Consider the following 69,429-nt stretch of genomic DNA (forward strand, 5'->3'; position numbering starts at 1 on the left):
AGCGTAACGCTAGCGTTGAACAAGCTGAGCGTTGAACTTGGTTCAACCTTCAAAACGTAACACGAGTTTATTCAATTGTCAGTTTAGGCAATAGAACATAGACCACGCGTGTAACTTAGGAAGGAGACAGAAATGTCCCTCATGGGATCAAAATAGTATATATACTAACTTACAGAGGTGGAAAGTAACGAAATACATTTACTCACGTTACTGTATTGAGTAGTTTTTGTGTGTATTTTGTATTTTTTAAGTAGTTTATAAAATCGGTATTTTAAATTTTACTTGATTACATTTTGAGTGAAGTATTGTACTTCGCTACATCAAAAATCCCATCCGTTACTTGAGTAAAAAAAAAAAAAAGTTAAGACTGACCTAAAACGGAAAGGGAGAAAAAAATCGCGCCCTAAACCACAAGCCTAGTGATAATGATCATCAGCGTGTAGCCTACAACAGGACGTGAATCAAGCTGGCGCCATGCAGTCTTTCTGAAAGTGATGGAGCTGGATCACGAGATGCATCAGATTAGCCTAACCTATGAAAGTGTATTTTCCACTATTCCAATCGGTTGTCTCAGTTCATTTTAGCACTAATGATTGCGGAGATATTTAAGCAAACACCATGGGATTTCGTGTTTTGGCGTTTGTGCTCACCTTTCTTTGGAAAGAAGTTTATTAGCAGTTGTTGTTTCCCCTCATTTTGATGTCTCTCTTTTTTTTCTGTTTTGGCCTTTGTTTTTTAGTAACCTGACTTGGCTTTCTTAGAGAAAGACATTGCACCAACAACAAAACAATTAGCGGTCCACTACTAGCGATGCTCAACTAAATAAACAAAAGATAGACTACCTTATGAATCGTGCAGGCGGACTAAACCATTTAGCTCTTTAGCAAGGGAGAGTGAGAGTGACCTTACACAGTTTTCACTATGTTTTTTGTATACAAAATCCAGTCAGTCAAACTTTACATTTCGTCTGACATTCATTTTGACATTTAATTTGGAAGTTAAAATATTCAGGTAAAATAAATATATGGTGGAAACAAGTATTGAGCGGCTTAATTTTTTTTCAGTAACTAGCCTAAACTTCCAGTGAGTCTATTCGAAATTTTCACCACACATTATATTAACACACATATAAAAATCCAAACATAAGAGTTTTATGTATTAAAGTGGAATGACACAGGAAAAAAGTATTCTTGCCTACTGAAATTTCTTCAATACTTTGTGGAAAAGCCTTTGTTTGTAAAGGCAGCTTCAAGACATTTCCTATATGACAAAACTTATTAGTGATTTTGGCCCATTGTTCTAAACAGATTCCAGGGGTCCCTCTTGTGAATCCTGATCTTTAGTTACTTCAGAACTATTTAATTGAATTGGCTGCCTTCAAGTCTTTCTGGAGCTTTCTCCGAGTGGTTCCTGTGCATGGCAGGTTGATGATGCAGTGATGTTTCTTCCACTTGCAGATAATGGCTCCCATGCTGCTTACTGGAAGATTCTGATGTTTTGAAATGCATTTGTAACCAGTTTCATTGATATGTTTTGCAACAATAAGGTTGCAAAGGTCTTGGGAGAGCTTTTTGCTTTTATCCATCATGAAATGTTTCTTGTGTGACACCTTGGTATTGAAAAACCTAGCCCATTAATATTTAGGCTACTAACCAAGCTTATATTAATTTGCACAGATAGAAAGGATAACTACTCTCTATACAGATTCCAGCTCGTTCCTTCCCTTTCCTTGCCTTAGTGCTTTTTCTTAAGCGTGTTCAATACTTTCCCCTTTGTTATTCCACTTCATTACATGACTCTACTTATGGAGTTGTTTGGATTTTTTATGTGTGGATTACCTGAGTTATTACTAATGCCTGGTGAAAATGTTGTGCCCCCTGTATTCCACTTTTTACGGGCCCTCTCCTCCATTGGGGCCCTATACTTCCCACTTTCCCCCAGTCACGACGCCCTTTAATCTGCTGAACCTTCTGCTCGTTTCCAAATTTAAAAAACTCTCTGCAACTCAATATTGGCCTGCCTGCCTCAGCTGCCTGTGAGGGGCTTTTCAGTTGTGCTGGATTATGGTTCACTGCAAAGCGACCCAAGGATGGAGTGCAACTAACTTTGAAAATCAACTACTGCGGCCCTCGGCGACCATATTACAACACTTATCGTGCATCTATTTCAGCAGAAATGCGTGGCGTAAGGCTTCACTACACCAATCTTGCTCCAGCAGCGAGATCACAACAGATGATTGGCCGATGTCTTCACAGCACACCACATGATTGGCTCAATGTATTTTACAACACACCACATGATTGGCTCAATGTCACATGTCGACGTTTTGCCTTGGAAGGGTTGTGATATGTGTAGACATATGATGTGTAGACAACTGCCATATTGGCGTTTGGCCCCATACATTACTATGACCCCATACATTACTATGGAGGATTTTTTTGAGTGCTGTATCTCCTCATTAGAAAGTCTTTGGTAAAACTGGTTGTTCTGGTACCCACCCCAAAAAAAAAGTAACTAAGTAACTTTTACTTAAAAGTACATTTTAAATTAACTACTTTTTACTTTTACTTGAGTACATTTTCAGATCGGTATTTGAACTTGTACTTGAGTAATATTTCATCAAGGTATTGGTACTTTTACTTGAGTACAATATTTTTTAATACTTTTTCCACCTCTGCATATCACTATAGTTATTAATTCCATCCTGACATAACTTTTCTTTCACTTCTTTAGGGTTAGGGGTTAGTAACTAGTTTGTAGCAATAACTATATAATAGTCGTATGGCAAAGGTATGTTTTTCCCCATCCAAGCAGTGACACTCAGGTAGGCAGCCAACGAAGGCACCCAGGGACCATGTCCATGTGCTCAGTCTGAGTCCTGGTCAGGGACACAAAAGAAGAGTTTACTGTTTTGATAATGAATACCTTCCCAAAACAAAACAAGAAATGCAGTTAATGTCAATAAATGACACTTCTGCAGACAGCCCTTGAGTGTTAGCTTTTATTTGATACCTTTTTTATGTATATGGTCCTTGTGGTTGTGGAGATATTCAACATTTATTGTTGCCATGTCGTGTTGAGCAGGAAACCAAAAAAATGGCCTGAAATTGCTTGTACAAGTCACAAAAAAAGAATCAGCTTGACAACCACCCTAATATCTTACCTATGGGTGTCTTCTACTTAAAGAAATAGGATGACAGCTTGTACCAAAACATGGCCCCCTGACTATGTGCATCTATTGTCCAGCACAGCAAATCAAAGTTAGTCCATCAGGCTACTTTTCATTTTGCATACATACAGTTGTATTTAAACCAACTAAAGCTTCACTGAAATATTGTAAAAACCATTGACTTGTTTTAAAAATGTTGGGAAGAGTGATATCACCCATTAGACGAGTCCTTGCATGTTTCAGCTGAAAAACGGATAGTTTCATCTTGAGGCTAAGCCAGCAATATGCTGGAGAGATACAAATAAACAGATCAACTTTTGAACATAGCTGCGATTAACTGTAGTAGTAACACCAAACATCCAAAAATTGCGGTTGGAAGAATGTGTAAATGTATGTACAACATTGGTACACTGCTGTTCAAAAGTTTGGGGTCCATTTCACTCCATAAAACCAGCTGAGATCAATTGCATTGTTTTTTCAATCAGGGCAGCTGTTTTCAGATCACATTATGCTTACATATTTGCAAAAGGGTTCTCCAATGTTTTCTCAGTCAGTCTTTTAGAATGATCTCCCAGAGCAAATTCTAATGAGATTCGTCTGGTTCCGAGCACCTCCACCTCTTCATCTCCTCACCCTTCCTCTTTCTCCTCTGTTGAATCAACCTTTATATCTGCCATTCAGTCTCACTTTCTCTCTCTGTCTCTTTCTCTCTCTCTCTCTCTCACACACACACACACACACCACATTTCTGGTCCTTACCGCTACCACATTTCTGCTATGAGTAAGTCAATGGCCAACACACACAATGGGTTGATCGATTTTATTTCATTTCAATTCCCACTCACAGAAATCTTTGTCTTCTTTTCCCATCATTTTCCTTTACACAGTGTATAAAATGAAAATCCTCACAACACACTTGGATGTTTGATATGATTTTCTGCTTTCAAACCTCACTGCAAAGAGATTCCACCAGCCCTTATTCACTCTCGGGTAAATGTTGGTATACAAACACGGGCTTCTGTTGAAATGGTGTTGTCCTTAAGCCCGTGTGTGTTGTGGCACTCAAGCAGTCAATGTATTATGGACCGCCCTTGCTCAGTCCAAAGGAGTCACCCACCCTAAGAGATCTAATTTTGATTTCCACTTCTGTTGGGGAAAAATGGCATATTCTTACCATTCTACCATCATCATAGGCATGTAGTTTAATGGATGCAATTATGCCCTCTGCTATTCTGAGAAAGAAAATGGGGATTTGTGGCACTCCTTTGAACATATTCTTGTGCACATACTGAAAAGTTAATATATAATTATGTTTTAGAAGGGCATAACTAAGGCCATGAGCACAATTTGGTGCCTTTTTTCTTTTTATGTTCTTGCTGCATGCGCATCCATTTATCCATCTCTGCTAATGTCCTTCTCCTCCTCCTCCTCCTCTTCTTCCTATTCTACTGCTTCATCATCCTCCACTTGAAGTCAATAAGTCATTAGTTGGAACATGAAACGACATAAGATGGTCCTTCAGTCAGGCACACAAGTTTATGAGTTTATGACATTCCATTCGGGACAAGGTCAGATTATTCTCCGCAAATGTTACTTTTCTGAATTAGTCTTTGTAAAACACCTGGAGAATGGTTATAGCTTATTTGATCCATTCATCTCAATTGCAGGTGCTCAACACACATCTGACTGGCTCAGCCAGTCAGTGTAAGGATAGAGTCTTAGATAGAACTTGGGGTTATTGTTTTGATTTCTCTAGGGGTATCTCTGGCCTATCATATGTGTTTGATGATGTCACATGAGATAGGAATTCTTTAAGGTGGAGGCCTATGGGAAATGTATTTGGGATGTCAGAGAGTATGTCAGTCACATGTTTGCTTACCAGAATTGGTGTGCATGTGCTTCTTTGATATATGGTTTGTAACTGAGGAAGCGTTTAAGGAAGCGCTTTTCCCTCAAGGATATAAACTTGGGATAGTCCTATACTGTCCTGAAATTGCAATGGCAGTTGGTGAATGTGGCTGTCATGCATGGACCATTCTCAATATTTTCCAACCCATTTTGTGTCAATAATCCTTTGGAAAGTCCAACGAGAAATGCACTCATTCGCAAAGATTATTTTAAACTCCAATTTACTTTGTCATACCCTTCTGTGGACTGTATTTCATTTGTTGCAACCAACCAAACTCTCTATATCCGTATCCACAACCACATTTCCTGCCCCGCCTTGCTGAGTGGTCCATGACAGACATTCTTGGGTCTTGAGCCATTCTACCCATAGTTGGGGCAAGTTGCTGGTGGCGCATTCACTTTCCACTGTTCTTTTTATGTGTCCAATTCTTTCAATGGAATTCGTTTAGTACTAAATGTATCAGCCACGAATAGGTTACAGTTGACAAACTTCTCAATTTAATTTAGCAAGTAGGCCTAGCAACAGTATAAATTAGTATGAATCAGATTTTGTTACTGCAGTGTGTTAGGCTACAACAGGTTTTCACATCATCAGCCTCTTCAGTGCTGTTCAGCTGCAACATGCGGTTCAGGTTAGGGTGTTGTAGGGTTCGGCGGTCAGCACAGCTGCAGCAGTGATGCCCCAGATGTTCGCGGAAAGTGAGATACGACACCGTGACGTCACACGCATAGAGTAAAACCTCCTCGCGACTTTTGTAGGCTGTCAGCAAGCGTGTGTTGTTCAAGGACTAGGCTACATCAGACTACAACTCGATCCAAGGACCTCTGCATCGCGTTTGACCAAACAGGTATAGGCGAGACAACTTTTCTCTCGTTTTGGTCTGATTTTAGGCTAAACCGCAGGAAATGCTGTAAATACTAGATAAAGGAGGAACACATTTAACACAGCATTGCAGTTAAATAGCAAGAATGAAAATAAATATGTTGAGCGGGCGTTGCAAGCCAAGCTATAACAACTTTGATGTTTCAGTGTGATTTGTAAGGTTGTAGTTTTTTTCTTATTCAAGTTTGACATTGTTAGGAAGCTGTTTTTTTAATGATAGATTGCTTCAATCAGATTTAGTATAATTGAATAGGCTATCACTACTTTACTTTGAAGACATTAAGGAAAGATCCTAGGGATATTAGGTTAATTTGTCTTGGCAAGAGTTAATGTGTAGCCTAAGCTTAATTTTTGCATTGTCTTATAAGAACATAGGCTAACTTAATGTGGGCTACTAGTTAAGGCTATTGTTGACATGATGTAGACTTTGACTTTACACGTTGACTGAACGTAAGTACCACATTTTTTTGTTACTCATGTGACCTCTAGTGGTAGAAAACTGAACGTCGTATTGAGTTCAGCAAATTTGGTTCTAACCCTAATTCTAGTAGGTCTACCTCTAGACAACTGCTGACAGATTGTTTTACAGGCTACACTCATTATTAAGTTAATTGTTTGACTAGATATTTTAAATTTTCTGTCTTATTGCAATAAAATGAAATATTTTTTCCACCTTTAGGCAGATATGGACTTTGTCTTGGGTTCAGTGGACCCACATACTGACAGCTGGAACAATTCGTTGTCAACAAACGGGACTGATGACGATGACTACTATGATGACTACTACGAAGACCAGCCTGAGCTGAAGAAGTCACTGAACATCATGTCACTCGTTGTCTACTCCCTGGCATTTGTCTTGGGCGTGCTGGGCAACGGGCTTGTGATCTGGGTGACTGGATTTAAAATGAAGAAGACTGTCAACACCGTCTGGTTCCTGAACCTGGCGGTGGCTGACTTCTTGTTCACTGCATTTCTGCCCCTGAGCGTGGCTTATACAGCCATGGATTTCCACTGGCCCTTTGGCAGGTTCATGTGCAAAGTCAACAGCACCCTGACCACATTGAACATGTTTGCCAGCGTTTACATCCTCGTCGTGATCAGCGTGGACCGCTGCATTTCTGTGGTGAAGCCAATCTGGGCACAGAACCACCGAAGCGTGCAAAGAGCATCGGCAGTGAGCCTCGTCGTCTGGTTCCTGGCTCTGGTGCTTAGCTCACCCTACTTCGTGTTCCGGGACATCGGTTCCGGAACACGAGAGAACAACAGCAATGTCATCAACTGCTTCAACAACTTCGCTTTCTCTGATGAGGACTCCCCTGATATTGTGGCACTGAGGTCGCTGCGCCACTGTGCCATGATCATAACCCGGGTCATACTTGGCTTCATAGTGCCATTTGCCATCATTGTTTCCTGCTACGCAGTCATAATTCATCGCCTCAGGATGAACCGCTCGATGTCAGGACGGACTGGGCGACCCTTCAGGATCATTGCAGCTGTTATCACCGCCTTCTTTCTGTGCTGGGCACCTTTCCACATTATGTCGATCATTGAGATGGTTAATCACATGAGGTCAGAGGATGATTTCAGTCTAAGTCTGCACCATGTCGTAAAGGTTGGCATTCCAATCACCACCAGCCTGGCCTTCCTCAACAGTTGCCTCAACCCCTTGCTGTATGTCTTCATGGGTCAGGATTTCAAGGACAAGGTGCGCAAGTCCATCTTGAAGGTGTTGGAGACGGCGTTTACAGAGGAAGTGTCTCGCACCAACACGTACACCAACTCAATGCTCACCAGCCGCAGCAAGGAGAAGTCATTTTCTGATGCAGAGGTGTGAGAATTTGAGGAGGCAGGTTTTTTGTTTTTTCAGGGACACATGAATTCTGTGTCACTTCTCAAGAACAACCACTTTGGCCCAACCAGCCTACCACACTATACAAACGCAGACAACAAACACAGTGCTGCAGTGTGATATGTGAGCTTGAGCTGTCAATGACATCGCAGTTGTTCATTTATCTGTTCTGTACGTTGAGATTATGAACCCCCATGCAATTGCCTGATAGGAACAAGGGGTTGCAAAGGAGATTTATGAACCATCTTTATGGCAAGACATTTGATATGTTGTAGGTGCATTTAATATATGTGTAGTCTTGCGGATGAATATATAAACAAAATGCAGTTGCATTCACAATTCTTCAATGTATTATGTGTTATCCTGTCAAGACATACAGCAATTTCAAGAAACAGCAACCTGGGTAATTGCACTGTATACAAACCTGCAGAATATTCCGCTTAAGGTAGGTTTTGGAGGGCTTCCAGGACTTACTCAGCATAGCTTCTAATGTGGTTAACTCAGAAAACATGTTTTCTTTACTAAATTGCCCCCCAGGTCACAGACTGTGCAACCACAAGGAGACAATTGGCTAGTTAATTCCGTTGAGAGAACAAAAATTTAATGTAGTAAATCAAAGCTATATTTAGATTGGATCATATTGGATGTGGACGTGAATATGAGATGAGTTTTTTAAGCCAGCCCTAGAGTTTGACAAGCTGTAGCATGAAAATGAACTCCCAGTCAGTGCTGTTGACATGAAAAGGAGTCTGTAAAATGTATAGTAATATTGGGGAACATTGTTTATTTCATTTTATAGCTTTGACAACTACAACCACACCTGTATATTTAAGGTTAAGTGAAGTATACATACAATTAAAGGCATGCAATTATTTTTGTATTTTTGCCATTGGGGCAAAAAACATGTGAATCCCTGATTTAAGGGGCCCAAGACTCAAAGAAAATGTACTAGATTAACTGACTAATCAGTACATGCAGTACTGATTAGTTATCAATTTTTTGTCGACAAAACCTATGGTATTCTCTGACATTGTATATAGATGAATGGGAGTCATTTTTAGCGTGTCAGTTTTCAGATTTGTTTTTATTTTCATGTATGAGGTAAAGTGGTTTTAATGTGTTTATTTATGGACAACTACAGTACAGGCCCAAACTACAGTACAGGCCCAAAGGGACACACCTTCTCATTTCAATGCATTTTCTTTATTTTTATGACTATTTACATTGTAGATTCTCACTGAAGGCATCCAAACTATGAATGAATGCAAAGTTATTTGGCCCACAGATGAATATTTGTTAAGTTATGACTTGCTGAATATGGTATTAAATAAAAAAAAAAATGGCAACTTTGAAGAAACTAGAATAAAAGACATGTTTTCAGTTATTTCGCACTTTTTTGTTAAGTACATAATTCCACATGTGTTCACTAATAGTTTTGATGAATCTACAATGTAAATAGTCATGAAAATAAAGGAAACACATTGAATGAGAAGGTGTGTCCCTTTTGGCCTGTACTGTTCCACTTGTATTAGAAAATGTGCAGCTCTACAGTGGCCCACAGGGTGTCAGTAAACACATTTCCGTGTGTCAACCTTTTTGTCATGCAGCTACTATTACGACCCTTATGGTGCCGTTCAAGCCATCTCCAATATAGATCTTGCTTTGAGACTGAATGTTTTATCTAAAAGAATTGACATGTAGATATGCATTGTGGAAAAAGTTGACATGTGAATACATTGTGCCAATCATGTGTTGTGTCGTGAATAAGTTGAAGTTAAGTTAAGAAAAAGTTGACATGTGAATACATTGTGCCAATCATGTGTTGTGTCGTGAATAAGTTGAAGTTAAGTTAAGAAAAAGTTGACATGTGAATACATTGTGCCAATCATGTGTTGTGTCGTGAATAAGTTGAAGTTAAGTTAAGAAAAAGTTGACATGTGAATACATTGTGCCAATCATGTGTTGTGTCGTGAATAAGTTGAAGTTAAGTTAAGAAAAAGTTGACATGTGAATACATTGTGCCAATCATGTGTTGTGTCGTGAATAAGTTGAAGTTAAGTTAAGAAAAAGTTGACATGTGAATACATTGTGCCAATCATGTGTTGTGTCGTGAATAAGTTGAAGTTAAGTTAAGAAAAAGTTGACATGTGAATACATTGTGCCAATCATGTGTTGTGTCGTGAATAAGTTGAAGTTAAGTTAAGAAAAAGTTGACATGTGAATACATTGTGCCAATCATGTGTTGTGTCGTGAATAAGTTGAAGTTAAGTTAAGAAAAAGTTGACATGTGAATACATTGTGCCAATCATGTGTTGTGTCGTGAATAAGTTGAAGTTAAGTTAAGAAAAAGTTGACATGTGAATACATTGTGCCAATCATGTGTTGTGTCGTGAATAAGTTGAAGTTAAGTTAAGAAAAAGTTGACATGTGAATACATTGTGCCAATCATGTGTTGTGTCGTGAATAAGTTGAAGTTAAGTTAAGAAAAAGTTGACATGTGAATACATTGTGCCAATCATGTGTTGTGTCGTGAATAAGTTGAAGTTAAGTTAAGAAAAAGTTGACATGTGAATACATTGTGCCAATCATGTGTTGTGTCGTGAATAAGTTGAAGTTAAGTTAAGAAAAAGTTGACATGTGAATACATTGTGCCAATCATGTGTTGTGTCGTGAATAAGTTGAAGTTAAGTTAAGAAAAAGTTGACATGTGAATGTTGACATGTGAATACATTGTGCCAATCATGTGTTGTGTCGTGAATAAGTTGAAGTTAAGTTAAGAAAAAGTTGACATGTGAATACATTGTGCCAGTCATGTGTTGTGATCTCCCCGCTGGAGTAAGGTTGGTGTCGTGAAGCCTTGCGCAGGCACATATGCCGAAATAGATGCCCAATAAATGCCCAAAAAGCATTACAAAATGGCCGCAGAGTGGAGGGACTTGTCTAAAAGGACTTTGTTGAAGTAGTCCCAAACTGTGCGCGCACACATACATTTCCTTTCAGGGCCAAAATGCCCAACCACAGGGCTCGATAGTCCCCCCTCGTGGAGTATTAACACCAAATAGTTAACACTCAGAGTTTCAGAGTGATGTAGAGCTCTAACTCTCGAGCCGTGAAGAACGAGCTGTTACACTCTGACTATGCCCGATCTGTCTATTCTGTTAGAATGACAGGACAACTACTTAACAGAATCCCCCTTTGCCCAACTAAGGACAGCATTAGTACTACAAGGAACAATAGTACTACTCACTCCGAAGAGTGCTCTGTGAACTGAATAATGAGGACCATAAACCGCACTCCGACATGTTACAAAGATTGCCTTTAACAGACTATCACAAAGCGGTACAAAATCACATCCAGGGTGACATAACATATAACCCATGGGTCAGAAAAGATGAACATTTTAGCTGAAAGACTTTTCCAGATTCATAATGATCCTAGGCAAACACTCAGTCAACAGCAGAACTCTATGGATATTCTTGAAAGGTAGCCATGCCAGCTAACTATAGAGATTGAGAATGTGTCGTCATCATGCCATTTTCCCATTGGTGAACGCCAAGCATTTTGGGGATCTGCGGCAATCCATGCCCATGTTAACCAATGTAAACGGCCAAACATACCCATAATCTTGGTCACGTGTTTTAGCAATCTCTATAAGAACAAGCAGTGTTTTTTTTAGATGTTCATCATGGCAGAGCCAGCAAAAAGACCAGAGACTGTTGGGAAATATGCACCCCAAAGCTGTAGGGGGAGCTCCGTAGAGAAAAATGTGACAACAAAAGTGAGAAATCAAAGAAATGACTAGAGTTACAGAGCGAGCCTTTAATGGGTGTGTGATTAAATGCATATAAAATTATGTGGAAACCAAATCAAAGATCTCAGTTTCAGATGTGCTGTGTCCACATAAGACAATAATATTTCGCCAGATTTGAGTTTGTTGAAGAAGTGCCACACACTGTCCATTACACAGTGCAAACATTTTATTTCACTTCACAACGTTTCGGTCATACAGATCTTCCTCAAATTTTTCTGTGAAATGCCTACAGTCATTGGCGGTGGACAGCCATGTCTTGTACTGAACTGCCATCAGAGTCATGAGCTGACATCCTAGCACAAGTTGAATACTGACATGTTTCTCGAGTGTATTTGTGGTGGGCATATTTGCCGAGAGCCAACAACACCGAGCAGGTAGGGTCCTGGTGAGCTCTTTGGTATACTTCTCCATGCACATTGCGCGCATCGAAGAAGTGCGTCATTGACGCGTGGTCACAATTGTTGGGAGGCACACAACACCTCCCACATGCCACGCTGATGATGCAATTCTCGCCATGCGCAGGACACAGACGCATGATTACCAGAACAATTAGTGTCTAGGCTGTCTTAGGCACGTCTGACGTAGAACTGCAGCAACATGGTAGGCAGGTGCCGGCGTGAGGCCGACAACACAGAGTGGTCGGTGTGAGCTGATAAGCTCCTGTTGTCCACATTTAGCACACTTGAGACTGAGACCAGACATGACACACACTGGGCACTATAGCCACGCGCGTGAAGCTGAAAGCACAGAGCAGGCTACCAATGCAGATTATAAATGTGGCCAAAGGTATCGCACAAAGCACAGCTTGCACTTAGACATATTTGTTCAATAGAGATGCTCTTCTAGGATGTTGCAACACATTCATTAAGTGTTGGTAGTACACCTGATGCCTTGTATGCTGAAGTGATAACCTCCATAAATCAGTGTGAAAGTCTACTTTGACAGAGCATGGCCCTCTGTTTAAGCTCCGAAGCAGACAAATAGTTCTCACTATAGGCATAAAGTGTGTAGCCACTGCTACTCCTGTGGGAAGCTTGGGCTTGGGCCATTCGCCTTATTCACCTGGCGGCCAGAACGAGGCTAAAGGGTACACTTGCCATTACACCTAAGTCCAGCAGGTGGTGGTGGTAATGCACTCTGTTTGCAAACTGCCAAAAAAAAAGCTCACCGAAAAAGAAGAAGGGTTCACTGGCCTGTTCTTCTTTTTCAGTGAGTTTTTTTTGGCAGCGGCGGTCTACAACCAACCCAAAAGGGCACATGTTACCCCGCTGCTCATCCAGCAACATTGGCTACCTATGGCCGCCCGCATCAAATTCAAGTTTCTAACGCATTTTTCAACATCGGAAAGACAAAAGAATACGCTAAATTTCAATTAAAAAAAAGTGTGTTGACATTTGTAAGTCAGGGAATGTTTATAAAAACTAGGTACTTTGTTGAAAATACCATGCCTACAGTTGATTAAAAGGTTGAAAATGTGACAAACGTGCTTGGACAAAGACCCATGGTTATCTTGCCCCCACGTACAGATGACAGGCAAGTATACTCTTTTGATCCCGTGAGGGAAATTTGGTCTCTGCATTTATCCCAATCCGTGAATTAGTGAAACACACACAGCACACAGTGAGGTGAAGCACACACTAATCCCGGCGCAGTGAGCTGCCTGCATCAACAGCGGCGCTCGGGGAGCAGTGAGGGGTTAGGTGCCTTGCTCAAGGGCACTTCAGCCGTGCCTACTGGTCGGGGTTCGAGCCGGCAACCCTCTGGCTACAGGTCCGAAGCACTAACCAGTGGGCCACGACTGCCCCCCTTAGTTACAGAGTGAGGTATCATTTTGGGGTCACCAAGTCCCTCAAAAAATCTTCAAAAGGGCCCTCGCTGCTAATAGATTATTTAGAGGGCATGCCAGGTAAAGTCATGTCCAGTCATTTAATTACCAATGTAAACGGCAGGAATTACTGAATGGTACAGTGATTTTGTCTGGAAGTGTCTAATTGTCAGATTAAATGAAAATGGCCCTCTTTGGAAAGAAACACTTTAGGTGTGTTTGGCGTAAGAATACTGAAAAGAACCCCATGCCTAATGAGAATTATGGTGGAGAGGCTGTGATATTGTGGGGCTGTTTTTATTCCCAAAGGCCTTGGGAACCTAATTAAGGTGCATGGTATCATGAACCCCAAGAAACACCCAAACATTTTCAAAGGAAATCTCTGCCAAGACACTAAAATGACTGGGTCATTCATCAGGTTAATGAACCAAAACAAACGTCCAGATCAAAACAAATATGGTTTGCTGAACAAAAAATCAAGCTTCAGCATTGCCATCTCAGTCCCCTGATCTAAACTCCATAGAAAAACAGTAGGGTGAGTCAAAAAGAAGAATAGGAGAATATTATAAGATGTTTTATTGGCAAAGGTAGGCGAAGGTATAACCAGCAGGGGCCAATATTGTGAGTGGCGTGTTTTTGTTAAAAATATTTATTTCTTTATGAGATTTTCTTTTTTCTCAAAATAAATTTGTGTCCCTTCAAGGTTGGTTTTTCCTCATTGTTTTCATTGTGAGATTACAATAAATTACCAACAGATTATTTTTTTAATAGCCTACCTGTTTTTAGTCAACTAGCAGAGGTGCCAATAGCCTAATTCTGGAGGTAGGCCTACTGTAAGTTATTACCAGTGTCTCGCCTATATGACAAATATTGTTTCAATAACAATTATTAAAAACTGAGACCCTTACGTTAGGTCAAATTCAAGACTCTTTTCCTCCTTTGTTGGTGGAATGAGTTGCCAGTGCTCTCCGTTCCTGTGATAGTTGTGAGTCTTTCAAGAGGGGTCTAAAGGCATCTGTCATATCTGTTCAACATAGTTTATTAAGCGTTTTTATGTGTTATTGTATATTTATTTAATTAGTATATCATTAGGCTATTGATTGAATTGACTTTGTATTTTCATATTCAGAAGACATTGAACTTTCAAAATATAATTTCCTCAAAAATGGTTAAAGTTGTTACATGATATTTTGGGTTAAGCTACAGAATTAGGTTTGGCTAGGCTTGGGTTAGGTTAGGCCACAGAATTTTTAATGTATGGCCCTGGCCCCTGACTACTGTGGAGCCTGTAGTTCTAGGCTATTTCCAATGTTGATCACAGAACGCTGACGCGCTCAGGACAATAGTTAAATTTGACGGCAGCTAGACAATGCCTTGGTAGAGGTAAAATGTAAGGAAAGAGTGTAAAATGTGTGGCTGTCATGCTGAAGAGGACTGTCGCAGCGAACTTTGTCAAGTTGGAATGCTTTCATTCATTGCATAGCGGAAACAAGCTACTGAGTTTCTCCGCCCCCTGCTGTTGTGTATCATGAGGTTAGCTTCAAGTGAAGCTAGATGCTATGGTAGCCATCAAATGGCATCACGTTGGGAAAGTCGACGGACAGTTTTCAACCATAAAGACTGTTTCGTCTTAGCTGATGTGTCTAATATGGAGGAACATTAGTCAGTGCTAAACTACATATAGAAGATGCATGGTAAGTTATCTGTAATGTTTTCAATTTTGCTGTATAAGGAACGTCTGTGGGTTCCTTGGCAGAAGGCCTTTTCACTGCAACTTGCTAATTAACGTTAGCCATAGCTAACAATCGTTTGTTATTCGCAGACACGGCTGGCTAGTTTTAAGTTAGGATAACAATGCTCACAGCTCTTTGTAGCATAACATCTGTCGATCAAAGTTATTTGGCAGCAAATTCGACTTGCATTGTTAATACTGTACGACAAACATTGTTTAGATTTAACCATATTTAGCTACATAAATTATTCTTAGATGGCGATTCTCTTCAGAGCTTTAATTTAGCAAACTGGTTTGCATTGGTAAAGCTATGTTACCTGGCGGGTTATTGTTATTTTTGTGAAATTGTGGTAGCTTGCGACAGCGTTACCGAGTGCCCTGCCGATGTCTTACTATAATGTTTATTACATTGTGGTTTATTATGGTTATGGACATTGATCTAGTTAGCGACCTAGCAGAGCTTGCTAGCTTGATAGCTAACCGATTTCTTTAACGTGGCCGACCGACCATAACTTCACGTGCAGGTTTTCTGCAAAATTTGATGTTGTTTCCAACGTTGTAAATGTGAAATAGGGAAAAGTTATCAGCCAACTAAGGGTGTATCAAAAGTTGTCTACACAATGTACAGCACATCTTATACCTTTACTAAAAATGGTTCCCGGCGGCATAGTATGATCATAGTAAGTGAATTCACCAAATTGTCCAGGTCAAATTAAATTATTCACCACCACATTCCTAAATGAATGAACTTGTAGATAATGGAATTCAAGGCTAAAATATAGTTTTGTAGTACCTTTTAGTAGAGTGGAAACAAAGAGTTTGATTTAAAAAATAGAACCATATTCAAGTATTATACCTTTTAAACCAAATCAATTTCAACATGTTTCGTGTATGTACTACTTGTAGTATGTAGTTTTCAATGTAGTAGGGGCACCTTACATAAGAAAGATTTACTCCATTTTATTTTATGTAACTGTATTCAGTCCTTTCATTTGGCAAAACAGTTATTTCAATATCAGTGTTTCCCATACATTGACTTATTTGTGGTGGCCCACCACAATATCAACATTGACCACCACACAATGATTTTTTACTAATTTATATGGGATGAAATCCTTTCATATAATCTCTTTCTCTCTAATTAAGTTATGTGCAAGCATATAAGAAGCAGCATCCCTATGCTAACATTAGAATAGTGTTGGGTTGTCAATATCGACTTCTCATGCAAGGCAAGTATAACTAAGCTATTCATTTTATTGACCCCCACCCCTCCACTGCATATTAAAATCAATGTTAATGATGCACTCATAAATAGTATGTAAATGTTGTTAAAATATAATGGATCTATGGTCAGTTACACAATTTCCATACAGTAGTTACACATAATAATAATATAATATCATATATTAGGCTATGTTTTGTATATGTATTAGGCCATTCAGTGATAATGCAAATAAACGGTCTTGCTCAAAATCACACCAATGAACGTAATTTTGCTCTCAATCAAAAGTTTGAAGTTGTTAAAGGAGAATTCCGGTGTGATATTGACCTAAAGTGTGTGTCAAAGTCAAAGTCAAAGTCAAAGTTTTATTGTCAATTCCTTCACATGTTCCAGACATACAAAGAGATCGAAATTACGCTTTCACTATCCCACGGTGAAGACAAGACATATTTGACCAATTTTAAGTCCACAGACAACATAACATTCAAGTAAACAAAAAAAGTAAGTAAAGTAAAGTGAATAAGAGCAAAGTCAAAGTCAAAGTCAAAGTCAAAGTCAAAGTCAAAGTCAAAGTCAAAGTCAAAGTCAAAGTCAAAGTCAAAGTCAAAGTCAAAGTCAAAGTCAAAGTCAAAGTCAAAGTCAAAGTCAAAGTCAAAGTCAAAGTCAAAGTCAAAGTCAAAGTCAAAGTCAAAGTCAAAGTCAAAGTCAAAGTCAAAGTCAAAGTCAAAGTCAAAGTCAAAGTCAAAGTCAAAGTCAAAGTCAAAGTCAAAGTCAAAGTCAAAGTCAAAGTCAAAGTCAAAGTCAAAGTCAAAGTCAAAGTCAAAGTCAAAGTCAAAGTCAAAGTCAAAGTCAAAGTCAAAGTCAAAGTCAAAGTCAAAGTCAAAGTCAAAGTCAAAGTCAAAGTCAAAGTCAAAGTCAAAGTCAAAGTCAAAGTCAAAGTCAAAGTCAAAGTCAAAGTCAAAGTCAAAGTCAAAGTCAAAGTCAAAGTCAAAGTCAAAGTCAAAGTCAAAGTCAAAGTCAAAGTCATGAAACACACGATACCGAGTGTGAATGTATGTCTCATAGCTCATCTCGGCTTGTCCCCCGCACTCAGAAATCTGGCTAGTTAATTAGCTGATAACTGTTACATATAATCTTGAATTTAGTCCGCAGCAAAATTTTTTTGAAATTGTGCATAGACAGTCAATAAAAATACTAGTGCAAATATGAAAAGGGATCAGATTCCAAAAATAATTCAGTGGAAATGTCCAGTAGCAGCAACTGGAATCCATGCATTTCCACAGAATTATTTTGAATCTGATCCCTTATCATACCTGTTCATTCGCATCGCCGCCGAAAGTTATCGTGACTAAATTCAAGATGGCGGCGAACAGTAAACTTCCTGAAGGTATTGTCTGTATAAATCGTCTTGTAAATAAACTATCAGTGCTTTTTCATAGTTCTCAATGTCTCTTTTTAAATGTCAGGGCCGTCGGAAGTCTACCAATAAAGTGTGGAGCTACTTTGCGCCTCGTAATAAGCTGTAAAAAGTTGAGCCGGCCCTTGAGCACAAGGAATTTCATTACTTATAATTCATTTTATGAGTACATTACTATAAACTACTTGAACTGTAAGCTATTGGAGCTGCTCACTTCGAGACACTGAGCTAGCAAGCAGTGTAGCTTATGTGTCAGACAGAGGTACTGCACACACAATGACGAGACGCGTTTGTATCCACTTATCTGACTTTGATACGGTGAATAAGCTATGTCCCAATATGTTGGCATGTTCCTTTAACCATTTTAAATCCCATATGATGGGCTATCCCTTGTCTTAATGTGTGTCGATGTATGCTCACAATTGTCTGTGACCCTAACAAACCTAAAATCCGCCCTCTTCCATTAGCTTAGCCTTTATGTTGACAGGACAGTGAAGAGAGAGGGAGAGGGGAGGGTGGGAAATGACCGCAGGTCGGAATCGAAACTGGGTCCCCACTGAGACCCATGTGGTATTGTGCTGCCACTTGCGCCACAGCTCCCCCAGTTAACAACCATCCAGAAGGTGATATAAGTTCAGAAACTGCCTGAGATAGGAGGTCAATTCCCCTGAAGGATGCAGCGGAGTCCCCTCTTCAAGTTCCCACCCATTTCCAGGGAAAAGGAACACACTAAATAAGGAATGAGGAATCCCCCTGATTCCCTTTACACCTTCCCCGCTCTCTCTCAGTTCAGGTCACACTGTAATTTTCCATACATGATGGATAAGCTACTCCCAAGTTGAGAATTTCCAACTCCAACTTAAACATAAACAAAAACATAAATGTGTGAGAGATGTAGACCTCTGTTGAACAGCTCTAGCAAACCTTTTGTTCTGTATGATAATTAATCTCTCCCCCTTGCCTGGGATGGTTCACAATGGCCTACACATCCATGCCCTTTCTACAATTGGTTGATGTCATTCACACTTCAGTTTGCTACCTGCCCCTGGGTGAGGCCACAGCATGGACCTTTTGTTTATCTTGATAAGATCACCATCTAAGGGCCCGGACACAACGCCTGATTATCGGCCGTCGGACAGTCGGGCGAGGTCAGTGACTGGAGTCGGTCCCGTGCCGTCGGAGTTGGCGTCAGCGTTCATTTTGGCCGATTACACATGTCGAATCGGCCAGTGGCCATCGGCCTCAATGACCAATCTGGGGCTCGTTTCTAGAAAGCGTCGTTTGCTAACTTGCGTCGCAACCTTGGTAGTTCGCTCCATCGTTCTTGGATTTGGTGTTTCTAGAAAGGGTAGTTCGAAAGGGTAGTTCGAGAATTTCTAGGGGGTGGGGTATTACACGTTGCCACTGTTTCCACCAATGATGTGTATCGTTGCATCATCAAAAACGTTGTTGGAACTACAGTGTTCGAACGTCGGAGGTAGCGAATTGCGACACAGGTACGACGCTTTCTGGAAACAGGTGTAACAATGTCGTTGTTTGGTCGCAAGTTGCGTCGTACCATGGTGGTTGAGCAACGTTGTTGCTAACTTTTCTAGAAACGACCCTCTGATTGGTTGAGTGCTAGCCCTTGACTAAACATTCTCGGACCATTACCCCTACATTCAGTGATGTATGTTATGAACCCATTTTGATACACTATTCTAACACATTTTTGCTAGAACTAGTAGACTACCACACAGTTGCTGAACGTATGTTATTTCAGGTTAGTTTGCAACAACATGCATGTTTAACCAAAGTCCTCAGTTGCTACCTAGCTAGCGAACATTACTAGTAGTTCCCATTCACTTTTCGTTTGCTGTGCTAACGTTAGCTAGCTAGCTAGCTAGCTCGGTTAACGGGCAAAAATAAATTATTTATTCCGTGTCCGAAAGAAGGTTTCATTAGCATCACACACAAGCAATTACAATAAAATAGTACACAATATATATTTATATTTTCTCATTGCTTGATCGGAGAAGTCCAAAACTAGTGCCATTTCGTTCCATTGGCGAATCTTTACCAAGATTAATCTTGGTACTAACTACTAGACAGTCTTTCTCTGAATCTTTTGGCTATAACTGCTGATGGAAATGTATTCGGCGTCAGGTTCGCTTCGGTGTGTTCAGAGGCACTTTTTTGACCGACTCGGGAAGACGGAAGCCGACTGATCAGTCCAACTGCTTTTCTGCCAATGGTCGGCCGTCCGCTTGGTGTGCCCTGGCCCTTAGAGATTATGATGAATCTCATGTTCTCAGACAGGATATGCTGTAGATTCTTACTTTTGTGGTCACACTATTGAGCCCTGGTTGTGGATATGACTAAATGGGATTGACATAACAAAATTATTGACTCAGAGCTATGTGAAATCTTGTCGCTGTGTTTCTGGAGTGCTGTTTGCTGATGTCTCTGTAATGTGTACCAACCCATCATGGTGTTGAGCCTTCTGAAGGTGTTGTGTGTCTAATTCAACGAAACCCCAATGACGTTGCCTGTAATAACCCCAGTGAAATGCTTGTGAAGATTACCTCTGTTATTGATGTTTTTTTTCTGTTTTGGTTCTTTAGTTAGGCATTTAGGCTACTGGTAGTGCATAATTTAACATGAAGGAGAGTCTTTACGAGAGTAAAGTACAACATGCGCCAGCCAATTATGTAACGTTGATGTATCTCGCATTCTGTTGTGTAGTCTATTGGGCTCGGTTGTTGAGGCCTGCCAGTGTGACCATGGAGTGCACTCTGTGGTGGAGCAGGAGTGGGGAACATCTGGATTGACAAAGCTTGCAAAGACAGATTTGGGCTCTGTCGCTTCCTGTAAAGTCCATGCTACTCATGCTAGTTGATTATCTGTACAATAGAGCCTGACGTATGGTTTTTTAGTACGTGGTACATTTTAGTGTCAAATGTCGAGAGCTCAGTGAAACATCTTCACTATTAAAGGTGCTCTAAGCAATGTCTACTCTAAGCGTTTTTTAGGGTAAAATATTTTATGTCCCTTACTGCAAACATCTAGCCTGACGAGCCAGACCCACATTAAAATGTGGGGTCTGGGCACTCGCCGTTCGCAGTGCTCAGTCCGAGGGGCGGGATAATCAGTTGTCTTTCAAATTCCCTCTGCACTCAATAGGACAGCGGTAGCGCTATGAGTCCCATGCGTTTCCCACCAACTTAATAAAAGCTTAACTCGTGTCACACTGTTCGCCAACAGCAACATCCATCTTATTTGTTTTCAAGTATCAGGGAATTCAAGTCAAACCGTTGCAACTCTGCCATCAATCATTATGTCAAGCCCACCTAACGACTCTATACACGATTTCATTGCCCTGATTTAGTTTCGACTTCTGGAGCTCACAAGCCAACGGAGAGTTGCTAGACTAGCCCTGGCAGCAAATCTAATTCTAGATTTCTAGGCTAGAAAACATCACCTAATCAACCGCTAGCTGTCTGTGTCCTAAATACACTGTAAAAAAATGTGATCTCTGTGGACAGCCCAGGCTCCAAAAATGGCAACAAAAACAACCTGGGCAAACCTAGCCCGTAAAAACATAACAAACTGTTCCAGAAAATCACAGACGAGATACGCGTTTAGGAGAGTTTCAATTGCACGGGAACAGCATGGGAGGGAGGGGGAGGGAGTAGCGAGCTAGCTCTGTTTTGTTTGAAAGTCAATGGAAGTGACGCTACCAGCATCGCTTAGACCACCTTTAATTCACACGCGCAGTCACAGCAGCGAGCGAGGGGAAAAAACAGCAGGAAGACAATTGATTTTTACCTTTCTCCAGTTCATACAGCCGTTCTCGAAGTCTGTCGATACCACTTTTAGCTCCAGCCTAGCATAGATCATTAAATCAGATTAGACCATTAGCATCTCGCCTGCTAGCATCACGTTTAAGATTTCCGGTAATTTTCCTATATGAAACTTGTCTCCTCAAGTTAGAAAATGTAATAAGACCAACGGAAAATGAAACATGGCGATTTTCTAGGCTGATTTGACATGGAACTGTACTCTTCTTCCAACGTAATAATCAAGTAACACCAATGATATCATATCATTGTGATATCATATCATGGTGTTACTTGATTATTACGCTGGAAGAAGAGTACAGCACCTGAAAATAGTCCCTGTAGGCTAACTTCCAGCAACAAGGTTGAGCAGCAGCAGACAGAATCGCCAGAATACCATGTTCAGATGGAACGCCGGTCTATCAATAGCCTAGATCTATGCACAAATAGCTAGTACGGAACAGCAAACCTACCTTCACTTGTTTGGCTAGCTGAGACCGCACTTTGGCTTTGAACGCTTCTATTTTGGGGTGGCCTCCATCACTCTTAATCAGACTGAAGGTGATTGGGTATGTGTTGGAGACTGAGACCTCTGTCTCTGAATACCATTGTAACACACTTGAGTGCCTTCAATACTGGTAAAGAGTTTTTTGTTAGCTGCAAGTGCTCGTCTTTCTGGTTCTGGCATTTTGGATTTTAGTCACTGTATAATCGGACAGCACTGCAGTGACCGCCCATCGTTGTTCCATTAACCCCTCAAACATGTCAGAGACTGAATTTCATCACGTTTGCACGACTGGATCCGGCGGTGCTTTGGCAGTTGTTTGTCTTTGCTTTGCCTCCAATGATTTAGTAGCGGGTGTACTGTGGTTGAAATGTTTCACCAGCCTCTCAGCTGCTGCGATGATCCTATGTAAGTCAAGAGCAATGGCTAACTGTAAAGTATGTGCAAAGCATGGGAGTGACTGCCAACTCACTCGAGTGGGATAGTTTGCCGCAGCTATATTCCTGGCGTTGTCAAGCACGCAAGCAACTTCTTGGCTAGCTAGCTCCTAATCATCCACGGATTCCTTTAGTTTTTTAGCCAAATTTTTCTCTGAAAAACTCTGTGAGAAGGACTGCTGATTTCACTTCCCAGTCTTTCTCAATCATGTGGCATGTCACTGTAATGTAGCTTTCCGTAGTCAAAGCAGTTCAGCGGTCATTGGTTAAAGCGACGTTGACCGTAGCTAGCCTCCCTAGCTTCCAAACGGTTGGTCAATGTTTTTCTGGATGGAATACGATATCTTGCCACAATAAATCCCACTAGTTCTCAGAAACCTTCGCCGTCAGTCATATTGATACGTTTGGTAATTTTGTTAGCTCGCTTGTCATCACGCGTCCTCCTAGCTAGTGTAGCCTGAATGCTAGCCTGCTGGAGCCCTGCGGGCTTTGTTGGAATTTACGGTCCATACATTGACTTATTTGTGGCAGCCCACCACACAATGATTTTCCAGGTTGTGCTAAATTGTGCTTAAATCTGGTTAGCATCATAACCACGCTGTGCTAATTTGTTAAAAACTGTTGCATTCAAGTTAATTCTGGAAACCTACCACCACAAATAGAATTCCGTTCTGTGGGAAACACGGTCGGATGTACATTCCTTAAATGATAGAGGAGACGTTGCACTATGGTAAGTAAATAGTGTCTCAGTTTAGCGTCTTGTCTTGGGAAGGTAGGTTTTTAGCTTAATATGCCTTCATTTAACAACTTCAGAGTCATTGGAATGGTTATATGACTCTTTTCGGGTTGAATGGTGGCCGTCTCGCTTCCCCCTAGCGCCTGTAGGCGGAAAAACCACCCATGCAACTGTAGGCCGGCGGGCCAACGGCCTCAGTGTCAGGAAGTATAACGAGTGTAACGAATTGCTTTACTGCATTTAAATACACATACATGCCAGGCACCGGCTAGAAAAAGGTAGCGATGGAGTTTATCAGACATTCGTCATGACCGAGCCAGCGAAAAAGAAGCAAAAACCGAGAAAACAGTAAGGAAATTGCCAATACTGCATAGTTTACCTTTAAAGCAGGGTCCATGGAATTGATGCGTGTCTGGCTTGTGGGAGCGTGGCATCACGATGGCTGCTTCCCATGACCTCGTCCATCGACCCAATCCTATAGTGAACGGAGATAAACGGAAAAGCTGGAAAATAACTGGTGACTAGAGACCGACCGATTTGGGTTTTTCTAAAGCCGATACCGATACCGATTTTTAGCGGTCAGAGTCAGCCGATGGCCGAAGTGACCTGCCGATTTTTAGGGCCAATATGCTATCGTATTATCCTTATTTGGCATGCTAAAAATCATACTAGTGACTTCTTGCAGTCTGTTAGTCTATTAATTATTCATTTTAATATGTTTAACAGTGCAAGAAGACTCCCATGATGTGACAAGTTCAGATAGTTACTTACGGCAAAATACATGTTCAGGTTATACAGTTTCACTGTGGAACTTCATGCCTTACCACAGACCTAGGTTTCAACAATATAAAACTCTGTCTCCCAGCATGCTGTGAAACCGGAAATAGGAACTAGAGAACATCCGTTTGATACTTCTCAAATTCGCAATCAAATCAAACGTATACATCGCGAAAACAAATTGACGGGATGACAATATTTTAAAACGTTCACTTGTTATTTGTGCGTCCTCTTTTTGTTAACATTTCACTTAGATTGTCCATTACTTAAGTTAAGATCGTAACATAGCAGTCACCAGCGTTGAGGTCGGGGGCTTGCGTAGTCGGCGCATTCCCAACGCACTCGTAGCCACAACGCTAAGGCCATCCTTAAAAATATTTTTGTTTGCAGTAACAGCCAAAAAAATTTAAAAATGGGTCGTAGGTAGGTCAATTTTTTTTTTTTTTTTTCAAGATTCAAAGTAAAAAAAAAAAGTACAATTTTGGTCATGGTGATTACGTAGGAATGAATTTACACAAATGTGCATATCGTGACGTAACTGACTGGGACTTCAACCCGTACCTTCAGGCGCACCATTGCAAACCTCATTCTGATGCAGGTTATATAGACCAGCCTTTCTCAAACTTCTTTGACCTGAGGCCCGGTCATGGCAGACTTTGGGGTCATAGGGCTCATCTTCATGTACCCAGAAAGAAGGCTACAATAGCTCTTGGCCACGTTATATTGAAATTTGACTATACAATACTCAATGCTATACAGTGTATTATACAGTCTCTGCTCTGTTTCTAAGGAAGTTCCAAAAAACAGTTTCGTTAAATAAATAAATAAATAGCCTTCCAACAGGTTGAAGCGGAGCTTTGATACCAACGTTATCGATTAGTTTCAGTTTCTCTCGTGCAGACACGCATTGAATGAATGCTCATAGCACCACTTAATTGTAGGGCTCCATGTTTAATGACATCGATAGCAGAAACGTTTGTTTTATTTTTTCGTCGATCCGCGGTTTCTTGATCAACTGCGCAGCAAATTATCAAATGAAGCACCGGGCCAAATTTCACTCCACGACTCATGGGACCAGCAGTCTCCATGTTGCGGACCCATATTTTGAGAAATGCTAAATAGACCAACCAATTTCTATATTCCGACACGGTCACCGTTAGACTAGGGGGGGGAGAAGGGATGAGAAAAGATCTGGCCACAGTTCTTCCAGAACTTCGTGCCAAGTAAAAGCATTATCAGTTTGTGTGAATGAAACGAAGCGTAGGCCACAGTGTGCGTAAAACACATGCGTAAAACCAATGGTGTAGAGATGACGCCACAGGGTTTTATTTAAGTGAGCCACGTTTGCATGTAGGCAATTTATATTCACAATACTTGGGCCTACTAAAATAAATATTATTTTATTGCATTTGTATTGGTTGTTTAGAGTAAAAAAAAACAATCGGTCGGTATTAACGAAGTTTACAACCGCAAGTCGGTCGGACTAAAAAGGGGAAAAAAAAAAATATTTGGGTCGGTTCTAAATTGACAGGGTCGGTCGGGTTACGGCAAACGAAAATATTTTTAAGGATGGCCTAAGCAACTTTCATTTCTTCTTCAACTCCGATGCAGTTGAAAACGAATGGACATGGGATGACAGTGTTATAAAGCGTTCACATGTTAGATTTGCGTCCTCTTTTTGTTAAATTTTCACTTAGATTGTCCGTTACTATAGTTTAGATCGAAACAGCACGCTGGTCACAAGGGCTGTGTTTCTCGACAGTGTCGTTGCTAACTAAATTACTTGGTTGCAATGCAATTTCCCATAGGCAACCTACTAAGTTGCTAACTGGTTAGCAACAATGCTTTCGAGAAACGGGGTCCAGCATTGAGGGGGCTTGCCGGCGCATTCCTAACGCACTTTCGGTAAATGAAGCAACATCACAGATTACAACCATAAGAGAAATCATAAGATAAAATATACGACTTTGGGACACTGGAATGTAAAAATTGATGCCTTACCTGTAGACAGTCTTGCTCCTTCTTGAAACCAAAGATTTTCTTAGTTCTAAATAGACCTTCTCTTTTAAAACCTCGCACTGTGTTCCAAGTAGCTGCCCGCAGATGTGCCTGACTTAAAATCGGCGCGGCCAAATAAGAAAATCGGCCGATGCGGATTGATTAAAAAATAGCAAAAATCGGCCGATTAAATCGGCTGATCGATCGATCGGTCGGTCTCTACTGGTGACCAAATCAGAGTTTGTGATGAGGGAAACTTATGCTTAGTTTCAACTGCTGATTATTGAATAAAGCTGCAACTCCTCGGACTATTGTGTCTGTCTGTTGCGCACAACTTGCTGCAACAGAAGTGAAAGTTTTGCCCCGATCACTTACACTGACCTAAATAGGCCTACAAACTGAAGCAGGAGAGGTTAACACATTTATTGGTAACATTACGAAACCCAAGCATTGTAACATTGTCATGTCAGGAGGTTGGTCAACCAAGTATTTAAGTATAAAAGTAAGATATACTATCCAAAGTAGTAGCCTAATTAGGCCTAAAATAAACAAGGCTCTAGAGTAGAGTAGAGGGAATAGAGTATTTCGTAAATTATTAGTAGAAGCCATCAGGCAAGTGTTATAAACTCCTGGTGTACTTAACAAACTTTCCAATGCCTCGTTTTATGAGTACAGAGCATATTTGTATTACTGTCGAAGTTTCGTACTATTTAGGGCATTATTAGAGGGGTAATTTACGAGATACTCTATTGGTTTCATAAGTGCCTGCACAAGCCATTAGTTTCTGTATTCGCCTGATGGCGCTACTCGACCAATGTTCGACCAAGGGAAAACCGCTTCTGGGAGGGTGTTTGGCTCGAGGTCATGGTGCAAAGGACCCTAGGGTGAAATTACTCTGAACAATCACTTTAAATATATTTTTATATTTTTTAATAACTGCAATGGGAATGGTCCCCAACGGTCCAAACCCAAGCATGGTTGTTTAGATGATCATACTCTTCACCCAATCTGTATTGTTCTGATAGAAGTTGTTGAAAATAAACTTTTTACAATACCCTGATCTATGTTGGCATTCAGTGTTCATCCCCTTTGTACTAACCCTTTGTCTTCAGGAGATGCGCTGGCAGAGAAATTAGCCTAATTATTGAACTGTTTGCATAGTTTATCTGAATATCTTCTAAACCCTTGTTTGTAATTCTTTTCAGATTCTAAATGCCATGTGATGACAAGAAGACGAAGATGATGGCATGCCTAAGTGTTTTCCTGATGGTCAAATCTCACCTTCCTACACCATGGTACTGATTATGGACAAATGGTGCAACTTGTGAGCTTTCTTCATGAGCAACATTTTTACATTGTCACTTCTTTTTTATTTCAATGGAGGGAAACGAATGAACAACCTTGTAATGTGTGCTGTATAGTAATCACTAATGGAGAACCTTGTAGTAAATACTGTACAGAGATCATGAATGGACAACCTTGTAATGTGTATGTACAGTAATTTGGACTGTGATGGAAAGAACCAGTGAGGGGTTGGGGCTGTGATTGATGAAGAAATATTGATCAGACTATTGAAAACTGAATATACCAGTATCCACCAAAGGTCTGGACTGGATCATAGTCATGGAAGACCCCTTTCTGGATTATTGCTCCTCTCAAGAGTTAGCAGGAGGGGCAGATGCTTTCATTTGTACAGAATGTGGAGAAGGTTTTGTGCAGTACTCCAGACTAGTAAGTCATATGGCCATTCATGGATCTTCAGAGTCATTCCAGTTGGATGCTCCCAGTAATGGCTTGGAAACACCCATAGAGTTTGTTCTTCATAAAAATGGAACACTTACTGTTGTTGAAAGATTGGAGGCTTCAAATTCATCTCTCAAAATATCTGATCCCCAGTCACAGTCCACCACAGAAACAGAGTCATCAGAAAATGGCACCAAAGTTTTTCCATGTGAAAGATGTGGCCAAGTATTCAGTAATCAGTCAAGTTTACTACAGCATCAGCGGTACCATTCATTGGGGCAAGGATATAAATGTACCCTATGCTGCAAGGTTCATGATGACAGAGAGAGTCTTCGGGAACATCTTCAAGATCATGCACATGAGAGATTCTATAGCTGTGGACACTGTGGGAAAAGATTTCTTAGACCCGAAACATTATCAACTCATCAAAAAGAATGGCATGGATCACTTGTGGCCAGGAATTCCGTTAAGCTTGCAAAGAGTCAGGAAAACAACATTGGCAAATTCTATCAATGCAAGTTATGTGAATTGCACTTCTTTTGGCTCTCCGACTTACAAAGCCATCTCATCAGTCATTCCCTCAAAAAAACTGCAGATACCAGTGAATCTGTTGTTGATGAGAAGGTGTCCAGTAACCCTTATAATAGCGTTGACCGTACATACCGATGTGGTTTGTGTGGAAAAACCTTCTACAGACTGTCAGACCTCATGGACCATCATTTGTCTCACCAAGCCAAGGAGGAAAAATCAAAAACTGAAACAAAAGCTACAAGACGGACCCAAATCGATCATGGCTACAAACCTTTCGCATCCAGGCAACCAATTTATAGGTTAGATGCCCCCAGGTCAAGAAGGATGCGGGGTAGATCACGTGGGGCCCACCAAAGTAGCACTAGATTGTATCCGTGCAAACACTGCCATCGTGTATTTGTGCACTCAAGTAGTTTGTCTCGTCACAACCGGTACCATAAGGGAACTCTGCACACTTGCGTCTACTGTGGGAAGCATTTTCCACAAAGATGTGATGTCACCAGGCATATAGCCATGTATCATAAAGCAGAACTGGGAGCTGCAGCAGATGAGAATGCTAAGAAGCATGATGAGTCACCAGAAAGGAATGCTTCAGAGGAACAAGAAAACGAAAAGGATTTAGATGATGAACAAGAAAGTCCAGTTAACGAAACCTCAGGGACAAAAGAGATGCCTGGTCCTCCAAAGGCACGACTGTCTTTCAAGTGTCGTGAATGTGGTAAAGTCTTTGGTTTGCTTAGTGTTTATCAACGGCATCAACGCTACCACAAGAGGGAACCAGCTCGACAGCTGCACAAATGTTCTCACTGTCGGTGCCGTTTTTCGCAATTGTCTGCTCTTGAGCGCCATCTAAAAACTCATGACAAGGAAGCACCTTCAGAGGTTGGAAAAGAAGGGTCACCTACTGTCGATGCCAATAAGGATAACCATGCAAACTCAGAAGACACTGACGATACAGTTGAGGATGAAGATATTAATGTCGAAGGTGATGAGAGTGTGAATGCTGAAATACTGTATGAATGCACAGTGTGTGCCAAATCATTTTCTTCCATGAAAACGTTCATGAAACATCAGAGTGAGCATGGTTAACTTTAGATGATGGTCATTTATGTTTAGTGTGAACCACAACACATAGGCTAGACCAATTTACTAAAATCGATGATCGTGTTCAGTTGCAGCCCTGTGTTTTGCTTGGGAGGGCAAGAATCCCACTCCACAATTTCTTTGTCCCATATTTTAAACAAAGGACTAATGTTTGTCATTGTATGTAAAACTTGACTTCTTGACTTGACTTGACCATCACAGTCTCTTAATTAGTGTTTTACCATATTCATTTAAGAAGTGATTTCCTAATTGTAGCACATGATGTCCCTTTTTAATAATGTGCCATGCCAAAATCAAGGATAGGTTTTTAGAAATGTCATCACCATATTTCTTACCTGCCTTTCTGTGTTCATCATGCCCATAAATCTAAATCTTTGTATGTTGCAGAAGACGAGGAATTGCTTTGAAGTTTGTCTATATTAAAACTGCATGACATTTGATCTTATATGCTGTTCATGGGAGTGGATTAACACTACTGATACTTTCAAGGACTGTATTTTCTTGGAATGCTAGATTGAAATATCACTCAATTTCCTCAATCATGATGAATTATGTTTCTGCCATAACAGTCATTATTCTGCCTACAACAGAATGGATAAAAAGCGGTTAGGAAAGTTTGTTTTTTACTAAATTAAAGTTAGATTCTTCTTTTTGTAAGTGAACTTGTGTACCTGTTTGACTGTCCTGTACAACTTCAACTTTCAGAAAGAGATAGATAGATACTATTCATCCCAAGGGAAATTCTTGCTCTGCATTTGACCAATCCATGGTTAGTGAACATGCACATACACACATACTGAAGGAGCTGTGGGCAGCCATTGCTGCTGCACCCAAGGAGTAGTTGGGGGTTAGATGCCTCGCTGCCTCATTCCAAAGAATGACAACCTGAGACCAAAGCAGATGGTGGAAAAAAATGTGGTTGAGGCTCTTGATTTAATGCATCAGTCAAACACAATATCTAACCTCAATTACATAGGTGTCCCCCAAATCACATTGGCTATGTGCATGCGACCTCTTGGTCATTATTCCTAAATAATCCCCATAATAGGATCATTGTAACACTGAAGCAAAGTGTAGGGCTCAATCATTGTTTCATGATTCACTTCTACCTATGGAAAAAAAATGAGAAATCCCACTGTATCCATCAGAAACTAACATGCTAGAATTTTCTGTACAGGAATTGCATCTTCACTAGCAAGAAGCAATACATTTCAGTAAACTTCAAAATGTGGAATTATGTAATATTTACTGCCTTATTATTTGGCCATTCTCTAGTGCAACCTACCAAACCATGCAGACCAGATACCAAAGACGGACTACTGCCAATTGCTAAATGTGCCACTTTTTTGGTGGGAACACCTAGGAAAGGACGACCATCTCTAGTGGCTTTATGTCAAGAGTATTTAGTACAGCCTATTATGCCTTCACATCTTTGCTGTTTTGTAAGAAAGTCAGCTGATTCAGTGACCAATCATGGGTGAATTTTGTTTTCATCCTAGATTTGTATTTTCATACACCTTTTTCCTAAAATCCACCTGAAAGGTATTTGCTTTGGAAGGGATGAGGCTCTCCTTGGTAGACCGGTAGCTTCTCAGTCCAAAAACTACATGAACAAAAACTGGTGCCATCTCACTGATGTTATGTACCGGGTGCAGCGGCGGGCGCCTGTAATCCGAGCTACTGGGAGGCTGAGGCTGGCGGATCGTTTGAGCTCAGGAGTTCTGAGCTGTTGCGGACTCTTGAATTTCCCCTGGGGATCAATAAAGTATCTATTTATCTACATCTATATTTCTCAATGACATTTAAGATGGCACCACAAATATAATCCATAGGTCAGTTTATTCATGGATGAAGAAATTAATAACACTAAAATGTAAAAAAAAAACATGGCTCTTTTGATCCCTTTGCCCCAGCATCAATGCCGGATTAGCGATTGTACTTGCGTGCCTGTGTTTTAGGGACATTGGAAATGGGTTTCAATGGCCTCTTGGCCAGACGGACCTGCAGAGCAAATCTTAAATTTGCAGAATGTTCGTATGGGTATTCCCAGGCTAATTTGTACCCCAACCCCTTACTCTTACCCCTTGGAATGGAGATTGAGATCTTTCCCAATCAACAAACCACACATCAACAAACCCTTACTTAATCATATCCTTCCTTGACTTTTACTTCAACAGATACAATGAGTTTTTACTGGACATTTCCCTGTTTAATTTACAGTATGTCTCTTGCATGGGTGCACAGGGATCAGTTGGCCTTGGCTTGAATATGCAGTAGGCATACGTATAGCAACTTTTTTTTATAAAAAAAACACTTGGATATTCCCATAGTGTGTAGACCTGCCCATATAAATTCTTATCCCCTGGTATCGAAGGGAAAAAATACTGCTGGATTGTTTTTCCTCAAGCTTTCAAACAAAAGGCCTGGAAATAACTACTGTAACACCCAAATCGCATCATTGCAGGATGCTCATCACGAAATAGGGATTTTCTGATTTACGTAACAATCCATTGCATTCATTTCTATTTATGTAAAGACTAAGACATTCTGACAAATTACTGTTTGTTTGTTTGTTTATTTATTTATTTATTTATTTATTCATTCATTCGTTTCTTTTTTGCTTGATCATTGCAAAGATATAATAAAACCAAGTACCAACCCCAATTCATTTCAATGGCCCATGCTAGGCAAACTATTTCAACCAAAAATATCCTTAATTGACTGCCGCAATCTTTCAAAATGGCAGCTGACATACTAGAGGGATTCGACTTGATGTAGCCATCTGCAGCTGTCTTAACCCATTCGCGCTGAATGCTGCATGACGCAACATTCTACCTCCCGCCTGATGCTGCATAGCGCAACATTGAATGTTTCTAGGTGCTACAGAGGCTTAGATATTACATTTTGGTAGACGTTGACAATTTTTAGTATGTTTTCAGAAAACCCTCAGGAAATAAGGTTATTTAGTCTAGAATGCCATAGGATTCTTTAGACGTTTTTAGTAGGCATTTTAGGAGTAAATGGGTTAAGCTGACTGCATAACTGCATAATTATTTCTGAGAAACGTATCAATCTCAGAAATAATCACGTTATGCAGTAAGCCTAAGATGGCTGCAGGCGGCTACATCAAGTCGAATCCCCTAATCACTTCCGGCATTTTCACAAACAAACCAATTAGTTACCACCTTGTAGATGGCCACAAATGATGATGTCCATGTGGATTGGCTGAGGCTCCCAGTTGGGAAAATGCCAATCCATTTACATTTACCCATTTAGCTGACACTTCGATCCAAAGCGAGTTACAACAATCAAGGTACAAGATAGGCGTCACTAAGATATTGTTAGAGGGCAATTCCACGCAAAACTGTCACATCCATAACGCCAACACAATGCCATGGTATGGTATGATGTGAATGATGATTACTTGAAATTTGAGCATTCACTCTTCCTGGTTGTAGGACTTACATGAAACACTTTTCACATAATCATTTGCATCATACACATACCATGGCATTTAGTTGGCATTATGGACGTGACAGTTTTGCGTGGAATTGCCCTAGTGCAGCTATAATTCCTAGTACTCACATAGACTAGAATAACAGTTCAAGCTAAATTAAGGAAGGGAGAAGGTAGGGTTAAGTGCTAGATTAAGCATGTCCAGCTGTTAGTAGTGCTAAGAAAGGAGGCACTCTCGGAAGAGTTGGGTCTTCTGGAGGTTTTTGAAGATAGAGAGGGACGCCCTGCCCTGTAGGAACTCGTAGCATTACACCATCAAGGAACTACAGATGAGAAAAGTTTGGATTGCCGAAAGTGTATGCGCGGCAGAGCCAGGCGGTGTTCGTTGCAGGACCGCAACGGTCGGGAGGTAGCATATGCCTGCATTAGGGCATTCAAGTATGAGGGTGAAGAATCGTGACTACTTTGTGTAGACAAGCATTCGTTTACTGCAGGTGGCTACAGGTAGCCAGTGGAGCTCGATGACCAAGTGCCCTTTTGGGTAGATTGAAGACCAGGCACGCCACCACATTCTGGATCATCTGATAGGGTTTCACGTTGCAGGCTGGGAGGCCCATCGGAAGGGTGTTACAGTTGTCCAGTCACAACATGACCATGGCTTGTTTCAGGAGTTGGGTCAGGTACGGCCTGACTATACTCACCAATAAATATGGCAGCTAATTCGCTTGTTTGTGAAAATGGAAGTGAACAGGTTTACCTAATCCACATACTGCACAGCTACATACCAGCTGGCTAACCTAGGCGAAGCTAACCCTCCAAATTCTGACACCCTGACTAAAATATATGGGCCTCTTTCCACCCAAAGGGAGCCATCTTCTGTGTGATTGCCAAGCATTGTGGAATAGTTGTCATAACTCCTTTTGAAGCGTTCCTGAAAAAATCCCTATGTGAAGGGTCATTTAGCCCTATGACTTTGCCCTACACTATAGACCTCTGAAGTTCGCTTGCAAAAAAGCTGCCATCTTTGAGATCCGGTATCTGGCGATTTTTTTCCTATGGGAAAATATCATGGGGATTTTGAATTATCGCACCTGTTAAACTCTCGCAGAGACGAAAAAGTGTGAAATGCAGACGTTTTTTTGTCCTCTGCCTTCGAGTGGATACTGTGATCTCCGGGACGTGAAGGCAGCGCACTTTGATTTTTGCTACCCCAGCAAGTTACATCACAAGTTAGCTCTCGGGTAGCAAAAATCAAAGTGTGCCGCCTTCACATACCAGAGATCACAGTATCCACTCGAAGGCAGAGGACAAAAGTGTGTAATGCAAACGCTTGCATTTCCGATTCTGTGTCCCCGCGAGAGTTCCAAAGTGTGATAATTCCAAATCCCCATGTTATATCCCAAGATACCGGATCTCTTTATGTGGGCAAAGATGGTAGCTTTTTTGTAGGCGTACTTCAGAGGTCTATTCCAAAAGCAATCAGGACACTCCTACCCCTGAACATGAATGTGCAAAACAGGGACAGAGCGAAGGGGAGCAATGGGATTGAGTGAATCAAAGTGGACCAGCTAATGCAATCAATTAACATGTTGACTGGGAGTGAGGGTGGTATTTGAACTGTTGAGTTGTTGACCTCAAATATAACAACCTTTCGTTGGTACCTTTAACTTGGGCCTGACATGGATTCTATATGGTGTGAGAGTACAGATAGGGGCATCATGCCCTGAGGTTTTATTTTGTCAGAAGAACTAATACAACGGATTTGCATGTCTTTGTTTTGCAGCATGGAGGAGCAATTGTGACCTTTTAAGGGTTATTTTGAAAGTTTACACTGCAGTAGTGATGTCACTTTCTTCAGACCATCTTTTAAGGTTGTGTGCATTAGTATATGTGTGTGAATGGAAGAAAAAGGGATACTGTTTAGACTTAGTATGGAGGTTTTAACTCTATCTGAATGTTACCCTCATACACATTTCAAAGACAAGTGGAACTGTGTTTAACACGCTTAATGGTCCTAATCCCAAGGTAGTTGGACATATTGTAAGATCTATTTCATTTCCATTTTGTCTATATTCAGTATTGCAACTCTGTTGATCTGTGTGAGTGATGGCATGTAAGAAAGAGCACAGCTTAATCGAAAATCTAGATGTATTGGATAAAGTCATGTCACAAACAAGCACCTTTGCAGTTCACAGGTTATGGGCCTACTTGGATTCACTGCTGCAGTGCAACTAGAGATGTCAAAGTTTTGTGTTGTGACCTGTGATCCTAGCAGTCTTTATAGGTGTGCCATTTTACATTTCAGTGATGTAACACGATTCAGTAAGATTTTTTGGTATCACTGGTGTGGGATTTTTGGCCGGTTTTATTTCCATATTGTCTACAAAGAATTCCTTGAACTCCCTCAAGACAGCACAGAGTGGGCAACTATGTTGATAGGTGGAAATACCCCATGATCCTTAAGAGTGGTATGATTTTGCACCTATTATGTTTGGTAGTAGATGTAACATGTATCTTAGTTGCAGGGAACTATGTGCTCCACCAGTTCACTTGCACAGTTACAGTTAATCCCAGGCTCGGCATATTTCAAGGAAAGGCAAAAATGTGTGCAAATTTGTTCCATCCATGCAATGACACGGCCAGTCTTGTCATTGTGATGTGCCAGTGGCACAGGGCCTTGCGGTATAGATGGTTGTGCGAAACTCCATGGGTAGAAGGCGACGTAAAATAAAGTGGGACTGTCTACATGCCAACATAAGGGAGTAATAAGGAGGAAACCAGCGAACACATCCTGAGGGATTGTTTGTGCGGGAGAGCATTGCGATCTACCACTTCTTCAGGCTATGTTATAGGATCGCATAGGATGATATGCATTGCTGAGAAAGAGACTCTTAGTTATGTGGGCAAATCAGGCCTTGTCCAGAAGTCAGTGTAAGGTCCACAACCAATAAACCCTTTTACAAGGAGGAAATACACTACATAACCGATACAGGTGTGACTCCATCACTGTTTCTTTTGGATGAATGGGATTTTTTGGAGGTTAAATTATTTCAAAGGAGTTCCTTACATTTGAGAGAGCCAGTTTTCTCACTAGATCTGCCATCACACTTTCTGAAAGGGTTATCAATACCAAAAGGTAGGCAGAGGTAACATTCACTTTGAAGTGTGCTAAAAAAAACAACTCTCTGGCTGAGAATTACAGAACCAATCACCATGCTTCGGGAATAGGGAAGGGAGGGGTATAATTCGATTTCTCCAGGACCCCATACTGTACTTTTTGCCTTGCCACTACAATACACAGTTCTGGCATGCCCTTACATAAACCAGCTGCAAGTTCCTGCTCCTATGAGGTGCCAACAATGAGGGTCAGCTACATTTACAATGAGTAACCTTGTAGTTCTTAAATGGTATCTCCTAAAAAACAAAGATATGGAACCCTCTGATATGAGGGCACTATCCAGGACACTTCCTTACTACACAGTATATAGCCTATACAATTTTTACTTGATTGGTGCCAAGGTCTGGTTCCTGGATCCTATGCAGGGACTCAGGACAAGTGTCTGAGAAGGGACCATTTCCCTTGGGTATTTTTTTTTTTGTGGTTCAGAGGCCAGTAATCTGCTTCTTGGGTTGACCTAGAACCAAACAACTGATGAAGGTGGTTGCACAGGGAAAAAGAAGACCTCCATGAAGAAATGACCCAACCAGACTGGAAGCCATTTTACTAGCTCCACCAACGTACACCAGGGCAATGCGCAGTCTACCGCTTGCGCACGTTGTGAGTTGTGAAATGGAAGCCCCGTAGAACGAGGGCGGGTTCATTTGGTTCCTTCCTTCCCCCTTATTGGCCCAATGATTCCGTGTCGTGAAACGTCGTGGGTTCTCCACATTGTCTGTGAAATAGGCGAATTCAAGGAAAATGGGCGACGACGGCACGAAAGACCAACAGTACTAATTTATCTAAACAGTTTGATCGATCTTACGCTCGAAAACGAGTGCATTATTTGCCACCTGGACTAGACACAAACCAACTTCTGTCCTGAGAAAGAAGAGAGGGAGGGGGAACCATTGAATTAGACCAGCCAAGGTAAGTGGCAATACGTCGCGCGTTCACTTGCTGCTGAGATTGGTTGTGATAATGCAGAGGGAACATTGCAGCTAGCTAGCCAGCTAGCTGGGAACGACCAACGTTACCATAACCTCAATCAAACAATGCAAACAGTTTGCTAATGAAACTACCATAGGATAACAAGTACTAGTGTAATCGACCTGTGTACGACATTCTGCAATGATCACGACCACTACAGTTACTCAAACTGCTTTTTATTATTTTTGGTTTGCATAAGTTGGTGTATCCACAGTGAATTCGTTTTGTTTAGCGATGCAGCCGCAGTAGCTGAAGTAATATGTATGAGGTAACTAGCAACTAGCACTGGCTAGCGAGCTAGCTAACTAACGTAGTTGCTGCTGGAAAGTTGCATCTTGAAGTTTCGGTTTACGTTAGATGGCTAAGGTGGTGTACGTGAAAAGGGGTATACATAACTGCAGTGGTCCTCTAATCAGTTGACGTTAATCCTTTGAGGTTGGGATTGCTGAAAGCACAAAGTTTTTAATCGAACTATTTTTGTGGGCAAATGTTTAGTTGTGTTAATGGATCACATCCTAGAAAATCTAACTTGCCCTATCATGTTTTCTGTCATGAGAATACATACAGAGAATGAACTGATGCAAACACGTTTTGCCGTCTTATTTGTGGGACATGTGAAAGTCTTGCCATTAACAGATATTTGATCAATAAATGTGCTATCAATATGACATTAGAGGTATTGACTAGGACAGTCTTGCCTCTCACCTTTTCAGATTGCTACCGCATTTAACACTAAAGGTGATGCTGTTGTGAAATGCCAAGTTTTGTGGGGCGTTGATGCTCCTTGAATTAACGCATCTGGCCCAAACTACTGTCAGAACCAGATATGTTACACACAGACAGGTGAGCCATAAGCCAGGGTGTCACGTTGTTGTTTAGATGACGATTTTAGATGTTACAAGTTTATTCTCCTGATGGATTTCAGTTGTCACAACGCTAATCATTATTTTGGAAATGCTTTGATGTATTCCCCCACAAGCAGAGTGTGAATTACCCTGCCATAATTGGGGGGTACTACTCCTTCACTTCTTCTATGACCATCATGGTCCACTACCATATCAATCCCCATTGTGATCGCCAAGTGCAACATGTGTTGTGCAACATACAAGGTCTAAACATGCGACAAACTGATACTGATAGTTATTATATATCCAAAAGAGAACTGTTTTGATCAACTCTCAAAAGTTAGAAGTTAAGTGCACTGAAATACCATTCTAATTACTAGCTGTAATGATATGTTTTCACAATATCAAAAAATGATCTGACCCCAATATATATTGTCTCTTTGGGGGGTACTGGGTCTTCATTGGGGGGTATAGTACCCCCCAGTACCCCCTGTAATTCGAACTATGCCCTCAAGTTCATAAACACAGTAGGTAATGGTTCCACCTATGTTGAGTGGCTTATGTCATCACCTTAGGTATGACATACTTGACTTGCAATAGTACTGACTTGCAGTTGCATTATGCAGCTGCTTTTGTTCGGGTGCTAGCTGATGTTCAGAGCTATGAATTAACTGATCACTTCCGTCAATGTTTCAAAAGAGAATGTAAACAGTCAAAGGTTATTTAAATCAAATAGGTTCAGAATGGCACTGTACTAGATCACTAAAAAACACCCCACCACTGTAAAGTGGTAGCGTAGTGCCTAAGGAACTGGGCTAGCATGCAGTAGCCTGCAAAGTTGTGGGTCAGTTCCCACTGTTGCACCCTTGAGCTAGGCACTTAACCCTCAGTTGCTCTGGGGTCAAAAGCCCCATAATAGTCGCTTTGGACAAAAGCATCTGCTAAATGAATAAATGTAAGGTAGAGAGCCTGGATATTGTTCTTGCAAAGTTCTTATAGGTAAGTCTCACCACTTGGTGGCCATCTTGGGAACTGGTTTGGGCAGCTAGGCTATTTCAGATGATCATGCTGTTTTCAACAATGCGGTTGGTTGGTTACTTGCGTCACAAAAAGGGGCAGGATATGTGTAGACAATTGCCATATTGGCCTTAATAAGTAACCTTATTTCTATTTGGAGGATTCTTTCATGATTTCATATGCCCTGCTAAATTAGATTACCAGTGACAGAACTCAAGCACACAGGCCTGTGCATGTTAGCTAGCCAGACAGCCTATCTTAGTTGAATAGGGTAGTGTAGTGTTTCCTATTTACATGCACACGCAGCCAGGAGGGAAAAGACGCTCAGTGGCTGGCCACAGCATAAAACAGGTATTGTTTGTAAGGAATTGTGCAAGGTGCATTTGTGGTTTGTACACAAATGGACATGCTTTAAAAGCACTGTATATTACAACCACCAAGTTCAAATCAAAGCACGTTGATCCCATTAATCAAAAACATACATACACACCGCAAACAACCAAGCAGTTCTGTCTCGCATACATTAGCCAATAAGCCAATAGCTACACGGAAACTGTAAGGCATTGGTGCTATTTGGTAAAACTGTCTGGTTTCTTTTTGTAGCATGAATGACATACGTTGCATTGTACAGTCTTGCATAACCTCCGCTGTTTTGTTTGGCAATGCTTTTGCAAAAGATAGCTGAAAAACAAATTGGATGGCTGTGGTCTTTTGGACCTCAGATGGCTCTGCAACACCAGACCTGTTTCCAGACTAGGGATGGGCATGATTAATCGACGATTGATCATTAAGAATTTTGTCGATCATGTTAATTTGTTATCGATTAAACTAATGCAGGTTGTGTTGCGTAGAGTCTTGAAGCAATGAAATTAATTTCACTGTGGCGCCATAGCCTACTCAGTTACCTGAAAGATTCCGTTTTGAGGTCACAGCCAAGTGTGGCGTCGGACCATTTTGATTTAAAAAACGACTGCGATGCCGTGTAGGCCTAGGCTATAAGTAGGCTACAACACAGTCACGACTCAAATGATGTATCGGAAAGTCTATTTTCGCTTGTATGTTTCACTTAATATTAATTTCTATACAAACCAAGACGGAGGATTCCTAAACAAACGCAAGCAAGCACCCCCAACAAGTGTATCTAAATTCGATATACAAAAAATTGTACAGTTATTGTACAGACATTGGTCTCTGTTTAAGAACACCAGCTCGCAGCTGCAGGTTCCGCTGCTTTAGAACACTGCAGCGCATATATCTTTAAGTTTAACTGCCACAATGTTTTCGTCTTGTAATTGAAGCCGTACGGGATAGCCTATGCATCAGTAGTTGCATTGATGGGTTCTCGCGGAGGATTTATTTTTTGTGTGTAAGTGCCCACACCTCCCAGCAATGCGGCTGGTATACTGGCGTGCAGAGCACTTACTCTACATGTCCATCAGGGTAGGAATTTCACGGCGGCCACGACGGCCATGGCCGTCGTAGCCCCTTGCGTTGGCCGTGACACCTCTTTGAAAATCAGAGGTTTACAGGCCACGGTGGCCTTGGTGCCCCCTTCTTTCAATATTCTGTTTTGCGTCCTACTAATAGCGATATATATTTAGCCTGTGCCCTGTCAAAACAATCTTAGCATTCACAGCGCAAATTACGCAGTGAAGAAAGTTCGCGCAAGAAAGTGTGTCCAAATTCACCCATTCTTCTCAGTTGAACTACTTGCGAAGTGGCCTACTCATCACAGACATCACAAGTATCACACGGAAGAGCTTTTTCTCAACTTTTAAATGATGTCAGCCGCTAATTGCTGTGATGAACGGTTCGCGAGAAAAGTAAATATCATTCAATTTAATCATAAATTCTACTGAAGGTTTTGCGTCCATCTCCCTACCCATTCATCTCGGCGGAATACTTCACGAACCCCTCGTTTAACACATGACAAACCATATATCAGAATAAACAGCAGACCTTACCGAACACAAAGGTGTAAAGCAGTCCCCTGTACAGTTAGCCATGAATTTGCAGTACATTTCAACATGCATGGAGGTCTCCAAATTTAGCCTTTAAGTTTTACACTGTGTTTAAATTGTTCCACATTATTTAAAACGGGCCAAATACAAAATAAATATTACAAATGTCGCCTAGATATCGGTAAATCAGAGGACCGCTGACTAAGAGTTTGTGAAAGTAGCCTTAATGATCACAAAATGCTAAGCATGCATCTAGGCTATTTGACTTTCTTAAAGCTGAGCTGTGCTTAAAGTGTTCAATGCATGATTTCATAACAGGCCAAATATCAAATAAATGTTAAACATAGCCTAGATATCTGTAAATATTAGATGATCAGATGATTTACAGTTATATGTAATGTGTCATGTTTCATGTTTTTGTAATGTTTCATACAGTGATGCAGGTCTACTGCAGTGAATAGGCTAAATACAACTTTGATAATTTTTATAGCCTACTACTGTATAGTTAACATTGGCCTTAGTGCCCTGATATGTGGCCTTTGTGCCCTCCACCAAATATGCCCAACTGAAGGCCAAGTGGTCTTGCCCCCAGAATGTTGAAATTCCAAGACTGATGTCCATACCATAATGAAACTGAGCAAGGATGCAGGCTGTGCCAGGCTAAATTTAGTTGTTCTTCCCTATGTAGCCTAAAGGCTGATCTATGCTTCTGCACTGAATCGACTGTTTAGGCCTACCCCCACAGCAGACCCTTCTACATCGCCACATACCCCCTCCGAACCCTCCGCCGTGGAAACGGGCTTCCTTAATTTGCCAAGAAATGCTCATGCGTTTTGTAAAATGCCTTATGGAAACTCCCCATAGGACTTTTGGTTACCCAAAATGCATAATAAAAGCCTTACTGTGTGGCAACCTTTTGGTGTAGAAGCATAATCCTGGTCTCAAATGAAACACTCTGAGATTTCTTGTAGACCATTTGGATTGTATGTCAGAGGTTTTGATATAGAATGACAACACAAAATATGGAATAATTACACAAAAGTGTCACTTTTTTATTTATTTTTTTAAAATACTCTTTTGATCCCGTGAGGGAAATTTGGTCTCTGCATTTATCCCAATCCGTGAATTAGTGAAACACACTCAGCACACAGTGTACACACAGTGAGGTGAAGCACACACTAATCCCGGCGCAGTGAGCTGCCTGCAACAACAGCGGCACTCGGGGAGCAATGAGGGGTTGGGTGCCTTGCTCAAGGGAACTTCAGCCGCTTCCTACTGGTCGGGGTTCGAAACGGCAACCCTCCGGTTCCAAGTCCGAAGCGCTAACCAGTAGGCCACAGCTGCCACTTTTTTTACAGTGTATTCGGGCACAGGCAGCTAGCGGATGGTGAGATGATGTTAGCTGTATGTGACAAATGTTTTAGCTTAGAAATCGTGTTACATCGCGTATAGCACCTTTAAAAACTTAACTTTGATTCAACCTTGTATCATCTTAGGAATAGACATTCACTCATGAAAAGTATTTAAATGATTTAAAATAGGGCACATTTTATTAAGTAATATTTTCACATAAACATGCAAATGTCATACTTGAACAGTAGGGCTGTAACGATACACCAACCTCACGATTCGGTTTGTATCACGATTTTTGACCCACGATTCAATACAAACCTTGATTTTTCTTTTTTTTTTTTTTTTTTTGGCGGGGTGTTGTAAACAAAGTAGTTTGCTAGTTGGCTATCTTTAGTGAATCTTCACACCCCTAACCTTAAGAATGCTTCTAACCGCTGAGTTGGAAGCCTGGGCTTTTAGCTCCGTGGTTAGAGCGTTCGACTCCCATGCCAGTGTGTGTTGAGGTGGCGGGTTCGAGGGCCGTGTGTGGCGGACGAACTAATCAGATTTACTAGTAATTTAGCTGGTCATCTTCTATGCGTCCTTGCTTTCAAGATTGTGAATGTTTTATTTGGATTGTGTTGGCTGAGTCGCGCGTGTCGAAGCGAGCGAGCGAGTGAGTGAGGGAGGGAGGGTGGGTGAGCGAAAGAGAGGGGGGCACTTCTATACTGTTTGGTAAAGTTGAACACATAGCCTACAATGAAAGCAACGAGAGGTATGAAATAATGATTTATTTATTTATTTTTGGACAACGTAGGCTACCGGTAAGTAAAGCGGAAGATGTGTGTTGCTTATGCGGCCGCGTAAGTTGCAAAGCACTGCGTGAAACACTAGAAAGGGTGTGTCACGGTTCTGCCTGATCACACCGCGACAGTTTCGTGGATATGAGTGCGCGATTTCGGTTTCAAATCACATATCGTTACAGCCCTAATGAACAGTAGCCTACAAGACAGTTCCCCAAGAAATGTGGTGTTGACAAAATGACACATTGTTCTCAAATACAGAAATGCAGCTGTAACCCTCTAAACTTAAAAATGTCAGTCTGTAGAGTAAAACGAATAAGACCTACAACAAGTAGGCTAGTAACTACAGCTAGCCTTCTTTCTGGACTTCATGAAACTCATGTTGGCATTCTAGCTAACGTTATACACTTCAGAATCTGTAGCCATTGTAAACAAAAGCTTAGCAATGTGTTGTCACGGTTTTAGCTGGTGCCGTTTTTTCGGGCTTAGTTTTCCAAAATGTTTCCAAAGATGGCTCTTAAAGCCCCCCTGTGTAAGAAATTCTCCCATCTAGTGGTTAGGAGTTATATAGCAACCAACCTATCAAGCGCTGCCTCGTTTAGAACTACGGGAGCCGTCACACATCAAAACTGACACTAGTTCTGGAGTCCTAGCACGTTGAAGCATAAACTTCTCTCTGAAAGTTTAACTCTCGCCAAAATGCACCCTAGGGTGTTTTGTGAATGTACACGAGTCAAACTTTCGTTTAAAAGCATAATTATGTCTGAAGCGCCACTTTCAAGCTTGTCCGTGTTGTGGAGTTTTGAATGGGAACTATTTTTTGATACATGATCGCGTCAAAATCGCTGTTTTTAAAACACTAAGAAGGCTCGACACAGCATGAAACTTCGATCGAAGTATCATCAGTGTCTCTACACATGAACTCGAGCATTGAGAACATTGTTCGTGTACACAGTGTTCACTAAAAGAAAGGTTTTGAACAACTCACTTGGGTTTTGTGCTCGCTGCCATCAGTCAAGGAGTGAGTTGTCCAAACCCTTTTTTTTTTTAGTAAACTATGTGTACACTAACAATGTTCTCAATGCTCAAGTTCATGTGTAGAGACACTGATGATACTTCGATTGAAGTTTCACGTTGTGTTGAGCCTTCTTAGTGTTTTAAAATAGCGATTTTGACACATCAAAATAGTAGGCTATACGACTCCCATTCACGAAAGTTTGACTCGGGTACATTGACAAAAACACCCTAGGATGCATTTTGGCGAGAGTTACGCTTGAATAAGCAATAACAACATATTCATAACATTTTGTGTACTATTTTATTGCCATTGCTTGTGTGCAATGCCAATACAACTCTTTCGGACCGAGCTAGCTAGCTATCGTTAGCACAGTAAACGGAAAGTGAATGGGAACGGCTAGGTAGTAGGCTACTGCAGCTAAGGACTTTGGTTAAACTATATTGTTGCAAACTAAACTGAAATAACACGTTCAGCAACTTTGTGGTCTATTAGTCCTAGCATAACTATGTTAGGTTAGGTTGTCAACTGTCTCTGGGTCTAGAAACTAGAGATCAAGTGAGTTGGTGACAGATCATGAACAAAGTTATTTCTCTTTATTTATTTCGAAAATACAATGGCAATGTCGGACTGTTAGGAAGATATGACTTGTAGAAAATGGGCTCGTAACTTACATTGCTAAATGTAGGGAAATTCTGCAGATGAATCCAAGCTAATGTTTTTCTATGCATCCAGACGCCAAAGACTGAGCTGTATTCGCATGTCATGTCCCTTGCTGGCCACCGGTATTTTAACATGGCGCATGTACATGGCTAGTCCCCCCTGTGCTATGTAGATTTAAATGAGGATTTCTAAGCCAATAGGTATGCTTCGAATTGGTGGTGGTCATAATTAAACATGAATGAGGCCACATTTATGAATGGTAAATGTTGATTTAGTTAACAAACAACTGAAAACGTTACACAGGGGGGCTTTAAGGTGTGTAATTAAATTGGTAATGTAAAAGTGTTTTACCCCTACATCACTGGTGGGCTACTTAACAAGCACTGCAATTAGCAATGATGTTATCAGTTTCTGGAATTTTGAAATACTGCCACACAGCCGACATGTTGAAGTATGTTGTTGGCGCTCATAGTAAAGTAAACATTTGCTTTGCGTGCACATAATTAACATGTCACCTTATCGACCTGGTACATCGGCTAAAACGTTCATGTCTGCAGATGCCGATAATTAACTTATGAAGCTTTTACCTGCTATACCAATGTCGGGCCGATTTCATCGTGCATCCCTAATTAAAACCTTCGGAGCTAACCCCTTTAATTTCTGGTTGGTAGGTTGTATGGAACAGTAGACGGACACAAGATGCAGTCATAGGATTAGCCGCTTAATTCAGTTATCCACAGTTGAAACTAAACATAAGTTTCCCTTACAAACTCTGATTTGGTCGCTATAGCATTTTCCCAGCTTCTAGGCGTACTTATCTCCGTTGAGCGTTTCTCCATAGATATGAAAATGATTCACACACTCGCAACTCACTGACGTCAGGTTCGCTTAAAGGAGCCATAGGCCTAGGCTACAGCTATTTTGTTGACTGCTGTACCATTGAGGACTATTACGAGTTCTGTCCATCATTGGTGGCAGGTAAAATTTACTGCAATAACATGATGCTTATTAAATGCTGTCCCAATTCACTTTTCTTTTTTTTTTTTTAAGAATAAACTACAATCCTTGTTGATACAAGTACCCGTGTTTGTCTAGGAAGTTTTTAATCACATTAAGATTTTCGTGTTACAGCTCAGGTAGCCTCTGCCATCTTGGTCAGACTTTTTTGTAACTCCTGCCTCCAAACACAAACATGCTGAATTGATTGGTTTTCAAGTGGTTCTCATTTGCATAAACTTAAAAACTTTGTTTCGCTTTCCTCTGCGATTCGCTCTCATTTCGCCCAATCGGGGCAAATTTCGCAATGACGACTATGCGAAATTTCACTGTGGAAACGTACCGTTAGTCGCTCAGCAGCCCAGATTGGAGGATGGGCCTAATCAAAGTCCTTTTAGGCAAGTCCCTCCACTCGGCGGCCATATACCAACGTTTTATGGGCACTCATCGGGCACAGTCTTTGGGTCGAACTGCACGCGCCAAGGCTTCCGACACCAATCTTGCTCCAGCGGCGAGATCACAACACATGATTGGCACGATGTCTTCACAACACACCATATGATTGGCTCAATGTATTCACATGTCGACGTTTTGCCGAGCAAGGGGTGGGATATGTGTAGACAACGGCCATATTGGCGTGACAAACTAGCCCCATGCATTTCTATGGAGTATTTTTTGAGTGCTGTGTCTCCACATTAGAAAGTCTCTGGCCTAATCTAGCCTGAAACCTAGTTGGTTGGGGTTTGTTGGTGTTTAGACCTGTTCGAGGGTGTAGTAGACTATCAGTGATGTAGATCTGTAAAAGGCAAGGCCCATGTTTTCAGAGATAGAACACAGAACTTATACCATTTGTAGGCTTTCATTTCTTCACTTGATATCACCATACCATTAAATACACTGCATGATGCCTAAACAGTTTGCTGTCTTCTGTACTTAGCCTATCTATTTTTGTGTCACACAGCTGGCTTGGCCTTGACCATCATTCGTGTGGTCAAATAACTGTCAACAGTACAGGTAAGCATGTGCTTCAGTTGATTTTATGCTGTGATCAGAATAGGCCATACAGTATGCACTCCTGCAACTTAAAAATGTTTAAATAGAAATGATCAAAGTAGTGTATAGAATTATAGTTGAGCTGGATATTGTGTTAGGCAGCATTAGAAAATGGGGTTTAAGCAGCCTAACTGATGGATATTGTCATTTAGGCCTACGTGGGTTTGATTCTCTCCTTCTGCTCCGTTGTCAAAACTTGAAACCGAAAGCATGACACAGGAAGGCTACTTCAGATGTTAGTGCCTTTTAAAGGGAAACTTGACAGGATTCCCCCCTTCTGCTGGAAAAATTGTGCATTATGCCATTTCAAACTGTGGGAAAAGGTAACGATAAAGGCACATAGATTTGTTTACCAGCTAACGAACAGTTAGCATAAGTTTGGCAAAACTATGTGGATGTTACAAGGTAAGAAACACGATTTATAACGAGTTTCTTGTTTCTCACTTCTCTTTTTCCGGGACGGTAGTCTAAATGTTGCAAGGTTGGTTTTCCACCTGGCAGAGGTGGAAAAAGTACTAAAATATTGTACTTAAGTAAAAGTACCAATACTTTGATGAAATATTACTCAAGTACAAGTTAAATTACCGATCTGAAAATGTACTCAAGTAAAAGTAAAAAGTAGTTCATATTTAAAATGTACTTTAAGTAAAAGTTACTTAGTTACTTTTTTTTTTTTTTTTGAAAAAAATCCCCAAAACAATCGGTTTTACCTAGTTCAAGTTGCTGCAGCCAGGAGCTACAGCGCTACACTCTGGCGGCAAGTTCGTGAGCCCCCATGTTCATGGCCCCAGAGTGTAGCGCTGTAGCTGCCTGGCTGCCTTAACTGCTGGCTGCAGCTACTCGAGCTAGGTAAAACCGATTGTTGTCAGGGTTTTTTTGTACCACAGCAGCCTACTCGATGTCGGTGACCTCGGGAAACGGAGATCTATGTGAAAAATCATGCTCATCCTTGCTCGCTTTGCAGTGAACAGTAATCCAGCACAACTGAAAAGCTGCTCACAGGCAGCTGAGGCAGGCAGGCCCATTTTGAGTTTCAGAGAAACTGAAACTGTTGGAAAGGAGTTCAGCAGATCCAAGGGCGTCGGACTGGCGGGAAAGTGGGACTGATTACTAGGGCCACAATGGAGGATACGGCCCTTTTAAAAGGAAAGGGAAAGGATTCATTTTATTTTACCTGAGTATTTTATTTACAAATTAAATGTCAAAATGAATGTGTTTCCTTTGCTCATTTTGCTCATGAATGGAGTTTCCTTTGCTCATTTTGTTTATGGGTGATTCTTCAATTGGGGGCAATTTTGCCATCTCAAGTTTTAAATGATAAAATCAGGAAAATGTTGGTTTAAATTATGCCAAGACAATGCTTACATACTTTAATATGAAGGTATAATGCTGGCCACAACCGAGTTTAAATATATTTAAAATAATTTATATTTATTTGCCAACTGGCATTACAAAATGTCATTCCCATCACAACATTGAAAACTTGAAAATAAAATAAAATGATCTAACAAGGAGATCATTTAAACTCATTTATGTTGTAAACATTGTTAACCATCAACAATAAGTATTAATTCAAAATGTTCACATTCAGCAAATTACATATATTTTCCGTGTTCAACAAAGTACACTTTTGTTTAATTTCTGGAAAAGTAGTTTTAGATATTTTTTCTTTGAATATGTGGATAAGTATTTCATTAAGCTTTTCATGTAGCAGCTCAATATTGAAGATAAAGCTATTTTGAAAGTATTTTTACTGTAAATTAAGGAACGTGGCGGTAATGACATGCTGTTCTGGTAATGACATTGTGTTTTGGTAATGACAAGCAATGAAAAAATGGGAATGTTTGAATAGACAAAAAGAGGAACTAAACTAAACCAGAAACCTCTATTTTTTTTTTCTAGAGAAAAAAATAAAACAATGTTAAAACAGCAGAAAATATCAAAATACAGACCATAAATACATTGAGATTATTACCGGTAGGAAAAAGATGGTATGGTTTAACAATGCATATTTCAGGCCTAAAATGAAACCTCCTTGAAATGTCATAATTTATGTTTTTTTTTCTTTTTGTTGTTTAATCTGCATCCCTAGGAAGATACAAATAAATGTTTCATGGCAACTGGTCATCGACAATTCTTACATATACTTCCAATGTTAAATGTGTGCTAGAGTGAACATCTGTAAAAGTTAAGGTTAAGTAAGTATAAGGTTAAATATTTGCATAAAATATTTGTAGGCCTAGCATTTATTATTGTTCCTTGACTGACAGAAAAAAAGAGGTCTCCTATACTTTTTCCCTGTATAGACCTTTCTGCTAATGTCTTGGGAGTCATGCTGGTTGAAAAAAAAAAATAGTGTACATTTTTTTTTCGGAAGTAAGGTATCTCACTTGAGTTTTTACTGCAACATCACACTATTAGGCTTCTTTAGCTTAATTTCTAAACAGATAAAATATAGATGGTGAAACAGAAAACTTGTCATTACCGCCATCACCATCACGACAAGTTTTGTGTTGGTAATGACTGTTGCGGTAATGACATTTTTCATCTTATATCAGGAAAAAAGATGCTAGGTCATGGATTTGCTAACATCATTCATCAGCTAGTACAACATGAACTTTAAATACACATAAATAATGTGAATATTTCATTTTTTTTTCATAAAAATATTGCTGCAACAGCATTTATGGTAATGACGCTGAATAAGTCTACTCCATGATCAGAAGGAACACATGATTAAATTACTTACTTTTTCAGACATCAGATATCACTCTTACCTGTCACTATTAATTTCCATGGTTACGGCACAAACAAGTCTTATCCTAAAAAAATCCTAGTAGTAATCATAGACTGTCGCGGTAATGACGGTATTGTTGGGGGACAATACTAAATTGTTAAAAATATTCACAAATTGTATAGATGTGAACCAAAATAATGCATAAAATATATATTGCGATTTTTTTTAACGAAATGATAACATTTAATCACATTTTTAGAGCAGAAAAGTTTGAAAGTCTGGGTTGGGGATAAGGCCTAAGTAGGCAAATATTGGTTTTAAAAATATAAATCATAAAGATTTTAGTGTATTACTTTTTTTGGTGGTGCAATAAACATTATTTGAAATAACTAAAGGGCAATTCCATGGAAAATTAAATTTTTTGTAACATCCATAACGCCAATAAAATGTGATGGTATGGTATGATGTGAATGATTACATGAAATTTGAGCATTTGCTATTTTTGGCTGAAGAATGTAAATGAGAAAAAATGCACAAAAAATGAAAATCATTCACATCATACAAATGCCAAGGCATTTCACTGGCGTTATGGATGTGACAAAAAGTCCATTTAACGTGGAATTGCCCTAAACTATTTATTTTGTAATATAGTATTTCTAACATGAATTTATAACCTGGGGACATAAAAGTTCCCCTAATTGAAGAATGACCCTTATGTAGTTGAGCATCGCTAGTAGTGGGCCGCTAATTGTTGTGCTACTGGCAATGTCTTTCTCCAAGAAAACCAAGTTGGGTTACCTCCGTAATTTGCCCCATTCATTCTCTATGGCGAGTCTTAACGATACATCTGAAATGCTCTTTTTGTCCACTGGTGGTTGTTTTGGCGCTGTTTCGCATTTGCCATCGAAAACGGAATGAAATGTAGGCCTACCTGCAAACAATGTAGTCCTATGCTGACTGCATCAGTGCTCAAAGTATTCTAAAAGTTTATCAATTAATTGTTAATAACTAACTAATTTCTATTCAAGTCATATTTCTGGGACTTTCTGGGATAATTATTTCTATTTTTTTAACCACTCGTTCAAATGTTCATAGAGTTCACAAAGTTCTCATCAGGTGATTTCAGATGTTTTTGCCAGCACTTCATAAAACTCTCACAGTTTGAGAACTTTGAATTATTTGTAGGATATTGCTTGTTCACAACTTGAGCTGTGTATGCAGACACAGAGTTCAGAGTTCACACATTTTGAATAAAATACTTTTGGGACTCCCTGCTAATACTTTTGGGAATGCTAAAGTCTTTTTATTAGTATTATTTAATTTGAGCTACATTTTACACTGATATGGCATGATGGCAACATAAACACAGCTAACAATGGTATTAAATTGCAGTAGCCTATGATTAAATGTAATGGAATATTCAACTAAGGTAGACTGCTGTTGTTCACAGCACTAAGCTATTTATGGCTACTGATGTACTCCGAGTCTCTGGCCCTCTCTTAGAGCCAGGCATAGTGAGCTGGCCCTCGGAAGAAAAAGTTTGGGGACCACTGGCCTAGAGCATTACATGGCCATGCTTCACTTTAAACATGGTGCACCTTTCAGGCTATTCGTCATTCTTCCTCATCCAAACTACTGTTCGTTAAGCATGAAAAAAACAGAACACTGAACCAAAACCATATAAATGAGTGACAATAGGTTTGGCAGTTAATTCTATGAAGCAACAGAGTAGAACTTTTTGGGCTTCCTGACCAGTGGTTATGTCTGGAGGATGAAGAATGAAGGATAGATAGATAGATAGATAGATAGATAGATACTTTATTGATCACCAGGGGAAATTCAATACCCTGGGCAAAATTTTATTTTTACTTGATTACGTTTTGGGTTGGTCAGTAAGCTTTTTTTTTTGTCAGTAGATTCGTCTTCATTTCCTCCATTCCAATAACGAAATGCTGTGTCCTCTCCCACACAACAGGGGCTCGGCTTGCCTGAGGACATACGCTTGTGACCTGAAACTGGATTTCACAGGAGCGATTCAACAGGTAATAGCTCATTATTTTGTTACCTTTTCAAAAGCATGCATCTACCCAAAGTGTTCCAAGTGCTCCACTTGGAATTGCATATATGCATATATGTGAGCAATATTCAACCCTGCTTATCAAACTCCTAGTGCATGTAGTCATCAGTCATCTTGTAGTTATCTGTCTTTTTCAATGGTAAGAGTAATGGTATCTTAACCATTTTTGTTGTGTTTAGGTCACCTGACAAATGAAGCTCATCTGTGTCATTGCTGTGGTTGTGAGACTACAGGTGGAAAAAGGTATATGTTATTGTCCACTTGTGGTGCTCATTTATATTTGTTGTGACCATAAAAGCATAAACATGTTCTCCAAACACTATGTTCTGACCATTAGTACTCTTAATTAATAAGTTTATGTTTTTTTTCAAAGGCTTGGAAACTGGAATGTTCCTCTCCTCTTGAAAGACCAGACGGCATGGCTCATGGATTGGATAAATGCTGCCCGAATCCAGTAGCTGATCCAATGGCTTTGGGAGAACTCCAGAGCCCAAAAGAGAATATGGAGGCTCAGACTAACAGTCAGTTGAAGCAGGAGAGCAACCATGCTTCTGGAATATATCAGAAGACTTCCCATACAGACTTAAAGACTGTTGCTGAGACAGCATTGGATTCAAATCCTTTGGGAATAGATCCTTTGGGAATAGACTTTTTAAAAGACGGAGGTTGCACTGCATTGACTCCCACAAAGTCTCCTCTTTTGGGTGATACTGTTCCAGAATTTGATGTTGAGACAAACCTGCAGGCTCCAAAAGATGACCTTCCTTCAACTGCAGCCCTTCTGGATGGATACTCGGATGTTAGTAGCTGCTCTGAACCAGACGATGAAGGGACTTTGAATTACGATGAGATTTTTGATTCTGAACAAATTGCAGAAACCCATGAGACACTGTCAGCAAAGAACATCAACAAGGTGGAGTGGCCATCGGATGAAGATAAGAGAATCACATCAAAGCCAGACATTTGTGAAAGTGCAACGTTGGGTTGTAAGATGAAAAATCAGAAAGTGGTACAAGAAGACAGTTTACAGGAGGATCAGTACTCAAACATTAGTAGCCCAGAACCAGACGTTGAAAGGGAGACATCCGATCTTAAAGATGAAGTACAAGATCTCAAAAAGGATCTGTGTACTACTCCTGAAAGTGTGTCAGATCTTGCTCTGGAAACTCAAAATTCTGGAGATGGTCCACTCACTGCTGATGTCCATGAGATGATCAAGGAACCCAACACTAATCCTGTTGATCTCCAAAATGAAGATGATGCCGTGGACATACTGACAACTGACAATGCTCCAAAGCCCACAGATGAAGTCCTTGAGACTTTGCCAACTGTTCCCACTCCTGGTCCTCAAGAACATCCCACATCACAGTCACTACAAACAGAGACACTAGATTCTGGTCATGATTATGGGATCAGAAAAGGAAAGGATGGCTGTCAATTCACCACTGGTCTTGAGATGCAGCACAGTAGTTTTGACTTTCTTGAAACTTGCCTGAAAAACTCAGAAGTTGGCCTCAAGTCCAGTTTTAACTCTCTACAGAATTCAGAGATTACAGATTTATCTGTCTGTGAGGAACCAAACCAAACCCAACCAGAACCAAATAATCCTAGACAAGGACCTCTTACACAAGATGAGCAAAAAGCATTAGATACTTTTGCTGACTCATTGGATCCATGCAATAGTAAGTCACAAGGTAGAGAGGCAGAACAAGATCAAATAGAATTTAGTGGAGATGTAACAAAACAAGAGGACTTCAAACAGCGTGAATCCAGTTTAAATGAGAATGACAGCAGTCACCTTTCTGAAGTTGCACGTCTAATAGAATCACATGACATGAAGAAGAAGTTGGATCCTGTTGTGGTTTTAAACTACAAGGAGCAAAATGACAGCCAGGTTGGGGTTTATCGTTGTGCACAATGCAGTGGAACTGCAGAAAGTTTAGATGATCTAATCGAACACCATCATCAGCACTCTCAGCTCCGTTTCCAATTCTGTCACACCTGTGGATGCTATCTTACTAAACTTGCAGAACGTCATAGGTGTGGACATCATGAGCTGGAAGGACCTCGAGTCTTTTCAAAAGCAGTGCAACACCAGAGCAGTGAAGATTCTGAAAAGCCCACCAAGGCAACAACGTATAAATGCAGTTATTGTCCCCTCCTGTTTAGTAAAAAGGAAGGGTTGCTCGTACATGAACTAAAACATAAAAAGAAGACGCCATATAGGTGTCATGGATGTGGCTTATATTTTACCCAGGGTGGTTCCCTGAAGCGGCACCTACGGTTAAATAGATGTGTCAATTTAAACTCTTCCGAGAGGAAAGCAATGCCCCACACTATGAAGAGAGTGATGAAAACTGCAGTCAAGACTTCAGATGGCACACTTGGTGAATGTTATGTAAAGCTTGTGGATATCTACAAGAGAGACCCAGTATCCCCTTCAAACATCTGCAACATATGCAATAAAGTCTTCAAGCTTCGTGCACAGTACAATTCACACATGAAGACACACTCTAATGAGAAACCTTTCAAGTGTAAAGACTGCGACAAGGCATTCAAATACTCGTGGAACCTGAATAGACACAGAAGAGAGCAGTGTGATCGGAAAGAGGAGCTGTCTCAAAAGCCCATGTCATATGAACAAGAACAGGAGATGAAGGACACTGCACAGGAGACCAATGCTTCCTCTCTTGGCACATTGTCCCCTAAATTCAAGTGTCCACTCTGCCCTCGTGCATTCAAATATTCCTACAATCTTGTCCGACATCTGCGTGTACAGTGTCTCAAAGAGTACACAAAAGCAGGTGGGAAGGGAAAGACCAGCAGTGGGTACAAGTGTCCACTCTGTGGTGTTGTTTTTACCATTGTCTGTAATCTGGCTAGACATATTAGAAAAACCTGCTTACCGCTGTATAAAACAAACAAAATCAGTAAGATGACGCAAGAAATAAAGAGTGAGGGTTTAGGAAGAAAGTCCAAACCAAAGGTTTCAATGATTAAGAAATTACCACCCAGTGGCACATACTATAAATGCAAGTTATGTCCTGCTGTTTTTTCTCATTCCTCTGGATTATTCAAACATTCAAGGAAACATAGGCTGTCTGCCAAGACTGGAAAGCCAGTCAGGTACAGAACTGCAAATCCTGATGATTTGAAAGTGACTAATTCAGACCAGAGACCAGAAGAGAAGTTGTCTTGCCGATTTTGTGGAAAACGCTTTACAGAATCGCTCTCCTTGAAGAAACACATGGCTCAGCACAAGGGAGACAAACCCTACAACTGCCAGCAATGTGGTAAACGTTTCAAAAAGCATGCCTATTTGATTGCCCACGCTCAGAGTCACAAAAGAAAGGTACAGTGTTCAGTCTGCAACAAAATCTTCCCCACCATTGCTGATTTGTTACAGCATAGAGCGTGTCATGACAACAAAGGAATGCTGAAGTGTCCAGACTGCCAAATGGAGTTCAGATTTCCTGTTTACCTTTTAAGACACTTGGTGACACATGAGCGCAGAGACAAGCAGGAGGCAAATCAAGCCAAGAAGGCCACACTTCAGCCGGTTCAAGAGCCAGCCAAAAAACTCAAGAAGCCCATAGCCAGCAAAGAAGATTTTAGGTGTTCTCTATGCCAAAAGTCTTTTGTGGATGCAAAAGCATTGGCAGATCACTGCTTAAGTCACTTGCCGAAAGCATCATCATCAAAATGTCAGTTCTGTAAACGCCACTTTAGCAGTCGTGCCGCTCTAGTCCGCCACATTCGCATTCATACAGGGGAGAAACCTTATCCTTGTAAAAAATGTGGCCAGTACTTTCATCGGATGGAGCCGCTCAAGTCCCATATGGAGCATTGCAAGGGTACGAAGGGGATCACTGAGGCAAGAGACACACCAGTCACAGTAAAGACTGAAAAAAAAGAGTTGAAACATGGCTTATACAAAGCTAAAAAACAATTTGCGTGTCCACATTGCCCACACTCTTTTGTATGGGCAGGTAGTCTGACCAAGCACTTGAATGGCCACAAGTTAAAACTACTTGTCCCTTGCTCTAAATGTGGGAGGTGCTATAGAAAGAGAATATTAGACTATCATGAAAAGGAATGCAATGGAGAGAAATCCGCCACAGTTATTTTGTTCCCATGTAAAAAGTGTGGCAAATCTTTCAGTCGGAAAGACAACAAAAATGTGCATGAGAAAAAATGTAAAGACGCTTCTCTCACAACAAATGTTATTAAAAAGAGCTCTCAAGAGATTGGGACTGCTCTGAAAGATAAGCTGGCACATAAATGTCCTCACTGTCCAAAGTCTTTCAAATACAGAAGTTTTTTGCTGAAACATCTTCCTTCACACTTGGCAGAAAAACCATATACATGTATGCATTGTGGGCATAAATATGCGAGCCAACGGCGATATCTTCAGCATGAAGCTTTCTGTGATGGAATATTTAAAAGGAAGTCGATACCTCTTCAGGAAATTATGAAAACTAAGTCCGTGGTCAATACTTCTCAAGATGGAGCAGCCACAGTTGCTGCCGATGGTCAGTACGGATGCAAATTCTGTAATAAGAACTTTTCCAAAGCCAGGAACCTCAGACGTCACATTCTCACCCACACAGATGTAAAACCATACCGCTGTAAGACATGTGACAGTTGCTTTTCCAGGTATGATCATCTTAAGGTACATCAAAGTCGATGCAAAGGGAAGAAGCAAAGGCTTGAAGTCCGTGTCCCCAAGATAAGCCCCAAGCATGTGGGGACTGGCTGGCAAAATTCTTTACGAGTAAAACAAGAGGTTTTCCAGTGCAACACCTGCTCAAAAGAGTTCTCTAGTCAAATTAATTTGGCCCGTCATACGTCCCTGGTGCATACTACATCCAAACCATTCAGTTGTAAACGCTGTGGCTCATCATTTTCTTCCTCGTCGTCACTGAAGAAACACACTTTGCTGGTGAAGTGCAAAAGAGCGTCACTGAACAGTGCTGCTAAGACTGTCAATGCAAAAGTTACAGAACAGCAGTGTAGGGAAACGGCAAAACTCCTGCAGAGAATACAAGGGCATTATTCAAATAAATTGAAGTATTTGTGTGCCTACTGCCCCCGACGATTCAAGAGTCGAGGGCAAGCACAGGTGCACACCCGTCTTCATACTGGAGAGAAGCCCTTTGGTTGTGAAAACTGTGGAGAGCGATTTATCCGACGTGACTATTTGCAGCGGCACTTGGTCAAATGCACCTCAAAAAGAGAGGGTACTGAAAAAACCCTCTGTGAACGATGTGGCCAGTTGTTCCCACAAGATGTACTTCAAAGCCATAAATCAAGCTGTGTTGTTAATAGCAAAGAAAACAATAAGGAATTGCAGACCAAATCCAGCCCCCCTCTAAAAATTAAGACCTTTTCTTGTACAAACTGTAGTGAAAAGTTTTTGTTATTCTCACAACTGCAACAGCATTTTCTCAGTACACATAGAGAAGACACGTTACAGAAGCCATATCTTGTGTCTGAAGATGTGTTTATTAAAAAAGATTCTCTTGAAGAATATGAGACCAGCACGATAAAGACTGATGTGGATAATCAGAATGACACAAAACCCTATACTTGTCCTCACTGCAGTATGCGATTTATTAACAATAGTGGATTGGGAAGACATGTACAAACACATACAACAGCATACCCTCTCTCTTGTCACAAGTGCAACAAAGGTTTCTTTACTAAGAATGTTCAAAAAAGGCATCTGAGAAAGTGTCGGGGCAAAACGGACTTTATTCAAAACAGTCTCAGCCCAGCAACTGCCATGTCTTCAGCATCAATAACTAAGGAAAAAAGTGCTGTCCTCGTGTTTGACAAAGGTTCAAATACTACAGGGACAGGAGTTCTGCAGACCCAATTCTCATGCAAAGATGGTAATAAGAAACTACTGAGAAAGATAGACCAGAGTTCAGGTCGCTCAGACAAACAAGCCAACAAGTACCAGTGTTCTGAATGTGATCAGAGCTTCACAGATGGACTAATGCTCATCAGTCATTTGGAGGACCATGGCCGAGAAGATCTTCTTAAAGAGAAGCCTTGCTGCAAAATTTGTGGCAAGAAATTTGATAAACAAGGTGCGCTTACGCGACATATGAGTTCCCAACATGGCGCAAAAAGCCCTAGTACTTGTGAAATCTGCTTAAAACGCTTCCGTTTTCCATCTGACTTGGAAAATCATAAGTCATGCCATGATCCCAGTCGACCTTTCTGCTGCTCTGTTTGTGATTTGAGATTCTGGACTCAGAAGTCCTTAAATCTGCATTTTACAATGTCCCATCACAAAGTTGAGAGTTTCACCTGCCATCCATGCAACAAAACTTACTTGACCAGGAAGTCATATGCTAGGCACAATAAGGTGAAACATGCTAAAGGCGTTAGAGCAAATTCTGATCATGACAAAGGAAGTGGCTCCTCAGCAGATCAATTCGATATTGAAGTTGATGTTGATGAAGAGAGTGATGTAAGTGTCAAGGATGAAAATGAGGCCAGCGAAGATGACTCGGACTCTGCTCCATATTTTCCTTGTCATGTGTGTGGAAAAACTTTCCCAACCTCAGAGAGCCTTGAGGATCATCAGCGTTGCCACCTGGGGGAGAAACCACATGAGTGTGAAGAATGTGGGAAATGTTTCTTCCAGCTTGTAAACCTGCAACAACATCAGCGAAGCCACAAGTCAGAATTCCAGTGTCAGACATGTGGAAGAGGCTTTGTCTCTCTCTTTGCGTTAAGGAAACACAAACATTCACATGGAAAGAACCGCCCTCATCGTTGTTCAAAGTGCCATCTGAGCTTCACAGGACCCTCACAACTTGCTGAACACATGGCCACTCATCGTGATGAGAATTTTCCCTGTGATCTCTGTGACCGCACTTTCTCATGTAAAATAACCCGAGCAGAACATCGCAAAACTCACAGTGAGCAGGAGGAAGAGCTCCCCCCATTGATTGAGTCAAATACACCTCCTTTGACGTCACCTTCTTCCGCCTCATCATCTTCCTCTGGCAGTGGAGATCCGACGGGCTTTAAGTATCGCTGTGGAATTTGCAAAATGCGATTTCGAGATCCAGAACAACTCTCTGAACATGGCTGTAAAGCTGCTAAGGAGCGTCCATATGTATGCCCAGAATGTGACAAGCACTTCTTGCATGGTTCCCATCTGAAGAAGCATCAGCTCAGCCACCAGGTGTCAGGTCCATACCGTTATCAGTGCAATCAATGCCACATGAATTTCACCTATCGTCATCACTTCCTGAACCATATAAGACGTCATGGAAATGAGAAGGAATCTGGAGATGCTGATGAAGATGGAGATGCAGTCCTAGCAAAAAACAGTGATCCTGACAATATTTACCAATGTCCAATCTGCCCTCAGAGTTATTCGCAGGCCATGGAATTGGCAGATCATCTCACTATACATTCTTTCACATGCAAAGTTTGCAATATGACTTTTCCATCAAAAACAGAACTGGCAAGCCATGAGCAGTGTCACTTGACGGCCACAACCCAGTATGAGTGCACAGAATGTGGCGAAAGTTTTCTGGGCAGTGATGCGTTCAGGCAGCACCAGTGTGCTCAGCGTCAACGTTTGTATACTGAAAACAGGACGGGCCCAAAGTTGCAATCCCCCACCTCCCAAAAGCATTCCTCTAGGTCCTCAAGAACTGTTGAAGAGGAAGAGGAGGTTGATGTTGGAGAGGACTTTTACAACTGTCCAGACTGCAAAAAGCGATTCTCCTCTCAAGCAGATCTTGGGGAGCATCGGAAGATGCATCCAGAATGCCGTCCCTACAAATGTCAAGTCTGTGAGAAGGGCTTTGCGAAGAGGCGGTACCTCAACAAGCATCAGCTTATACACAAGCGACCCTTTCGCTGTGATGCTTGTCCACAATCATTTGACTCTGAAAGTTCCCTTTTGTCTCACCAAAGAATTCACGTCGACCGGCCCTTCCAGTGCTCTGTCTGTCACAAGTGCTACACCACAGCTCAGGAGCTGTCGAAACATGAGAAAAAACATACTGAACTGCAAGGGACTGGAGGGGCTCACCGCTGTGACATGTGTTACAAGTCCTTTGGCCATCTTTCACTCCTGAAGAAGCACCAAGAGACTCATGTAGGTGAAGTGGTGTATGAATGTACAGAATGTGACAAGGCATTTGCTTTCTTTCACCTTCTGGAAGAGCACCAACGTACACATGTACCCGATTCATTTTCAACTAGTTCAACTCTTGAAAATCCAGACATTGACCAAATATAAAAATATATATTATCCAGCACTGTAAAAACAAAATTCAGTTTCTTTTTAACAGATGTAACTTTACCCCATGTTGTGGCTATTGATGGCAGATTTTACCCCAGTCGACGAACTTAAGGAGCTGAGATGTTTATATTCAATGCCTTTCTTGTACAGTACATATTCAGTGGTGTTGTGCTACTTTTCATTACTCGTCATTCATTACTTAATGTATATAAAAATGTGTTGGGTGAATTTTTGTTCTGGCTTGTCCAGTTGCACAGTGCAAATTCTGAAGATGAATAACTTTTTTTTTTTTTTTTATGTAAAATACATTTTTATATCCCTTAACACATGTATTCATCCTTTGTTCATAGTCGGACCATAGTCCATTTGCTGTATTATTCTTCTCTGTTCCATGTTCATAACAACACAACGTATGGGAACTTAACATTTCAGTGTTATTTGAGATGTATGTACTCGTCAATATTTGAGATTACATTCAGTTTGTTTAGACTCTTTTATTCTCTCTTGAGAATGTTTTGATATGCTGCCTTTGGTTCAGAGATGTTAAAGCTGTTGAGCACTTCAATATTTAATATGATCGTGAAAAGATGGATTTTAGGATGGAGAATTTTCATGACTACATTTGTATTCTGAATAGGCTACTGTTAGCCTGATGTTTTTGTTCTTTTGTATGACATGAATATTGGTTGGAGGCCAGTTGGGAAATAAAACGAATATCATTCAAATCAGGTCCGATATTTTCTGTTCACTTTTTCTGTACAAGTATTCATAAAAGTTCCTTGTCTCTGCTTATTTTGAGATAATATGTATTTGCCATTAATATACGGGTTGATATATGTATACAATACATACATTGTCAGTGCCTTGTATAACTAGCATTTTAGTACATGTGAAACAATTATTGGAATACAGTGAACCTTTACCTATATGCACAAACTGGAAATTGGAAAACGTGAAAAACTTCATGAAATCCCAAAAAACTATTTATCTGGTAGAAAATGGTACAGTTTCAATTCTTTGCACCCTTTGGACAGGAGTTAATCAGGAATATAAAATGTATGTATTTGTGTAATTCAGGGTTCTCATGGGTCATGGAATTTCTGGAATATAATGGAATTTTAGAAAGTTCAGACATGGAAAGTCAGGGAGTTTTATCATTTTGGGGCCAGTCATGGAATTTCAGAATTTTGTTGTAGCAGTTTAAAATTTACTTGCCAAAATACATTAATACAAATATATTTCCTCTCAGAATTGGTGTATATCTGGTTATTAGTTTTACTGCTTGCTTGAGTAGTTGTGGTTAGCCTAACATTGTTTATACAATGCCCATGTATTTACCTCCCACTATACTGTACTATGCGACTGTTCTGAAATCTTTGGTCAGTATATTTTAACCTTCATTATATAGTAGGTCATGGAAATGCAGGGTTTTTTTGTTAGGGGAAAAGTCATGGAATTTTACATTTCACTTAAGAGTGGGAACCCTGGTAATTATTGTATAAATCAATTGAGGTTTAAGGTGGAAGCCATGTATAAGCCATTTACTCATCTTTATACATACATTTGTTTAGTCTTTTTGAACACAATTTGACAAAGCTTAAAGTAAGAGTAGGCTAAATTAATGAATTTATAGAATTCTATACATTTATAGAATAGTATCCTTATTTCTATTACTTCAAGGCTTTGTGTCTTCTAACAAGTTGACGGAATGCTTTATTGAGTATAGAATTATGGCCAAACAATTCATGTAGTTAATATGACGACTCTTGGTAACATTTCCCAATAGACACAATTTCCCTCTTACCACCTTCTCCCCCCATAAACAAAGTCCTAATTGTTCATCACATAAGGTCTGTTGATACCACTGAATACAAAGGAAGATATGCAATTGGTTGAGAAAGAGCTGGCTGAGAAGGAGCCCCCAGGGGCGACAGTATTGGGCTTGTAACCAATAGCAGCAGCTGCTGCACTGAAATATAACCATGTGGGTGCACCCAACAGGACTAAAGAGAAGTTAACTGACAAAATATCCCCGAGGGTGAGTTTAAGCAGGAGCAGATTATGTCTTGCAAGCTGGCAGAAAGCTTCAGCCTGTATTGGGGAGATAAGAAGCAGCCAGGAAGTGAAAGGAAAAGATGACAATGTGGAAGGAAACGGGGGGGGTTTGGGAAAGATTGTTGGGTTTGAGAGTTGTGGTTGCTTACACGAGTTGGGTTTCTATGAGGTGACTAAATGTCTTGTCCCATCAAGATAAACTGATGTTCTACCAACAGTTCTCTCCAAAGCCACTTACATCGGTGGGGTTGTTTGTATGCCAGCCAAGAGCAAAGTTGTAATATGTGACAGTATATGACCGTTCTGGTATCTTACTTGACTGGGCATGACCTCGACCTATAATAGGGTAGGTGATCCACTATAAAACATTCCCTCCCTGGCCCTGTCCTTTCTCAAAGCGCTGGTTTTGAGGGCTCCTTGCCACACTGGAAAATCCAAAGGTCATCAATTTACATAACCTGCTCCAGTATTACCCCCTTAAAATACTCACCAATCCAGTTATATTCCCATGGGCCTCTGCACCAAATTCTTGTCCTGGCCTTACATGATAAGGTGATTCAGGTTCATGTTCCAGCAGGATCCTTCCATCTCTGGTCTCACGGACTTGCCTGATGAAAGCTGAGACACCACAGCGTAGAGTTCTGGTTCCCAACGTGGCCCTAACTTTCCCCTTTGAGTGGCAACAGAAGTTAAGCACCAATACTTAATCTAGGCAGATAGATAGATAGATAGATAGATAGGTAGATAGATAGATATTTTATTGATCCCCAGGGGAAATTCAAGGTCACAGTAGCATACAGACAACACACACACACACATTTACTAACAGCAGAAAGTAATTAAAAGTATATAATATAAAAACACAACTAAGCAATAAGGACAGTAGAAGATAAATATATACTAAATACTAAATATACTAAAATACAAATTATACTAAATAACACAATTCTAAAAAAACAGTTTCCACATAATGGGTGATTAATCAAACAAGATGCGCTTGCAATGACAGGGACTGGCAGGGACTGAGCCTGTGATTCTTTGTGCATAAGGTAAGGTAAGGTGCTCTGTGTGAATGAGTAAGTCAAACAGTGCAAGAATGAAGAATAAAGTCTATATACATATAACTATATTAAGGAAGGTATACGTGTGGTCACAGTTCGGCTGTGGCATGGAGGGAGGGGTTATGCATATGTGCTAATATAGCACGCAAACAGTGAGGCAGAAGACAGTGGTAAAAAGTGGCTAGTGGACAGACAGTTCAAGACATGGAGGGGGTGAAGAAGCAGACAGACAGACAATAGTGGTGTGTGCCACTATTTGTCTCTTGCCTCTTGTTCAGCCATCTCTGATCTGTCTGTCTTCACTGACTCTTCTGCCTTGCAAAGTGCAGCTAAACTGCAGCTAAAATTGTGTCCCTTTTTTTTAGAGGACCGTGAAGAGTAACAGGAGGTGAGTAGAAGAGAGAGATGGGGTGGGATTGGGAAAAAACAGTGGGTTGGAATCGAACCCTTGGACCCAAATGTGGTAAGAAAGCTGCCCCTTGCACCACAGTTCCCCCCATGGAGTGAAGCTCCTTAATCCTGCTAATGTCACCCTTTTTGCTACTTGACTTCCCAACAAGACAACCTCTGATTGACTGGGAAAATGCAACAGAGAAACAATGCATGCCAGTTTAATTTAGCCTGGCTCACATCAGGCCAATTCTCAAATCTCAGTTGAGACTGAGAATGGGTCATGGGAGTGGGTACCCTTCATTCACTTCCGATTTCCCAGGGATGTAACCAGCATTGAAATGTCCATGTTTAACGTTTGACAACATTGCCTGACAACATTTGTAAAGCGCTTCTCACGACACTCAAAGCGCTTCACAGTGAAAGGGGGAACCACATTAACCACCACCAACTGATGGCATTAGTGCAACCACTCTTCTATCTCTCATAATATGACCCATGCCAGGGGTGGTGGTAGCGTAGTGGCTAAGGAGCTGGGCTAGCATGCAGTTGTAGGTTCAATATCCGGCTTCGTTGTGCCCTTGAGCAAGGCGCTGAACCCCGAGTTGCTCCAGGGACAATGGCCCTTGTAATATAATTGAATTGTGTAAGTCGCTTTGGATGACAGTGTCTACTAAATGACTAAATGTAATGCAAAAAGTTTGAATATATTTTTTATCAAATTTATTTTATTAACAACACCTTCATTTTCATGGTCCCTACTGTCTGCCCCTAAAGTGTAGGGCCCCTGGGCTGCTGCCCTTGTGGAACACTGGATAAGATGGCTATGATAAAGGGACCCCTCAACTCCGCATTAGTCTTGGCCCTGCATGGCCCTGATCAGATCCAAGATGAATGCAGTACTTCACGAGCCGATACAGGTAGAGCTTGGGCAGGTTTTGGTTTTGATTGGTAATCTTCATCTGTTCTGGAACCATCACACTAGTGGACCCATTTTGTGGATCCGCTCTGGACAATGCATGCATCTCTGTCACAGAATGGTTGGTGGGGTCAATGAACTCTGAATATGTAGCATGCCGTGGCCTACTGGTTAGCGCTTCGGACTTGTTACCGGAGGGTTTGATCCAGTGAGGGAAATTTGGTCTCTGCATTCATCCCAATCCGTAAATTAGTGAAACACACTCAGCACACAGTGAACACACAGTGAGGTGAAGCACACACTAATCCCAGCGCAGTGAGCTGCCTGCAACAACAGCGACGCTCGGGGAGCAGTGAGAGGTTAGGTGCCTTGCTCAGGGTCGGGGTTCGATGAAATTTATTTATATAATCCTTTTGTATCTAAAGGAAACATTTTTTTTGCAAACAATGGTTTAAATGCAGTTATCCTGTCCAGGGGTTCCCAACCTTACAACAGTTGTAATATTTCTGACGGGCCGGTGGCAGGGACCTTGGAAGTATTTTGTGAGAGGGGGTGCAGATCATATTAGCTGGGGTCCAGGAGTTTCTCCTCCGGGAAAACTTTGAAATTCTGGCTGTTAACTAAGCCTACATCATTTTAACGCAGTTTGGGAGGGGTAGAAATACCTGAAGAGAGCAGGCAGGGCCAGACTATTATTTTAGGAGAATTAAGCCATACAGTACAGCTCTTATAGGAGGTTTACCACTTACTTCGAACTTACCCAGGTTTGTCACTAATCCACGTACTTGGAATTTGCGATGTTGCGATCATAACAATGAACACAAATTCAGCCAATCCCCGCAAATTCTGGGCGACCTTGCAATTTTGTTATACTTGAGGAAGAACATTTATTTATTTATTTATTTACTTTACATTATTCATTCACAAAAAAAATGGTGTCTTTAAAGTGGATTTTTGCTCATTTTGTTTTATCATGTTTATTTCTTTTCCTTTTTTTTCAGAATACATTTGCTTTCCTTCAAGGTTGGATTTTCCCTTATTGTTTTCATTGTGAGATTACAATAAATCATCAAAAGTTTATTTTTTTATACCTGTTTTTAGTCAACTTTACCAAAGGTGCCAATAATTCTGGAGGGTACAGTTCATGTAGGCCTACTTGGTTTATTGACATTTGAGTTGGCTATGCAACCATTGGCAAACTTTTACATCTGGAGATGTCCTTGTTAGCTCACGTCATGTTTGTTTGTAATTCGTGTAGCCTGCTTACTAAAATCATAGAAATTAATAACAAATAATAATAGACACTTATCTCTTTTATGATCCAAGAAAGATTTCATTCGTTATTTTTTAACATTTTAACTAATGACATAGAAAACATCCCTAAATTGCATCCATATAATGCACTATGCAAAAAGTTATTTCTACTTGTTGCCGAAAGTGGGATGCAATGTAATGACATTAAAGAGAGGCGTAACCTAATAATTTAAAAATCAATATGAAATAGCCTACTGAAATTACTAAATGCTTACTTATTATGCAGGTCATATGAATTATTAAAAAAAGATATCAACTGAATATGAATTCCAAAATATAGCCTATTGAAACATATTGATATCTTTTTAGGGGGTGGCTGTCTTTTTTGGACTGTTCTACAAAAGGTTATACTGCTTAGTGAATTACACCAGCCAAAGCATTTTTTCATTTAGCTACAAATAAAGTACTTTGACTTTTTGTAATCCTTAACTTTTCTTCTTATTTTAATAACAACATCAAGATGATCAGTGTGAATTTAGTATTATACTGTTATTTGTCCTAAATTTAAAATAAATAAATAAAATAAAAATGTGCAACTATTTTTGGAATTTTCTCTTCTTCCTGCAATTTCTTTGCAACAAACACCTATAAACACCACAATTCCATCACAATTCTTTAGAAAAGACAATCTCTGAAAAGACCCACGAAATCCTGGAGGGACATGGTGTCGATGACTGAACAACATGAGTGAATCGTCGGACCACAAGCCCAATGAAAACCAGTTCTTGTCAGAGCCCGAGGACAGAAGAAGGGGTGAAGATTGTGACATAATCTAGGACGGAGGCCAGCTTTGGCCTGTGGGCTGCCTGTAGCCATCCCATGATCAACAGGATACCGCCAGCCGTACCTAGAGGTGTGAATAAAAGAAAAAAGCTGAGAGAATTTCAGGCTCCTGCTTGCCTACTGTGACCCTTTCAAGAGAGTTCCATTATCAGCATCATAGTTGGCCCCACAAGACTTCCTTTTTAACATTCCATATGTTATCTTAATGCAGAGGAAGTAGATTGGGGCCCAAATAGAACGTTCAAGCATTGTTTTTGTTTACCTTGTTGAAAGGGTCTATTGTGACATGCTGGCTCTAGGCATGAACAGAGACTTTCTAATGTGGAGACACAGCACTCAAAAAATACTCCATAGAAATGCATGGGGCTAGTTTGTCACGCCAATATGGCCGTTGTCTACACATATCCCACCCCTTCCTCTGCAAAACGTCGACATGTGAATACATTGAGCCAATCATGTGGTGTGATGTGAATACATTGAGCCAATCATATGGTGTGTTGTGAAGACATCGTGCCAATCATGTGTTGTGAAGCCTTGCGCACGCGCAGTTCGACCCAAAGACTGTGCCCGATGAGTGCCCATAAAACGTTGGTATATGGCCGCCGAGTGGAGGGACTTGCCTAAAAGGACTTTGGCATGAAACATGAACAGGGAGGCCACATGCAGATTCCAAAATAATCAAGTGAATTTGTTAAATAAAAGTAATGTTAACAAAGACTAAATAATAAAGATAAAGTGGTGTATTGCCCAGTCAGTAAAATGGTAGAAACCACAAATGTCATGCAGTCAGTCTAGGAGTTTAACAAACAGACAACGAAAGCCAAATGCTGGGAGGAGGAAGTAGCCCCGACTGTAGATGCAGGAGTTTTATACTCCTGCCAATTAGGCACACCTGATCACCATCACCTGCTTGACAAGAAGAGAGAGAGAGAGAGAGAGAGAAAGAGAAAGAACCAAACCAAACAACAGGGCGAGGTCTAAGACCTGCCAGTATCCGTCACACTATAGACAGGGAGTCTGCTTTGGGCCCTATGAAAGAACCCTAACCCTGGAAGGGTTAAAGCCGTGCGGCCACAATCCTCACGAGGTAAACACGCTGCAAGGGAAAAAGAGGAACTGAGTACTGGGCGCAAAACTTCTTTCGGCCAGTCATGTTTTTCAGTAATAGGAACCCGCTTTTGGAATGACTTACCGATTGAAACTAAAAACGCAAACAGAACTGACATCATTTAGCAGTAAGGTAAAACATTGGCTGAAAGTAAATCAGGGATTTAACCACTAAGACTCGCACACTTGCGCACACATACACACACTCTATTGTCTATGTTTTACTGTAGGCCTATAGCCTGGGTGCCATTCAGAACTTAGTCCTGCCCACAACATTTGAGGTCGGGAAGTTCGGTCTGGCATTGCTCCATTGTGGTGGAAGTATGCTCGCCCTATATCAGGCGGACCAATCAAATTAGACTTTACGATGATGGACAGGTGAGCAACAGCGCCTGGTCTATCACGTCATCTGAGCACGCTTAGATTAGGCTTATGTTTGAAACAAAAACGCTGTGGCTAGAAGGATACATTTGGCCATATGGAAAATTAATATTTGCGACAGCCTTTCCCAGCTGTTTAACATGTTTGTAGCATATCACTGTTCAACAGAATTATTTTTAAAAACGGAGGGGATATAGGAGAAGAAGGATGGTTCGTGTGTTTTCTTCTACACCTCACGGTAAGCTATTTTGTTGCTCTGATTGGTTAGGTCTATCCAATTGAGTGCAGAGGCATTCCCCCCCTGTATCAGTTGAAACACGCCCCATAATTACGTCCCAATGGAGCAGTATCAGGCTCATATTCTGACTCATAGAGTATGACGACGTCAGGCTAGTAGGCCTACTGTCTGTGTAGATGCCTGGCTGTTCGCATAGGTGAGAGTTTGCAGGCGGTTGGGTATCTGGGGGTTGTGTAGTACGTGATGTGATGTTTTGTGTCTGTGTTATTGTATGTTGTGTGTGACTGGCTGTTCACATAGGTGAGAGTTTGCGGGCGGCTAGGAATCTGGGGGTTGTATTGTATGTGATTTGCTGTCTGTGTTATTGTATTTGTGTATGTTGTGACTGGCTGTCCGTATAAGTGAGAGTCTGCGGGCAGTTGGGTGTCTGGGGGTTGTGTTAGGTGACTTGCTGTTTGTGATGTTCCTATGTATGTTGTGGTCGTCCTGATGTGCATGATTAGGGTATGAACACTAACATTACCCTTCATGTTTTGTTGGTCTCTATAGAGAGGTGTATGCACACATATATTACACCTTTAGAATACTTTTAGAGTACAATATGTTTTTTAGAAAGGTCTGACCATGGACTGGGGTTGCAAATTAGCCAACTGGCTAGAAACCTTTTTATGTAACACATCTACAGACATTGTTATGGCATTGACTGTGATAGCTATGTGTGTAATAATGTGCGCTGCATTGTCCCTGACAAATAAACGAATAAATAAAAAAAAATACTGTTGTCGGTTGAGTCACAGTTGCTCTGCCTCCCGCAAAAAGAATAGGTAGATGTGACCGGTCCCTGGCTCAACTGAAACAGACTCTGACGGTGACCCAGGTCTACAGTAAGTTGTTATTGAAATTGAATATGTCCTGCACGGCTCTGTGGCGCATCTCATAGTGGAGCCAGGCTCCACTGGCCAACCCAGAGAGGTGCTCTTGCTAGACGCTTCTCTATTTTCTTTTCTCATACAGACATAATTGAGCTAATTTTCTCATTTTTCTACAGTTTCTTAATTAATTCCTGAGATAGAGCCATCAAATAGAACAATATGTTCTATTTGCAGAATTCACATGAAAAAATATAAAAATAGGCTTAAAATCCGTTATCCATTCTTTAGGACGGCACAGTAAATGGGTTATTGTTGCTTATTTTGATTTTCAATTGAGCAGTTACGGTTTTCTGTTCAGAAGTTAAAAATTGAAATGATGCGTCAATTTTCTAATTTCCCTTTTTTGCCCTTGAGGTTGGACTGAACCACTGAGCACCGGGGGGAGAACACCATCTAGCTGGGCC

General features: G+C 40.7%; 3 protein-coding genes across 3 annotated transcripts; all 3 read left to right on the forward strand.

Moving 5' to 3' along the window:
• The first annotated feature begins 5,847 nt into the window (after positions 1-5,847).
• On the forward strand, positions 5,848-8,150 carry fpr1 (formyl peptide receptor 1). Its single transcript, XM_048261026.1, has 2 exons — positions 5,848-5,925; positions 6,640-8,150. Exon 2 carries the CDS (start codon positions 6,646-6,648, stop codon positions 7,792-7,794), a length of 1,149 nt encoding a protein of 382 aa, XP_048116983.1. The 5' UTR covers positions 5,848-5,925; positions 6,640-6,645; the 3' UTR covers positions 7,795-8,150.
• A 6,702-nt stretch (positions 8,151-14,852) lies between these two features.
• si:dkeyp-84f3.5 (uncharacterized protein LOC334144 homolog) lies at positions 14,853-30,127 on the forward strand. The gene is made up of 2 exons (XM_048261874.1): positions 14,853-15,139; positions 27,293-30,127. Exon 2 carries the CDS (start codon positions 27,711-27,713, stop codon positions 29,448-29,450), a length of 1,740 nt encoding a protein of 579 aa, XP_048117831.1. The 5' UTR covers positions 14,853-15,139; positions 27,293-27,710; the 3' UTR covers positions 29,451-30,127.
• A 6,632-nt stretch (positions 30,128-36,759) lies between these two features.
• On the forward strand, positions 36,760-60,573 carry znf1035 (zinc finger protein 1035). Its single transcript, XM_048260396.1, has 5 exons — positions 36,760-37,008; positions 46,662-46,714; positions 51,466-51,532; positions 51,747-51,810; positions 51,941-60,573. The coding sequence occupies exon 5, from the start codon at positions 51,986-51,988 to the stop codon at positions 59,840-59,842; it is 7,857 nt and encodes a 2,618-aa protein (XP_048116353.1). The 5' UTR covers positions 36,760-37,008; positions 46,662-46,714; positions 51,466-51,532; positions 51,747-51,810; positions 51,941-51,985; the 3' UTR covers positions 59,843-60,573.
• The last annotated feature ends 8,856 nt before the right edge of the window (positions 60,574-69,429 follow it).

The sequence above is a fragment of the Alosa alosa genome, chromosome 13 (genome assembly GCF_017589495.1).
Source record: "Alosa alosa isolate M-15738 ecotype Scorff River chromosome 13, AALO_Geno_1.1, whole genome shotgun sequence".
In the NCBI taxonomy this organism is placed as follows: domain Eukaryota; kingdom Metazoa; phylum Chordata; class Actinopteri; order Clupeiformes; family Clupeidae; genus Alosa; species Alosa alosa.

Bases quoted from the DNA above. Each gene is read 5' to 3' on its own strand.
- fpr1 (XM_048261026.1), top strand. From the start codon at position 6,646: ATGGACTTTGTCTTGGGTTCAGTGGACCCACATACTGACAGCTGGAAC.
- si:dkeyp-84f3.5 (XM_048261874.1), top strand. From the start codon at position 27,711: ATGGAAGACCCCTTTCTGGATTATTGCTCCTCTCAAGAGTTAGCAGGA.
- znf1035 (XM_048260396.1), top strand. From the start codon at position 51,986: ATGGCTCATGGATTGGATAAATGCTGCCCGAATCCAGTAGCTGATCCA.